Genomic DNA, 71,613 nt, shown 5'->3' with positions numbered 1-71,613 from the left:
AATGAGGAAACTCGCTCGCTCGGAAGTACGGATACTGTACCCTGGCAGAGATGACGAGATAACAAAACACCATCTCGGGTGCCAGGAGGGGCTGGCGTGAGAGATGGCGACGGCTTTGTTGAAGGCCTTCACCCAGCAGTGGATAGATCATGGCTGCTGCTGCTGCTGCTGCTGATGATGTTGATGATGATGATGTTCAACAGACAACAAGTATTGTGGAACGGACGGACGCCAACGTTTCGGCACTGGGTGAAGCCAGTGAACCCGCCGTGCATTTTCAATCGAGGGCGAGTTATGAATCCTATTGCCCTGGACACCTCGGACGACAGCCGAGTGTCGTGATGCGGCCGACTGCGGATTGTCACCCCTGCCGCACGTGTGACGAAAAGGCCACTTTGACCCCACGGCAGGTCACGAGTTTCTGTGGCTGTGACCGTCGCGTCTTGGGGGGGTGGTGGTGGAGGGTGGGGGGGGTCAAAGTTGCGATGGAAAGAAGAGGGGTGTGGAGTGGGCGCGGGGGGGGGGTGACACGCCCCCCGTGCCACGCGCTCCTCATTTGTGTCGCCCTGCGCACACCTGCAATATACATCTATCGAATGGTTGAAGGAGATAACGATTAGCCTCGCGGTCAGGGTTGTCGCTGCTGTCAACCGGTAGAGCACAGACGTCACGGTCTCTTTCAGGAGGGGGTCCTGCATTAGTTGGGGGTGTTCGGCCAATTCCATGAACGAGTGGTTGGCTTCACGTGGGAGGAAACTGGCTTACCTGGGGAAAACCCACCACGCAAACGAGGGGAGAACACTCAAAGCCCACGACACAGATGTATTTCATCTATTGGCCGTAAGGCTTTTGACTCTGGCCACCTCGTTAGCCCATCGAGTTTGGCAGTGAATACGAACGTGTAAGCCCTCGCCTCCCTCCTCTTCTCTACCGTGATGATGATGATGAGAAGGGGCCGTTCACAAGAAACATCGAACGTTGGGCCCACGTTGGTCCCAATTGGTTCCGGCCACATATCAACGATGCATGTTTTCTGAGTCGGGAATTATTTTTTCCGTGAAGGCATTTATCTAATAATACAGGTTTGTTTTGGGTTAGATCGCGTAAATATATAAATGTGTCGTTAAACCCGCCACCACCCGACACAGACAATTAGTAAGGTTTGTCACGTTAACAGAACATGCCAATTCGTTACTAGTATCCAAATCTGTCTGTCGCCTGATGATGCTAGTTGTAATTACTGGCGAAAAGTCGTACTCAGATTGTAAATGTTGCGGCTTGGCTCTCCAACACACCGGTGTGCTGTACTAGTGATGAATCGGCAAGTTCTGTTTACGTGACAAACCTTACTAGTTGGCTGTGTTGGGTGGTTTGCGGGTTTAACAGCACATTTATATATTTACGCGATCTAACCCAAAAAAACCTGCATTATGGATGATATTGGTCGCGAACACCCACGTGTTCAAAAGGCATTTCTGATTGTTTGATAAGTCATTGCATTTATCTAGCAAAAGTGAGCAAAACACTTGGGCAAAAGTCGAACTCGTTCATGAGATACGAATATATCAATGGTTGCGTTAGGGTACAACTCTGCATTCATTCCTGTATCGCTTCTAAAGCTCACGATAATTGCATCAAATAACATTCGTTTTCATCGATGTTTTTTGTGCGTCTGTATATGCCGTATGTACGTTGTTAAAGCGACCCTCGCAATGTCAAAACATATCTCATTGATTTCTTGAGTTAAAAAGTGTGATCTTGAAACCACGATAAGTCATCGAACGGCGAGCGGCTGGTGATTCGCGACACCTCTTGAGTGTAACACTGAGCGACGCTTTATATTATACACGCCACGGTGGCTAGGATATGTTAACTACCTCGCCTGGTGTACAGGAGGTCGTGGGTTCGATCCCGTCCTTGACGCCTGCTGCATATTGGCAGTTTGCGTGTCTCTCTCCCCGTGGTCGTGTGGATTTTTCTCCGGCTCCTCCCGTTTTTCCTACCACGTTTAAAATCAACGTCACGCGTTTAGAGTATTTGGCTGCTACAACATTTCCACGTGATGATGATGATGATGATAAGCCACTTCGTTGAGCTATAATTTTCTATAGCCAGAGTCGCTTCTGAAAAAGAGCTGCATAGCTTACCTGGTGAAATTTCAAAGAGTTAGTAAATAGTACAACTGAACGGCCTTACCTCTCTCTGTATTAGCAACAACAACAACCTAGTAGCGAGAGTTTACTTTACAATACAGTTACTGTCATGTTGCAACGCACGTACAGCAAAGATGCGCCAATAAACGTCTGCATTTACTACTCGGCGACTATAAAAGTTACCGTGGTCTTCAATGCAACAGGGTCACGTGCTCACGGTATCTCCTCGAGACAGAATGGTACTCGCTGGTACTCGCTGTTTTAGGACCGACCACAGCGATCGGTCAATACGTTACAGGCGCGGTGGGGGTTGGGAGTTGGTGGCTCTGTGTTAAAAAATTTATCGTACTCGCATTCGTTTGTTATTGTTGCATTCACCACCACCTTCTTGGTGCTTTCGGTAAAGTTACGTAGAATGGAAATCATAAAATAATAAAAAAATAAACATAATAAAATAATTCTCACGACGTTTCGACCACAACGCAAGCAGCCGTCCTCAGGTGGAAAACAGGTCTGTCGAGAAGACAGAGTCAGACTGATGAATCCCTGCAGTCACGAAAGCTTTAAATCGAAATTTAAATCGTACACACATTCTTTTGTTGTTGTTGTTGTTACATTCACCACAGCTTCAACGTGGCTGCTTTATTTTTCCTTTCGTCGACGCGTCCTTGCGGCAAAAACCATTTGGGTCCATCCAGTTGCTCATTCAAGCCAAACAGTTGATCAACATAGGCGCAGATGTAGGTACGCGCGTATTGACAGCGAACTTCCGACGCAGGGGTCAGAGACGCCGAGTTAAATATTGACTCTTGGGCATGAGGCACCGGATCTCACTGCAAACAGAACCTTCAGTCTGCATCAGTCATTATTTTATCCTCTTTCCCATGAAAGTGTGACTCATGTTTGCTGCCTTGCAGCTTTAAAGATTCCACATTTTAATAAGCAGCCTATTCATTCGTGCACTTCGCGCACTGCCAACGCCTTCTGACTTTTTTACTTTGTATAAACCCGTTCATAGCAATATAGGGTACAATCGTTGCGGGGTTTTGTGGATGGGTCATTGTACTCTAGTGTTAGTGCCTTACTTCGAGAAGAGAAGAGTGAGGACTTTGCCTACACCCTGTCGATAATGGAGTTTGTTGGACCATACTTCACCACGTCGGTCAGTGCAGGCAAATGAAGTTGGAGGGAGTGAGGGGCGGGGGGAGTGGGGGGCGGGGTGGATGGGGGGGGGGCTGCCCAGGACCGGTTTAATAATGATTTATTCTCCACTGATGCCATCCGTGGGCAGGACTCAAACTCGGGTCATCAGCTTCTCTAACGAGCGCATTCACAGTTCCACGCAGGCGTTTGTGGGGGGGGGGGGGGGCGAGAAGTCGCCCCAACTTGTCCCGAATCGTCGCTTTCCGAAACCCAACAAGTGGCACGGCTTGCGTCGATTCCACGTGTGACCGACTGCCAAAGGACCGGCTGCCGCAGTTAAAGAGAAGAATGTAACAGTGCAGGTGTTTATGTTGCAATCGTTTTTGGTAGGGGGTGGGGTGGGTGAAACAGAGATCGTGGCCACTGATTGCTTGAAGATATCGCTGTAGGGGACGACACCGCGGCCAAAATAAATACACTGGGCAATGTGCATCGCGCAAACGCATTTAAGGTGTACACGAACATTCATGCAGAGTTGATAACCGTTGCCTTTGTAGAACAAAGTCTGCGGCATCTATGTCGTCACCCGTCGTTGCTCAGTCTCCTCTGCTGCCCCCCGCACTTCCCATCGCCTGAACATTTCCTTCCCCAGCCATCCACGCCCTTGACTCCTTACCCCCCGCTCAAGGCTTACGACAGACATAACAAATATTGCTGCGAGATGCCACGTGAATCCGCTTTGCTAATCGTATCGTCGCCGCCATCCTCATCGCTGCTCCCTGTGCGCCCATCAACGTGGGCTCTCGCAGAGCAACGCAATCCTCCATGTGAGAGAATGTCCCGTGCAAGTGGATATTACAGAGCTACGTTTTAGATACCTTCAGGTGATCAGCAGAGGAGGGGGGTGGGGGGCTTGATGTTCATATCCAGAGTTTGTGTGTGTGTAGTTCTTTGTTAACCGAGCTGAGGACCCAGAAACCCACTACATTTGAGAACCCGGTTAACTCACTGGTGTTCGCCTGGGTTTGAACTCAAGATCTCATTGGTGGTCAAGCTCTGCGCTCTGATCTTTGACGTCGTCTGTCTGAAGCCACGCGTCGTCCTCGCTCAAGCCACGACTTTAACAGCACCGTCAATGGCACTTGCAGCAAGGGAAATCGTGACGTCCCACCGCGATGGTTTTGTGTGCGTCATTCGTTCGGCGCGTGCAGAATCTACCCAGTCGCGCGGGTAGCGACCTCGGTGGCCACGCACGTGCGCATGTTGAACTTCTTTCGCACCGTACGTAACCAGTCGCGATAATCGTGTAATTCTTGAAGCCCTCCGCGGGAACTATTTAGTGAGTGGACAGGCATCAGCGATACGGGACACTGCTGCCACGTCGTGGTCGACATGGCGATCACGAGCGATCTCGCGATCGTCACGTTGACCGCTAAAACTACAGTGACATTTTTTCATTTAGTTTGGAGTAAAAATAAAAAGACATGAAATTTAAATAAAACGACTTTTTAAGATTTCCGGTGAGACACTTTCAGCGGCTTGTTAGAAACGTAGCGTGGCAGTGCAACGCCACGAAGATCAGAGGGCCCTGTCCATGTTTTAACGGTGGGAATTCTCTGTCCCCGTCCCCAACGCTTCACGCCTGGGCTGTTCCCGTGTGCAGCCTCACGTCGCCCGTGATTTTCGGGACACATTCAAGGTGCAGCCCTGATCTGCTTGCTCGCACCAATATTTGTCATGTAGGGCTTCCACTATGAGGAGTTTTGGAAAATCCCTCAAGAGGGCATTTTGGCCAGACATCTCGAGTACAACAACCGCTGTTCACCATTCGGTGGCGGTTGACGTCACCACGGCTCTTGTGTCATGCTAGGTGCACTTTGAGTATACTTTACTTTATAAATCCGCTGCTGCGAGGACGACGAGTTTGCGTGATGGTGACCTACTGCTTGACTCGTGAAGCTGCAACCCCTTCTACCTTCAGCGTGCCAAATAACGAATGTATGGGGGCGGAGTGTGTATGGAATCGTGCCGAGATGCGCATTGAGGAAGTTCCAAGGTCTTTTTGAACGTGCGAGAGCGGTCGCCCGGCGTCCGCGTGTTTGCCAAGCGAAGGTGGCATTTCCCCTCTTGGCATAGGATGGGTTGCGACACGGTCGCACAGAGCGAGCGAGCGAGCGAGCTTGTCACACTTTGTACGGACGAGTATTGCTTTCTCTCAGGGCTTGTTGTTGGGTTTTTTTGTGTGTATTTCTCCGTAAACAAAACATTCAACCGCATGTGGACCCCCGGTGCGTAAAACGCCAAAATAAATGCAGAAATTCTCCGACACGATAATCACGTGAACATTGTAAACAGCCACGGCAACTATTGCATCAACACTGAAGTGACTCTTATTCGCGTATGAAACTCGTAACACTGTGGCCTTGTAAGTAAACGATATAATGCAGCAGCACTAATAAAGAAAAGCGACATTCTGAGCAAGAGCAGCGACCGAAAGCAAGGCTGTTCGTACTTGAGCACTTCTTCCAAAGCTGTATCACCAAATACATTCGCTTATTTGCGTAGTCAGAATCGCAATCTTAATTTGTTCATACTCAAGGAGGAATCCGATGAGCCATGAAGCTCTTTTTCACAGATGTCCAGCAGGGGTGGGTCAGAACGTTACAACAACAAACAAGACAAAAACACGCGATGGCAGTGCAGAGTACAGTGCAGTGTCGGAAATCAAAATATCAAGAGAAGCCGCGTTGTTCTAATTTGGTAAAACAAAACAAAAAACTTTTGTCAACGACGTCGCGAAGCGGCGGTCCTTGAAGAGCCGCACGCGGCCCGGAGTTGCCAGTTGCCGACCCCCTTGTGTCGTGCTGTGCATTCTCTCTCGCTCGCTCTGCCCAAGAGTAGCCGATCTATGGCTCCAGCTCCCCTCCGCGTCACCCAAACCCACATCCCTCCCTCTTCACCTCGAGCCCACGAACAGAGAACGTTCTGCCGCCCTTGCTTTCCTCAACGGCGTTCCTCCTTTTAATGCTACCCCTACCCCCTCCCTTTGATGCTGCTAATCCTGCATAATGCACGGGCATAATATGACTTTAAACCCCCCGCCCACCTCCTACGCATTTCACAAGTAGTACTAATCACATATCTGCATTTCCCATAAATATGCTAAATTCCTCTTGATATGCAAATTATTTTGTCAAGGCGCTCTTCCCCCTCCATCCCAGCTTAAATAGACGCTCCAAGCCTGGGGTGTGTCATTCAGACTCTGTCTTCTCGACAGACCTGTTCTTCACCTGAGGAAGGCTGCTTGCGTTGTGGCCGAAACGTCGTGAGAATTATTTTATTATGTTTTATTTTTATTATTTTATTACTTCCCATTCTACGTGACTTTACCGAAAGAACCAAGAAGGCGTTCCTCCTCTCTGTGCTACCAGCGACGAACGCGCTTCAACGATTGGACCCATCGCTGTAAATCTGTCGGAACTTTTTTGGCACTCCGTAGCCCCCCCCTCTCCCCTCCTGCGAAGGTTTTGCTGGGAAGTCGAGATTGTGTCCTGGGATCTGTCGTAGTAGTAGAGCTCATGGACTCATTTCTGTGTTGCGATAACTCTATGTTTGTTTGTGGCTTTTTGTGTAGGTGGCATTTCTCAATTTGTTTATTCGTTTTTAATTTTGCGTTGGAGTAGTATAGGGGTTTCATTTGCTTGCTTCTGGCCCGATATGGGATTCGGTCCTTATATATGTACGTCGAACTTATTTCGCACCGTACGTAGACAACCATGTTAATTAAAATAATAAAATGCAGCAGTAGGCAGTGCCAGCTTCTTCCTCCCGCTGGCAGCGAGAGGAATGTTCAACGCATCACAACAAAACCGATATTTTTCACTTTCACAGCCGGAATGATGTAGCCAAATTAGGCGGAGCGCTAAATATATCTTGACGTGTAAAAGTAAAGCGGTGTTTCACTATAACGCGAACCTTCTATTCGGGAGCACTTTTCACACGACGTGGAAGATGTCCTGTTATGACGCGGAACCCGTTCATTATAACGTGCCCGTTATAACGCGGAACACGCCTGTTATACCACGGAACATGTCCTGTTATGACGCGGAACATGTCGTGTTATGACGTGGAACGCGTCCATTATAACGTGCCCGCTACAACGCGGAACACGCCTGTTATACCACGGAACATGTCCTGTTATGACGCGGAACGCGTCCGTTATAACGTGCCCGTTATAACGCAGAACACGCCCGTTATAACGCGGGACACGCCTGTTATAACGCGGAATGCGTCCATTATAGTGCGTTGTGGGATGACTGCAGGCTGATTGCAATGTGCGAATGTGCGTGAGTACAGTATTTTATTTTTGCACAGCCACCGGTGAAAGGCCTTAGACTATAGATTCGCTGTGCTATTCAACTCGGATTTTAATCGCAGGGTGATTGAACCTCAGATTAAACCCCAGGATGTCAGCGGTGTTGGCTCAGCACTTTGTCTTGTGAACCCGGTGGCCACGTCACGTCGGGGGGTTTCCTGCTGCGTGTGGTGCACGTTGACCATTTTAATGCAACGGTTGAGGCTGGCCTTTTTTAAGCGTGGTAACCCGTGAATATCGAGCACTTATCGAAAAGACTGTTGCAACGTATTTGCACATCACGTGAAGTACTGTGCAGCAGTGTGTCCTCAATTATCCTTTGCTGTACCCACACACAAAGAGGGGGTGAATTGTGGGCGCTCCCACCTCTGCCAGCGTGGAAGAGTAGGCCAAATGCCCTCTAGATCGGTACTCTGAACGCTCACTCCAGTTCGGCGTTTCTCAAACTTTTTTTTGGCCCGCGGTCCACTCGGCTGATGCTCACATTTCCCCGGACCGACCCCACCTGCTGATCGGAGGTGGGGGCGAAGGAATCGAATTTGCTCCCGTCACCCGACCTCTTCCCGTGCGATGACTATTCTCACCGTCTCGAAGGAGGCGTTTTTGGAGTTGGCCCGCGCGGCGCGTTTGGCGAAGGGGTTTCGCAGGAGCGCTCCCTCCGTTGGTTCGCGTCGGGGGTTCATCCGTCGCGCCGTGACCAACAAACGACCGGCGTTGCATTTCGCGCTGACGTTCGTCGCTTCGCTCTCATGGCAGGAGGTGAGGCGGAGGAACGTCTCCAGCGTGGACAGAAGCCACGACTCCGAGGAGCTGATTTACAAGACCGTATCGGCTGACCACGTAAGTTTAAACATAAAAATGCACATCTTTAAGTATTTTGTCACTCGGTTACGGTCCTTTCCTGCCCACTGGGCACGTAACGACAGATAGAGGATCGCCGATTGGAATTGATTTGTTGCACTCGCAATACGTGCATCGGATTGCGCGTGCGAGAATCTATAATTTGCGCTTCGTTCCTATCTCTTGGTAAATGACATTCTAACGTCACGTTTAGGGACAGTGGCGAGAACAAAATTGTGTATATGAGACACAAAAATGCAGGAAATAATTCGAGATATTTTAAATGTAAAGGCGCAGCCCTGCAATGTCCTGCTCACGCCACTGCTGGTGGATGGAGCCTCCGCTCGAGGGAGCTTCGGAGAGACCCTCCACAGGGAACTTGGCTCAGCCATCTGCGGCTCGTCTGGAACGCTCTCCCTTCCGATATTAGGAAGCCAATGGAGCTCTGGACATTTAAATAATCTCGATTGAAAACGCATTTCTTTAGAACTGCTTTTCCTGTTTTTAGTTCGTTGTCCTTCCCCCGCACCTCCGTTCAGTACGGTTGGCTAAGTAGGGTGCGAAAGAAGTTCAACATAAATCTTGACTTAAAGCTTTCATGACTGCAGGAATTCATATCCTTTGGGTCTGTCGGTAAAGTCACGTAGAAAGGTTCAAATTAATATTTATTTTCATAAACTTGAACCTATCTACGTGACTCTACCGAAAGACCCAAAGAATATAAGTTCAACATACGTCCATTCATGCAACATGCATACACTCGGCGCGAGTCTGTGGGCCTCTGTGCGAGTCTGTGCGTCGACGTGAGTCTACGAGTCTCTGTGGGGCCGTGTGGTCTCGTCGTGAGAGGAGCGCTCGATGACGAAGCCACCGACACGGCCGGTCTGGGGGGGGGGACAACTTGTTTTATGACAACAAGAAACAAAACAAAAAATGGTTTGAATGGGAGTTGCGTGGAAACGGCTGGACAGATGTTGTGCCGCTGACCGTGTCAACTTGCAGCAGCGGCGGCAGAGAGGGAGAGATTTTAGCGGTGTGCGCGCAACCGCGTCAAACAAGCACAGCGCCCGCAAATAAAGGGTTATTGCCTGGTAACAAAGCTTGCAATGTGTCCGTATAGGTGCCAGCTTACTACTCAGCGCCATGCTAAACACACACACGCCGCTCATTTAAATGCGCGCGGGGTAATTCGTGTGCAGTGTTTGGTTGGCGGGGGTTAAAAAAACTGTACGCGTTGTAAATGTAACGCGTCGGAAAACACGTCCACCGAGGAGATGGAACAATGAATTTGGTTTCCTGTGCAGGTGGATAGTTACGTAGCAGGATCGTGAGAGGGTGGGTGGCTTTGGGGTCGGGTCTTCATCCAGCTGTGGATTGACCATGGCTGATGATGATGATGATGTTATTGTGTAAAAAGTGTGGGGCGTGGAGGGGGTCTGTCTGCGTTTGAATTATTGAACATCTTTGAACGTAAATTAAATCGTTAACTTGCATGAGCCTCTCAACGAGACGATTGTAACGAGTCTAACTTTGTGGGTGATTCATCAACATTGGGATCATCTCGCACCCGCGAGTGTTAGAATTGACTGCCCAATTAACTGCACTTCAGTCACCGACCACACTCTCTCGATCAAGTGCGCAGTTGGGATGAGTCATTTACTCCCAACGTATATTAGTAAAAAATGTCACGCTTCATTGAAATGCATTTACATGTCTATTAAAATAAACAAATCAAGATTTAAAATTGCGGGCAATTCCTAGCTCAGCGCACTTAGAGAGCTCTGGAGAGAGTGGTCCCATTCGAGGGTATTTTGACTCTTCGATCACGCTGGCATAGACGTCGTTGATGACCCATCAAAATATATTTCAAAAAGTTGTGGCTGTATCATTCGTGTCGATTAGTGCCCGGATATTCTGGCACTTAATAAATATAATCTCATCTTTTTTAATAGTTATATTTATAGAGCGCCTTAGCTCAAGGCACTGTACGTAGTTTAAAAGCGGTTACAAAATCGAGTGATTTAGATGGCAGAGTTGAGGAATGAGTGACCGTAGCAGAGGGCACATGGGGGTCACCGTAGGGCTATAGGGGATGGGATGGAATGGAGTGGAGGGGGCAAGGAATAGGAATGGAATGGGCAATTGAGAAGAGGTGGAGTCTTGAAGGTAACAAATAGAGGGCAAGGAGGATGACTGCTTAACGTACAGGGGAACCTTATTCCGCCTGCGTGTCCTGTTTTGCCAGGATCTCGTGGACTGGAGTAAGGCCCTGCTGTGGCAGGTGGGACACCTGGGAGACAAATACAGCGAGTGGGTGCACCAGCCGGTGGATCGCCGCATCCGCCTCTTCGAGTCCGACTTTGTCGAATTCTGGAGCAAAACAGCATGGTGAGTCTCGCCGGTGGCAGCAGTAGCGGCTCGTCTGCATGGGGAGCTGGGGCCCTGCCCCATCTAATGCATGTCATGAAACAAATAATGTTAACTTATTTAGAAAAAAAATACATAAAAATATTAAAAAGTTAAGTAAAACAAGTGGGTGGGTTAAGGCCGTGTGCTAACGATTAATTAAGTTTGCATGGATTTGGAAGCAATTAATTGAAACAGAATTTAAATATGAAATGTTGGAGGCTGCTTCGATATGTCCGTGGCTATTTTGGAATCTCATTGGCCGACTCAAACCCACTCGCACGGAGCGGTCGGACCGAAACGGAGGTTGGGTCTGGGGACGCAAATAATTCCACCCCTGGCCAACGCCAACCGCCATCCCAAATCAATAACGTGGAGAGGTCTCGCACAGAGCGCCCACAAACATTTGACCCCTCGGTCGGCGGGCCCGAGAAACTGAAGCCACTGCCGTGCCTGGCCTTGGCGTCGTATATTAAATATTGTGCGAGCGATCTCCCCCACCGCCCCTCAACCGCCAGTCACAGCGACTCGATGAATTCCCGAGAATTGGGAGGTCGTGAATTTATTTTTACATTAAAAAAAATATTTTTCTTTTCGATTTAAAGCTGTCGTGACTGCAGGGATTCATCTTCTTGGTTCTTTCGGTAAAGTCACGTAGAATGGAAATAATAAAATATTAAAAATAAAACATAATAAAATAATATAATAAAATATATTTTTGTTTCGTTTTTAGCTATCCCATTGGTATTGTTTAGTAGATTTTTTTTACTCCTGTTTCGTACAAATTTGTCCACTCCCATTGGTCACACTTCCCTAAAAGGTGATATTCTATGATTTTTATCTGTTGTGTATTATCGGTTCTTGTACGCGGGATTCTGTGCGTTTTGTCGGGAGCAGAGTAAACGATTATAATCGAGAAATCGATGCATCTCTCGTACTTGTAGTCACTCACAATAGTGATTAGCAAATGGAATTTAAATGTATAATTCGTTTTCAGGATATGCTTGGGGAGTTGGATAAAAGCAGTGTATCAGCATATGTTTTCTTTTATGATTTGTGTTATTGTGCCTTGGTAAACATGTGAACTTTGTCAGCAATAAAATGTATTGTTTTTGTTCAGTCATCTCCTATTCGTGTTGTTTATTATTCATGTCGATTGCAATAAGCCCTCTGCATCATCTGTTGGACCTTTGCCGTTGACGCATCGTAAAACATTTATTCTTTTAACCCCAATAAACACGTGGAATCATTTCTGATTTTTAAACCACTGCAGCCTTACCCGACTTCAAAAAATCCACGCATTTGTCAAAATAAGTCTGCCTTAAAAGGAACAACAACAACAACAACAAATATACAACGAGGCGACGAATGCGTTGAGTTTCTTTGCTCATTTGTGCGTCACCAAATAATCCATCGAACATCGCCGGGTCTAAACGCCACACTATTACTGGAACGCCTTTTTAGTGCGATCCTGGCGAGCCTTCGGTGAGCCCGCGCTTAAATGACTCAATCGTCAAACGCTCCCCGTCCCCCTCCCCGATTGTCTATCTCGGGTTCATCGACCGCGAGGCAAAACACCCCGCTCCTGCCTCCGTGATGCATGCTTGTGTAAGTGGTCCCGCGAACACCGCGGGGCCTTGCGACATCGCGGCGCCTGACCCGCCCCACCAACAACCATCAGCGCTCGCGCCGCTCGAAAAGTCCGACCGGTTTCTTCACTTAATTCTAGATGTGAAGCTTTCGTGACTGCAAGGATTCATTCTCTTAGTTTTTTCGGTAAAGTCACTTGATACAGCAAATTCAGCTGTGACGGTCCCACCTGATGACGGAGACTTGTGTGTTGCCTCCGAAACGTCGTGATTTTTATTATTTTATTTTTTATTAATTTTTATTTCATTTTTTACCTACGTGACTTTACCGAAAAAACTAAGAGTACGGTTTCTTCACCCCACACCTCCCCCCCCGGCGTTTCCCCAAAGCTCACGTCACTGCGTCGTTTCGCGTAACGTGCGACCCAACCATTGTGTGTGACCACAGGTACGTGATACCGCTGGTGTGGATACCCATCATCGTCTCCATGGGCTTGACGAGCTACCGGGGCCTGCAAGGCAACCAAATCCGCGTGTTCACCACGTTCACAGGTGAGTGGTGGTCGGGCAAGTGGGCAGAGTCAGGCAATGCAAGATCGCAGAGCTTGCACAACTCGGCCAATCAGGAGGGGGGAGAGGGAGGGGGAGGGGCTGCCGCAACGGGCGAGAGGGTGGGGGTGAAATTTACAGAGGGAACAAGGTGATAGTGATGAAAAAAATATCAAACTTGCATTTACTTCATAATATAGGTTTTTGGGTCAGATCGCGTTATTTAAAAATGTGTCGTAACCCTCCACCACCCGACACGGCCAAACAGTAAAAAATGTGTCACGTTTTTCAAAGGACAAAATAATTCACTTCTTTAGCCCACCGGTGTGCTGAAGAGAGAATCAACAGCATTTTAAAATTTGAGTAGTACGACGTTTCGCTGATAATTACAATCAGCTTCATCGGGCAAGAATGGTGAAGCTCTCCTGTTGCTTCCGGTCTTAAATAGAGCAGCATCAGGGTGACGTCATCATTTAATTCAATTCATTTAATTCAATGCATTTACTTGCAAATTCCATCCCTAGCCCCGCTCACTTGCCCTTGGGTTGTGCCCACCACAGGTTTGTGTGGCCTCTGGTTGCGGCGGGTCTCTCGCTACATTTCCTCCTGCCTCAGCAGTACGCCTGCTGTCTTGTTTCACCTGAGGACGATGGCTTGTGTTGCAATCGAAACGTCGTGAATTATTCGTTTTATTTTTCGACCCACGTGACTTCACCGAAAGAACCAAAGAGTATGAATTCCTGCAGTCACGAAAGCTTCAAATCAAGATTGACACATTTATATATTTACGCGATCTAACCCAAAAAACCCTGTAGCGTGGAGACGCTGTGTGTCGAAACCGCTCGGGATTTGTGCTCGTCTTAGAAACAATAGCGCTGAATCTGTGCGCTCCCAGAAGGCTGTGCAGCCGATGGGTTTTGCGTGAAGAATTACATTTTTTTTTTAGATTTCACGTGAAGGAGACATAAGGTCTGCTTACTTATTTCTCCTGTAAAGGAAAGTTTGGCCCACTCTTCCATGCTGGGCAGGCATCTTGGGAAAGGTGGCATTACCCACTCTTCACCCAGCCACATGCTACTCTGCGCGCAAAGGTGGCAGGAAAGGCCTGAAAAAGGCAACGTGGCTAACATGCTTGACGTTTGTAATCCCCCCGTTGATTTTTTTAAAAGAAATAAAAAAAATATCAGCCCACACGTCCTTTGAACGTGACCGTATATCCGTCAAACTCTCCCTCCAGCCAGTCAGCATTTTTTGTTAATGATATCGTTAAAATACCTGCGATAGAACGACGGTCCTCACCCACTCCCCCCAAGGTCCCCACTTTCCCACCACTGGGTACCCCCTCTCACGCGTGACAACCACCAGGCCCCCCCCCACCCACACTTCCCCTTGGGTGCTCTCCCACCCCCCCCATGTCCCCCCACAGTGCGCCAGCCAGCCAGACTGTTTTCTAATATTGCACGCCGTGCCCATGATGACCTTAAACTATGTGTAAAACTTGCTCGTGACATTTTTGGACCACTTGAGAAGGTCTCTCTAAGTGACTTGTTTTGGTTCTTTTGGCGGCTTTTGTCTTTAAAGAATTGCCAAATCTGTGATCGGCGGGCCTGCTGTTGTTGTGGATCTGGGCTTCATTTCCATTCACGTGGTGCACCACTCACGTTCGCAATCTGAACCTTGACCCGGCACATCCATGCCCCCTCTTGCCCCCCTCCCCCCGCGTTTGCTCCTCCGACAGACGGAGGAGTCAACGTGAGCCAGGATTGGTTCGCGTGCCTCTTCGCCTTCGGCTTCTTCACGTGGTCCCTCGTCGAGTACTGCCTCCACCGCTTCCTCTTCCACCTCACGCCGCCGGCGGACAGCTACCTCCTCATCACGCTGCACTTCCTGTTGCACGGGCAGCACCACAAGGTGAGCCGCATGAGCGAGCGCCGTGGCCTCGTGTCATTCCTTACACCAGGGCCCACGCTAACCGTGTCCCTGCTTAACCCTTTACCATTCCGAGACGTCTGCAAGTTGTAGGGTGGGTGTCCCGTTCACCACTGAATCTCAGAACGCGTGAGCGGTTAGCGTTAATTGAATTTATAGAGGCGTACCGCCATTGTTTTTGAAGATGGTGTACTCACCGCAGAGAACTGTAGTGACACGACCACACTCCGTGATAGCTGGTGCCAAGCTGTGCCATGCACCTTCCCGCATGGCCTTGTGGGAGACTCGGTACTGACAAAGTTATTTTATTACAGATTTTCTTCTGGTTCTGGTAAGCTGTCAGTTAATACAAATGTTGCCTGTAATTGTGCCAGCCGATGTTTGTCTCGAACTACAATGCTAGACACCATTACAGGCTCGATGGAATAGCTATCGAGCATGCAGACGGTACAAGTGCATCCGGGCCTACAGGCTGGAGGAGGCCACGTGCTGGGCAACCGATAGGGGAAGAGAAATCGGACTGAGGTTGGCCAGGTTTCATTCCTTACACAGGGACCCATGCTGCCAACCATGCTGGCATCTTGTTTAAAATATAATTATAGTTATTGCGGCCGGGTTAATCAATGTCCCCCCACATACGCGAGACGGAGCGCTTCACGGCTGTAATGTTTATTTGTTTACGACGCACCGATCGGTCGTCGTATGAAAGTCAACGATCTGATCGGCACAACTTGCTCAGCCAGCTGATGGCCGTTTCTTTGGCTTGCCTAAGGGCTGCTGCTGGGGATGCTATGACGTGCCTTTCCCCTCGTTCCAGCCATACCTTTCAACTTTGTCCACCGAAATCTGTCTAAATTTCCACTCAGGTGACGTTGCCTTGGTTGTCGCGGATAGCACACTGGACTTGATTCGGTCTCTCGGTGCAACGTATGTATGTGCGTACAGGGACTCCTCGACTTACCACCGAGTTAGGTTTCAAAGGTCTGTTTGTAAGTCGATTTGTTCGTAAGTCCAACTTTACTCCTGTCGATTCCAAACATGTTGTACGACATGTACACTAAACACGGGGAATAGCTTTAAAAGTAGTACAATCTCATGGTGATGTAGATGCCACTGGTGATATACGGACAGATTTATTCGTATCTCTGAAAGTTCGTAAGTCGAATGTTCGTCAGCAGAGGCGTCCTCGTATGTTGAACTACTTACGCAACCGTACGTAGCCAACTAATCGAAGGTGTGGTCCGGGGACCACACGCTGGAGCGGAAAGCCCTTCCAACAGTAGCAGTGCGAGCTAGCTTGGCTGGCTGGAGTTTGAGGCCGGGTCGATTGCAGTGGCGTCCGACGACAACCCTGACGCCGCGACCCCTCCGCCGTGCGTGCCGCTCCCCCAGTCGCCGTTCGACGGCTCGCGCCTCGTCTTCCCGCCGGTGGCGGCCTTCTGCTTCGTGGTGCCCTTCTACTCCTGGATGCTCACGATGCTGCCCAACGCCGTGACGGGGTCGCTCGTGGCCGGCTGCATCTCGGGCTACGTGATCTACGACCTGATGCACTACTACCTGCACTACGGCGCTCCGAGCCGCGGCTCGTACCTCTACGCGCTCAAGGCCTACCACGTCAAGCATCACTTCGAGCACCAGACGCTCGGTGAGTGGCCTCGCGCGCGGCGGTCGGAACACCGAGCCAGCCGTCGTCGTCCGCGTCGTCGTCGCTCTCCGGCGAATAGACCGCGCGGCTCGTCGTCGCTGTAGAACGCCGACACGTTGAGCTCGTCTTCACTTCGGAGCTATTGCATTGGACGTTGAGGCCTTCGTTACTCCGGAGGGATTAAACACTCGGCCCACCGTTTGCTGTTGTTGCTGTTGTTGTTTGAGAATCAGCTAAACATTTGGCTCATCATTGTTCTCGCGCAGGTAAGCACTCAGCCCATCATCACTAAAGCAGCAAAGCGCTCGGCCTATCATCACGAGAGTGGCTACACACTCGGCTCGTCATCACTGTAGCAACTAAATACTTGCTCCGGTGTTGTTCTAGGTTGGCAGAACCCTAAGCTCATTTCTCTTCAGCAGGGGTGGGGAAGTGATTTGATACACGAGGCCTACCCACTTGGAAGCGGCTCCCAAACTGTGTTTAACCGTCACTCCATCGGAGGGTGGTGCGGGATATTTTCAACATGACAGCCAGTGGCGGCTCCTGCAAAATCTCTCAGGGGGGGCAAATGTCTGGATGATTGATAAGGTCCACCCATGCAATGAATAAATTAACAGCTTAAGCATGTAAAGGCAACTTCACTTCTTTAATATTAATGAAAAATAAAGTGACTCTTACAATACATCTTGTTTGTTTATATACTCACTATTAAAACAAACCACTCAAGTTTATTTTATTAAAGATTCCACTAGGTGGCGATAAATTATATTGTTGGATGAAACGTGCTTACGTATGATGACGTTAGCACGTATGATGACGTAAGCACGTTAGTGCATGCCCTCCCGGAAGCCATAGAGAATGCATTGCAGCGCCCCCGTTCGAAAAAAAACATCTTTGAATGTAAGTCTATGGGGCCACTCGGGGCGATTCTCAGCCGTAGTGAAATCGCCCAAAAAGAGGCGGTACTCCACAGAACGTGACATGACGCTGATTGGACTATATCCAGAGGCTGACAGTGACGGCTAGCGTGACTCTGTGGTTGAATGACATTGGTGGTGCGTCGCCCAATCGCCCTAATGAAGAAACCGCCCCTGATGACAGCACTGTGTTTCCACGTCTTATTCAGTTGTGTCGCCACTGCGGGGTACTGCTTTGTACTTGGTCGACACGCACGTTTTTTTTCGCGAGACTGTACGGGGACTTTAAGTTGCGTCCGAATGTGAGGTTGTCTCCATAAGGTACTGGAAAGCAGAGGTGGGACAAAGTCATTGTTATGCAAGTCCAAGTCGAGTCGCAAGTCATCAAATTCATGACTCGAGTCTGACTCGAGTCCAAGTCACATGACTCGAGTCCACATCTCATAGGTGGGACAAAGTCATTGTTATGCAAGTCCAAGTCGAGTCGCAAGTCATCAAATTCATGACTCGAGTCTGACTCGAGTCCAAGTCACATGACTCGAGTCCACATCTCATAGGTGGGACAAAGTCATTGTTATGCAAGTCCAAGTCGAGTCGCAAGTCATCAAATTCATGACTCGAGTCTGACTCGAGTCCAAGTCACATGACTCGAGTCCACACCTCTGCTGGAAAGTCTTATCCGGCTGTCAAGAAGTGGTTCGCACGAATTCCGTAGAAAACAAACCAAACCCCTTGATGGATTTTCGCCAGGATTTTCGTGACGTAGTTACTTTGTTCTTGTTGTGAGCAGCACTGCAGAGGTGCATTTGTGATGAGGGATTTTGTGACGTGGTGTCGTTTGTTCTCCCTCCTGCAGGGTTTGGGATCTCGAGCAAGTTCTGGGACTACCCTTTCCGTACGCTCATCCCAGAAGAGACCTTTGAGAAATCCCGATAATGACGACAGAGAAAATGTTGCCGAAATAGTTTTGCTTGCTGTCGAGTTTATTTTTTATTCGATCTACTTATTTAAAAATCACTATTAAAATTGTCAGAGAGCATCAGTCGTCAGTGTGTTTAAATGGAACTGCAATTATTTTTGTATTTATATATAATTTCCGTATAAGTACAATATACTGTTGTCTGTAAATACTTTGTTCATCTGGATTTTCCTCATTCCAGTAAGTGAGGCATGTTGCTATTCTGCGAATGGGGCGTAATAATGCGATGTATGTGGAATTGATGGTTGAAGTGAATGGAGACTGACATACCATGCCTGGGAACTGCCTTAAGATCATAAGCAACTTTGTTATTCGCATCATTCTAACAGCTGTGTTTCAGAGACACGTGTAGTCTGCAGTCGGTTCACAATACAGTTGGGGGGGGGAAGGGGGGGGCATTCCTGCCACGTATTTCGCAACCGAGAGATTTTAACTCTGAACGCCTCCGGCACGTTGCTGTCAATCACTGGACATGAGAACGCGTCGCTCCTGACAATGAGTCGTCTTCTCTGCGTGACAGGGCGTTTGGCGTCGGGGGTCTTTAGAGGCGACTCGCGTGTTTTTTGTTCTGAGCAGAAAATCTGCGCCGTGGTTTTGGTTTGGAGGAAGTCGTCGCTGTAAACCTGTCGTAAAAAAAAACGAATTATCCGATTGTGTTTTAGACAATGCAATTCCTTGAAGGAGCTGCCCGGCAAACGTGCAGCGAATCGTCGGACATCGTGCCGAACAACCCGAAAACTCATCGGAGAGAGGGAGCAGTACGGCTCGACCGGGATAACCTGGTGCAGTTTGATTGCTTCTCAGCCTTATCGGTCACTGCAGACAATGTCTCTCGTTTTCTTATCTCCTTTGGTGCCTCATTTTTATGCACAGACCACAACTTTGGACTCCTATTTTTGTGGAAACCCGTGGGTTTGCTTGGGTCAACACAAGTTGTCGTCAGGGCGGGGTTCGGGTAGTGGAGAGAGACGAGACGAGAGTTTAGTTAAAACTTTACTGCGGGCGGGGAACATTTCCATTATGTATAACATATTTTAAGATATATTCCTTGATGGGCGTTTCATTGAAAGGTCATTAACTGGTATTTCTGAACGGTCTAAATGTGCGTGCTTTTAGTGTGTGTGTGGTGAAAATGAGTGGCTGATATCCACTAAGGTTTGGTATGTACAGATGGATTTAAATCAACTGTGCAATGTGATGCTTGTACTTAAAACTATTGATTGAGTGGCAGGCCTTATTATAGCTGTGAATTTCGGTTATCCTGCCACTCAATTTACACACATCATAAAAATAAGTGTCCCAACAAATTATTTAAAGTGACTGAACTCTCCTATTTTATTGTGTCAATTATTTAGTTTGTATTCTTCGTGTGACAGCCAAAGGAAAACCAGAATGATTATTTCTCACATTCTAACTGAAGCAGACTGACACATTTCAACGTTGCAAATCACAAAGTCTCTGTTTAAGTAATTGAAACGCGGTCTTGACTTCTGCTGACGATAGTTCAATGCAGGAATGCCTGTGTAGAAACCACTTAATGTTTCAATAATTGCGGATTCAAATAACACTGTGGTGGGCGCAGCAGCCTCCAGTTGCTCAAGGGGTCGTGCGGACCGATTGCAGTGTGAATTGATGAGACATCTTTTCTTACACCTACCGTGTGCGATTCACCTGACGTGAGTTTCACAATGAATATCCATCGATGCATCGCACCTCCATAAAACGCATTATACTTATCACAAAACAGCGAACGTGTGAATTGTTATCAGCAACAATAATTACATGGGTGATTAATTTACAAAAACGTTTACTTATGACCACGTGATTGTATATATATATATTTTTCGCTTAACAAAAATATGAAGTGTATGTTTTTATTTTGCACACCAGTTATTTGTACAGGAATTGGTTAAGCGCTCTGCGCTAGGGAGCTGCCAGCCTGGGTTTGATCCCTCACCAGTGGCGAGTGATGTCCAACCCCATCCTGAGACCCTCAGGATGGCCTTATTGACACGGGGTTGTACATTATTATTATTGTTGTATTCTAGATTTGAAGCTTTCGTGACTGCAAGGATGAATATTCTTAGGTTTTTTTTTCGGTAAAGTCACGTAGGTTTTCCGAAAAAACACAAGAATTATTGTTGTATATTAGAATTTGAACAGTGGCGCTTAATGATCGCCTCCACGGTCCGGGAGTATTGGAGACATTGTCACCCTGATGACGCATCTTGTACTGATGGGCCCCAAGAGAACGAGTGACCCACAACATTCCAGAAGATGTAGTTGTACCCTATTCCTCCACGTGTTGTTCTCACAATTGAGCACCACACGTGCATGAATGCACTCTCTTCAGAGGCATTGCCAAGACTTGGTACAGTTGGATAAATTGTCCTACAATGAGAGTTGCTGCGATATGGCGATGAAAAGATATGCATCGTTCGATATTTTAAAAAACACGACAATCATTTCGTCCGTTTTGCAAAATATCACCTCATGGCGTGGTGATAATCGCTCATTAAAATGTTTTTTTTTTAATATTCATGAAAATAACGTGAAGATTAAAGTTTTAAATAACGTAGCTATTAGCCGTAACATTGTTTTGATAAAATTTTTGTGGAGTAATCGATGGCAGGGCAATTATAAGGCATGACACGTGTTGTCGTTCATTTAATACGTTTTAGAGTAAGGGACATCACGTGCACGATGGATTTGAATAATTACAACGATGTACGGCACGCTTTAGTTGAGTGAACTGCAGTTGAGGAACATTTAAGTAATCTTCATTTTTCCAGGAAGTGCAGGAAAGTAAGTAAAAAAATATAGTTATGAGAAACTAATATCGCAAAAATCGCCACGTTGTTGGACTTGGTATTGTATCACGGAACACTATATCGCGTCAACCCCTGTCAACAACCCACGACATGGGACAGGATCACTGGATACGACTTGAAAGTGATTGGGGAAATGTGCCGGGTCTTGCCACCTGTCCCGGTTTATCTGGGACGACATGTTTGCGAGGCCAATTTCCATCCGTCTGTTTCTCACGGAATGTTATAAAGGTCTCGTTTTTTGTCAGCTGCGAAGAAATGCACCACTCAGAACCAATGCATTTCCATGTTGCTCCTCTCTTCCGGGATTGCGTGACGTATTTTTCATCTGCGGGTATGTTTTTGTTTTTCTAACTCGAAGGTGGAAACCCTTACTCGTGCCTTGTCGAATACTTTTGGAACTATGGAACGCAGCCGTTTGTAACAGTTTGTCAATGATTGGCTGCTTATCGCCATGTGCCCATGGCATGCATCGTCATAAAATGAAATAAAAACGTTGAATTATATGAGGTTACAGCTTTTTTTTATGGAAGTGTTGTGTTTTCCCCGAATAAAGCGTTTGTGCAAGTTTTTCCTTAATTTCTAACCGCACTTTTTCATTTGCAGTCTGTATGATATCTATACAAATAAATGGGGGGTTACTAATTCAATCCTAAATCAACTTAATTATGATTATTGCCAGTTTTACCCATGTTAGCCTCGTGTATGAGGATATTTACAGATGATGCAGTTGCTTTCCCAGTGTGCTATGAACCCGGCTAACTTGAGTTAGTTACCAGGCCACGGCTAACCTCATTGTTGTGGCGATACCTGAACCTGTCGTTGGAACCCTCTTCATGGTGAAGTATGGTCAAACAACCCCCATGCCAAACATGGCATGGGGAGGCTTTTACCGAGACTTGAATTGACAAAGGTATGCAAATGCATTATTCATTCTTATGATTATTATTTTCATTGGCATGCGACTAATAACAATAAATCCAAAATAATGAATTATCCTGCTTCCTAATCGAAAGCCAGTGCCTGGCACGATATTTTACAAGCCACCAAAATAACCGGCTTGCGATAACAGCAACGATTGCTGCCATGACCTCATGGTCAATGAGATAATACCGTCTCTAGGCAGGTTTGTTTGCCAGCATAGGCAGCCACAGCCAATGACCCGACGTGGCTGCAATTTTTTTTACAAGTTTTAGCGCGATTGTGAAATGGTTATCAAGTGTAGCCTTTGTGCTGCTTGCACGTAGCTCTTCGCGCGTGTGTGTGCGTGTGTGTGTGCGTGTGTGCGCGCGTGTGTGTGTGTGCGTGTGTGTGCGTGTGTGTGTGTGCGCGTGTGTGCGCGCGTGTGTGTGAGTGTGCGTGTGTGTGTGTGCGTGTGTGTGTGTGCGCGTGTGTGCGCGCGTGTGTGTGAGTGTGCGTGTGTGTGTGTGCGTGCATGTGTGTGCGTGTGTGTGCGTGTGTGTGTGTGCGTGGGTGACCTTGATCCCGACACGTTGAACACCCGAGAACTCCTTTTTATTGCTGTCGACCGCAGCTTCATGCACAGGAAATGTCTTAACGTGTCTAAACATCGACGTGGTAAACGACATTTATGTTTCGATTTAAAGCTTTCGTGTCTGCAGGGATTCATCTTCTTGGTTCTTTCGGTAAAGTCACGTAGAAGGGAAATAATAAAAGAATAAAAATAAAACATAAAAAAAGTATTTTATTATGTTTTATTTTTATTAAAACATAATAACATTATTTTATTATGTTTTATTTTTATTAAAACATAATAAAATTATTTTATTATGTTTAATTTATTTTATTTCATTATTTCCCTTCTACGTGACTTTACCGAAAGAACCAAGAAGACATTTATATTCCTCTTACAAACAAGGATGAGAGCACCGTCACTGCGTTTGCTCTGTCTGTTTTCACTGTCCGTAACGTGAGGTCGCGATAACTGTTGAACGCATGTTCCAATGTCGTGAGATCCTGAAATGTTCATATCAAGGCTCTATGACGCATTCGACCGCTATTGAGTTGTGACGTAGCCAACACGGTGGCGTGTAGCATTGTATCGACAAGGCTCGATTATTGCAACTCACTACTCTACGGGACGTCTGGCAACAAAACGTGACCAAGCTGCAGCGTGTACAAAATTCTCTCGCACGTGTCGTGACGGGTACTGCAAGATCCGACCGTGTCAGTCCAGTGCTCGCCGAGCTGCAATGGCTTTCGGTCGCCGAACGAATACGTTATAAGGTTGCACTCATCACACACAAAGTGCTTGCCACAAACGAACCACAATCAATACCTTGCTGACATCGTAAAGGAGCATAAACCATCACGCGAACTCCGGTCACTTTCGCAGCAGCAGCGGCTTTTGGCTGGCCATCGAACAAAGACGGTCACTGCACTGCACACTTTCAGATGTGCTTCTGCGGCCGTCTGGAATGTTCGTCCTTCCGATATTAGGAAGCCACTGGAGTTATGTACTTTTAAAGCTGGAATGAAAATTTATTTCCTTAGAACTGCTTTTTGTGTTTAGTTTGTTGTCCTTCCCATGCATCTCCGATTAGCATGGGTGGCTATGGACGGTGTGAAAGAAGTTCAACACACAATCAATGTGAATATTATTTTAATACCAGGCTGCATTGCTACTTGGGATTTATCCTATAGAAAACCCGGCAAATTAATCAAAGGCTTATTACCCAAAAAATTTGCCGACCAAAAAAGCGAACCCGAAATAGATAGACCTTTTTGTCTGAGGTGAAGATGTCACACGCCATGCGCGTGCCTTGCTCGGAAGGTAATGTTATTGTTGTTAATAATGGAAAGTGTTACAGGATCAATGTGTATGCATTCATTCTATTCCATGTGACAAAGATGCAGCATCTGTATTCGAAAGTACCATACACTTTCCACCATTGTGTTTTCTTCCATGCATGTTACTTTGTAAAGCAAAATGTATAGTTGGTAAAATAAAAAAAAGTTGAGTTTCATACGCACACTCATGAATTGGCCGAGAACACCTTGACATATAGGGGGCAGCAGAGGTGGGGAATTTGGCACAGGCTCGCCAGGTGGCCGCTGCCTTCCGTGGTTCCTCCTCGCGCCTCCGAGTCTTCTTCTCTCTTCGAGAGCCAGACAATACTGTTTCAGTTTCATTTCATTCAGTTTTAATGTATTAGGTATAGCCTTGTGAGACATGCGGCTCTTGACTCGGGAGCAACCGCAACAAACAAAAACATGAACAAAGAACATCTTAAAGTGACTACGCGCAACAGAAAAATCCAGGAAAAAACACCAAAGTCTTCCAGAAAAAAACACGATATCAACGCTGTTTTTTAATATTTATGTTGTTTTTTTATTTAGGGCCAATTTATAACATATGCTACAGGACCCGCACGAGCTTAATCCACCACCTCTGTGAAGACATGGCAATCGCTGCTCCTGGGAGAAAACAAGAATTACACACTTGGACATCGCGATTTCGTTATTTTATTTCTGGGCCTGTTTGGTTACATTCCCCTTCTTCCATCTACTTTCCCTCCCCCTTAAATACCCGACTCCCGACCGTAACCCCAACCGCGGTAGGGCAGCGAGCCCTGATGCTCCCAATCGATCCGTAATTTTGAGGGTGCATTGCGCCGAGTTTGTTACGTTACCCCGCTGCCCCCCCCTCACCCTCTTTTTGAAATCGACTTTGTATTTCGCGTGCTAGAATGACGACAATATTTTCATATATTTAGAAGGTAAAGAAACATTGCAAAAATCGCCTAGGTCCTCCACTGCACGGTCACTTCTTCTATTAGGTGCAATACCGAGCTTGGCCAGTCAGGCGGCCCATGCCAGACCGCACACTCTGATGATTATGGAGGTTATGTTGTCATGTGTCTCCATCGCTGGTCAGTGTGGGGGTTCGCTGTATGAAGTCTAGGGGATGCTATGACCCATTCAGATAGCACTCGCCACTGACGTTACCCGTGACCGGGAATTGAACTCATGGAGGTTGCTGGGTTAAAAGCGCAGACTGTGATAGCTACCGGTGTAAATTTGTGGTCTTGGATTTTTTTCCATCTAGGTCAGAGGTCAACTCCTCAAGTTGCCGGCAGTAGTGCGTCGTAAAAGCTTAAGAGACGGAATTCTCGACACGCGGTCACACCGAGAAGACCACACTTGGATTTAGTAGAAATCCCGAACGTTGAATGGAAACATGCTACGTGCTGTAATTAAGACCGCGGGTGGCTGTTGTGGACGTGAGGCTCCCTCGGGTGTATGTCATCAGTGGGCGGGGGTGGCAGAGAGTGGAAGGAGCAGGGGAGGATGGGAAGAGACCATCGTGACGAGAGCCAGAATGATGCAATCCTCTGGAGATTCGATGCGGTCCATGGGTCGGGTGTGGCGATTCGAATCGTGCATCAAATCAACCTCCCCCCCCACATCTTCTTCGTATGGCTGTTGTTGATGTTGGGCAACATCTATAATTTCACACTGAGGTGGTTGAGCCAGATAATTGCGTCGGGAGCTGTGATGATGACTCCCGTGTTTGCGAATCGAGCATTGCGTCGTGAGACGTCCCATCGTCAGTTCTGTGTGACCACAGTCCCACAGTGGAGATTATTGTTATTTTTTTTGGCATCCATGCGCTATCAAGTATCCGCAAATGCCACGTTTGTGCGGGTGGACTGTAGTTTTAGGGTTGTATTCATAAGACGAGAAGCGTTTCATGATTTAATTGTTTACATCCCCGTGATATTATTTTATCGGTGCGTCTGCCACCTCGCGCTGACCACCATGGTGAAGTATGGATGGTCAAATAATCCTCACTGCATGCCCGGATTGTAGAAGGCCCTCATCTAGCGGTGGATTGACAAACGAACTGCATGCAGAATAAACTAATTCGCCGTAAAATTGGTTGCAAAATCTGCGTACTGGGCAATGTATGAAATCTCACTCCACTTCGGCTCGTCGTATTAATTGTACCGGACTGCATTTGCCATACCATGAGAGCCCCTCCGTTTTCCAATTAAACTTTTTGGTGTTCTTGCTAATTTCGGATTCATAATTCGATGTTTTTCTTCGATACGAATCATCGGTCCTTCCTCTAAACTGTTAATAAAGAAACGTATAAAACATCTAAGATACGCCTATTATTGCTTTCTTTCCCATATTTCAGTTTACAACGATTATTGAATTAAAAACATCTCGTGTTTGATATGTCCGTGTGTCTCTCTCTGTCGATGCCCCATCCCGAATGTAAGAGGCGCAGAACGGGAGGTCTGATATTAACGAAACGTTCCGCATTATAAGACGCAACATTCCCATGTATTTTAACACAACATCGGGGAGTGGGAGGTGCGTCCTATAATCCGGTAATTAAACATTAGTTGATTAATCTGCTTGCTGCGTTGACGCTGATGCACAACCACAAATCAAAACAAAATAACGCAACGCATTCCGTGTCAAAAAACACCGCGGACTTCAAAACTAAATTATAGGCGACGTTTCGGGCGATGGTACTATGAAGAAGGGTCAATGCCCAAAACGTCGTCTATTATATGTTTGTCCTTTCACGCCACGGTGTTATATAAAATCCGCTAGACGTGTGTGTGTTCAGGGTGGGGAGCGGTGGTGCAGTGGTTAGCGCTACGCTGCACTACGAACCCAGCGACCAGGGTTCGATTCCCGCTCACGGCCAACATTGGTGACAAGTATCTATCTGAACCGGTCCTGAGCCTCGCCTAGGTCGACTCAGCCTCAAATTATCACATGGTGTGGCGTGTAAAGACATCGCCACTGGGGAGACAAAGGTGGCCGGGCGTGGTGTTGGCTACCCTCTCACCCACTCCTGAGCTGTGCCGACCTTCACAGCTGCTCAGCATATTCATAGGTTTTTTCGGTAAAGTCACGTAGGTAAAATATCAAAATTAATGAAAATAGAATAAAAATAAAAACAAAAATCACGACGTTTCGGAGGCAACACAAGTCTCCGTCATCAGGTGGGACCGTCACAGCCGAATTAGCGGCATCAAGTGAGGCAATGATTCAAGATGTAATCCCTTATAAGCAAGTTGAAGGGGGGAGGAGAGGGGGGGGGGGAGCTCATCAGAATGTTAGTACAACTCATCGGGAGGGGGAGGGGGGGGCCAACAAATTGAACGACGGCTTGGACGCGGTTGCTGCTGCACGCGCCAACACAATGGACAGAGAGGGGAGGTCTGATACACATGATAGACAAAAGAACGAAAATGCCCATGTTTATACCAATGTCCATTGTGTTGGCGTGTGCAGCAGCAACCGCGTCCAAGCCGTCGTTCAATGTTTTGCCCCCCCCCCTCCCGATGAGTTGTACTAACATTCTGATGAGCTCCCCCCCCCTCTCCTCCCCCCTTCAACTTGCTTATAAGGGATTACATCTTGAATCATTGCCTCACTTGATGCAGCTAATTCGGCTGTGACGGTCCCACCTGATGACGGAGACTTGTGTTGCCTCCGAAACGTCGTGATTTTTGTTTTTGTTTTTATTTTATTTTCATTAATTTTGATATTTTACCTACGTGACTTTACCGAAAAAAAACCTAAGAATATGATTCCTTGCAGTCACGAAAGCTTCAAATCTAGAAGCTGCTCAGCACTTGCCCCAACAGTCTGTTGAGGCTACACGGTTGGAGTACCTTTGTCTTTGTTACGTGTGGCCAGTGTGCGTGAAACTCGCCTGCAGATGATGACATCTGGATTTGAGATATTCTGAACAAGATCAATTCGACAGCAACAAGATCACGGCGAGTTTGCGTCTTCCTCTCCCCGGTGCCATTGGCCGCGTTACGAGAGAGAAAAAACCCATCCGAGGGCTTCACAGCTGCGCATTGCCCGCGCTGGGCAGCAGGGGGGCGACATCACACACGTCACGGTGTTCAAGACGCGCACACGTACAGAGGGCATTGCAGCAGGGACACCACTGGAATATCTGCCCTCTCTGCCTCTTCTATCTCTGTGTGCGGCGTCTTCACCGTCTGCCACCAACACCAAGATCACCACCATCATCATCGCCGCCGTCGTCATCAACATCATCCATCACCACCACACGACCGGAGGAGGAGGAGGGCCCCCACCGACCCTCCCGCCTATCCTGAACGAGGCCCCGATGGAGTTCGGCGCCGTGGTGGCCGAAGCGGAGGTATGGTGCCTCAGCACTCCGTTCTCTCTCTTCGCCTCCGAGCAGGCGGACAGACGGCTCCACTTCCTCAGCGAGCCCGTCGGAGACGCCAGGGCGCCGCTCTCCTTCTGCCTGGCGTGCCCGCAGGACGGCGACCCCAGCGCCCCGTTCGTAAGTTTGCCCGCTTGTTGGTGGTGGCCGCTTTGGCATTGTGTTGATGGTGGTGGTTGTGGTGGTGATGGAGGAGGGTGGCTTTTATTTCGTGGGGTTTTTCTCTCTCGCGCGCGAAATGCCGCGGTGACAAAAGCGTTGCAGATGGAGGCGAGGAGACGCCGTGGTCGCTTGTGGTTTGGGTTTATTGCGTTTTGATTTTTGACGGTGGCGCCCCCTCAAGTTGTTGATCTTGAGTGCTTTGCTGGACATTGCCTCGTGTGGGTGCGAAAGATGTGGGCGACACTTGCGATCATCTCCAGTGCCACCAGAGGAGACGTTCGTGGAAGGCGCCTTTTTACAAATAAATGTAAATTATTATCGTTGTTGTGCTGTGATGATGTGTCTTGTGTAATTTCGCGGTGACGCCTCCAGTTGTTGTTATCTTGTTGCTGGTGAGATTATTTTGTTTCATTCCCATCTCGTCCATCTGTTATCTTCCGATATAACATATTTCATCACGACGCAATCTTGTCATCTCGAATATATTCAAATCACATCTTCAATCACACCTTCCCGGGTCACATCATTCAATGTCACACGTCTTCCCATCTCAAATGTCTCGCATTGGCGTACGGTAACATCTTCCGCAATGGCTCATATTCTGATGTCACACATCGATTCACGCCTGTCTTATCTAATATCTTCCGATTATACACCACCACGAATCGCATGGTATATTATCCGCTTCATGCCATTTGCTCATGTATAGCAATCCAAATCATTACCTGTGCGGTAATTTCTCAAAGAAAATCCTCGCTCATTTTTAAGGAGGTTCCTTGCTACATTGGGATGTTTTATCCAACTCCATTAAATGAGTGTCGTAAGCCTTTGTCGATGTTCTCCACTGCTTGTACAGTACTACTACTGTATGCACTCTTGTGACCGCGAGCCGATGGCTTGGTGTGTGTTTGTATGGGTTTGGGTGAGGGAACCAGTCATAATATCGATTATATAATAATCTACAGCCCTTTGTCAATCCCATGCTGAATGAACCGCAGGCCATACTTTCCCACGCTTGTCATTGAGGGGCAGAGGAGGGAAAAATGACCGGTTCACATCCAACTCCCCACTGATGTTCGTCTTGATTGGGAGTAGAAAAGTGAGGTCGCTGAGTTCGTAACGCAATGCCCGGGACCACTGCCACCAACTCCATCCCACGATTGATCGTCTTTAATCACTCATTCTAGACTGTAATATATTGCTGAAGGCCAGCCAATCGAAAGGTCGAGCTCCATTGTTCGTCACTTGGGCACAACAAAAACAATCGTGCACTGTTTTCATGGATATACTGGCCCCTGCCATAGGAATATGGAACTTGTACCATTCTCTCAGGGCTGTAGAAATTGAGATGACCACTACTCCACACCCTTTTGTAAAAAGGGAAATCACTCATTAATGTTTTTTTCAGGTATGTAAACATCACCGCATTTGAGAGGCTAGCGAGGTCCATGACAGGTTATGTATGGGGATGAGGAATCGAAAGGCCATGGGTGCAGTCCGTGGCATAGCTATCCAGAGTGCAGGCGGTGCAAGCGCCACTGGGTACATGGCACAGGCTGGTACGCTTCTCCGGAAAAGTGCACGTGTTAAAGGGCTGCCTGAGTGCAGTGTTGCAGATTGTATTGCAAGAATTCATATGCCCGTTATGGCCTATTTGTTTATTTTATCACGTTTTTGAACCTGCTGGCCAGGATTGAGAAAAATTCTACCCCACTTTTCACCCCGGGCAACTGGACAGCACAGACTAAGCGTTTCTAGCTTAACATTAAAACTGACAACATATTTAAGAATCACAGTTTAGAAACAAACAACATCTATATTATAGAAAAAATATGAACTTAAATTCGCATAAATGGTCCTCGTACTCTCTGGGAAACTGTTCCAATGCCCGGCCAGGAAATTTAAAACACTGGGAGCATCACGTGAACACTGTGAGTAAAATGTTATTTACAAATAGACAGCTCTTAGAGTCTCAGACCACTTTTTCAGGAAGATCCTGCGACACTGGAATGTTTGGCCAATTCCATGAATGATTGTTTTGCGTCATGTGGCAAAACAAAAAAGAGAACCTGGAGAAATCCCACCACATCCAAGGGGGTGACGTTCAAAGCTCCATGGTGACGGAATCAATATGTAGACCCAATCGAGTGAGTGGACTCGATTGGGTCTGCCACACCTCGCAGACCCTGTGCCCACGGTGCCTGGCAAGCCCCCAAGTGTGAACCAGACTCAAGTGTGCTTAGCTTCTGACACTTGTGCGGTGTTATTTTCTCACTGAAACAGGAACAAACTTACCAGCGTATGCTTACACGTGGTTATTCTCATTAATTGACAGCATAAGCAGCGGCGCAGCATGGTTGGTATGGGCCCTGGTGCAAGAAATGTAATCGGGCCCCCTGTTTGATTACTCCCTCCCCACCCTTTGCAGCCTGATGCCACAGGGCTTCCTGTCTCTCATGGGCCCCCTGGCACAGTTGCAGCGCCTGCTTCCATGCGATCCTAGCGCCCACTATTGGAGACAAATTTCAGTTGGCACGGTCGGGTTGTAAGGGACAATGCAATGCATCTATTATTCAACATATCTCCAACCCTTCTGTACACTCTAGTGGTGGGAGACCGGGCGCACTGGGCATTGGGTTCCACATGTGGAGGGCTACATTGTGGCGTCACGCCAAGATATTGTTTATCCTTTCCGTTCGGAAAATGCGATTCAATTGGATTGTGAACGTTCTTACGGTTAACCACATCCAATGATCCTAAAGCAGATGCTGAGGGCACTGACCTCTCCAAATGCAATGGGGATTGGAGACATGGGGGGGGGGGACATGTGAAAGAAAGAGTATTGAGTAGCAGCAAGTAAAGGATGTTATGGTGTGATGTTTGTATTTCCTAGATCTCCATTTGCAGTGCTTGCTTTCATGTTATACAGTGGATAGAAATGTAGAAAGTTACATAATGTTGGATAAAAAAGCCAGTTGAGGGCATGAAAGGGTTTTAATAATGGACTATAAATCTGAGCAATAAAGTGGAAAGATAAGAGCAACAACCTCGAGATGAATTGTGACGTGAAAGGATGTCAGTTAAATAAGTGCTGTCACCCCCGTGTTGGGGTTTATGTCAGCCCCGTAGAATTCTAAACCCTTGTTTAATGCTGTTTAAAAAAAAAAAACCTCTTCACATTTTACAGCATCTTTGACACACAATATAAACCAAAGTCATATCCTATGATATTTTCTTCTTTCGCCATAACACCGACGCAATGGCGTGGCTATTAAATGTGCGAGCAGTGCAAACTGCACTGGGGCTCTCAGGCTGGAGGTATCCAGACCACTCGGCTAGGAAGATAGTTTTTACGTTAATTAAATAGCCCCCCCCTCCTCCAATTAATCCTTTGTACCTGGGGCCCATGTCAATCAAGATATGCCACTGCACATAAAAAAGAGCCATTTCCTGCAAATGGCTGTAGTTAATTTCAGTCCCTTGTCCAGCACTTAAAGCCCTCATTCTCCTTGTATTACTTGGCTGCATCACATGCTTTAGTTGCATAATCTACATTGCCTTCTCTGCAATAGTTTAGAACCAAGTGGTTCTTCTAAAGTTTTCAGTTTCCTGCCTTTGTAATTCAATGAATTGTAATGAATTGTCGCGAATCCGCATCACGAATTAAACTATCTCTTCGTGCTCTTATAGTGCAGTTAGCACCTCTAATGGCTGCAGGGTTTCCCTGAACCTCCTAACATCATTGATTCTTTAAACACACAATTGTATGCATACATCGATGAATGGATGCACCATAATGTGTGGGGCTATGTTGGAGGCAACATGGAACAGTGCGGCAAAATCCATTAAGGTCCTGTACATTTATGCTTCCACATTTGTGCTCCCCACCATCACCGATCCGCACTTAACAGCGTGGTGAAGTATGGTCATATAATAACTCCCGCGACCCACAAAGAGGTTATATGCACTCATCACAGGTGGAAAACAGACATGGAGTCAGTTATAAATGTAATCTCAACTGCATCGTGAGCTGAAATAACAATTAACGCCGTGATTTCGGTTCACTATGAATGACGTAAATCACAACTCTAATTGACCTCGTATGTAACGTATGTGTGTTAAAATTCTTTCGCACCGTACGTGCCCAACTACTAATCTGAGGTGCGGGACAATGCCAACAAACTAAACACCTAAAGCAGCTATAAATAAATTTTGATTTAAAGCTTTCGTGACTGCAGGGATTCATATTCTTGGTTCTTTCGGTAAAGTCACATAGAAGGGAAATAATAAAATAAAAAATGTTTTAAACAATAAAAATTCTCACGACGTTTCGACTGCAACACAAGCAATCATCATCAGGTGTGATGATGATTGCTTGTGTTGCAGGTGTGATGATGATTGCTTGTGTTGCAGTCGAAACGTAGTGAGAATTTGTATTTTTTATATTTATATTATTTTATTATTTCCCTTCCACGTGACTTTACCGAAAGAACCAAGACTACAGTTCTAAATAATTGAGTTTTCAGTCTGGTGGAGAGGTTCCAATCGCATGTGTTACTCACAGCCATGCCCTGTGTGGTGGCCACGCCCGTGTGTTGCCCCCCACCCCTCCCTCTGCCCCCCCATCTCCCCCCCACAGCTCGTGTGGAGCGAGAGCGAGGAGTGCCTACGCCTCCTCGGGCCGGCACAGGACTTTGCCTCGTCGTGCCGGGAGAAGACGCTCCGCGAGGTGCTCAACCGGGCCTTCCGTGCACTTAAGCCGGTACGGGAACCCGGGGGGGGGGTGGTCGCAGGTGACGCAAACGAATGCAGAGTGGTGGGGTGGGGAGCAGGCTGCTTGGGGGTGTTTTGTTGAGGCGCTTTGTCAAGATGTAGTTCGGGAGTGAGCGAGCCTGGAGGGGCGCACATTTCTATTACAGAAACCAGAGGTGTGGACTCGAGTCATGTGACTTGGACTCGAGTCAGACTCGAGTCATGAATTTGATGACTTGCGACTCGACTTGGACTTGCATAACAATGACTTTGTCCCACCTATGAGATGTGGACTCGAGTCATGTGACTTGGACTCGAGTCAGACTCGAGTCATGAATTTGATGACTTGCGACTCGACTTGGACTTGCATAACAATGACTTTGTCCCACCTCTGACAGAAACTCAAGATGGGAGACACGACATGGTTAACCTTTTAAAACATTTTAAACTCTAACAGAACGAGTGACTGCGATGTGCTTCTTATCAATCGTGCATTCCATTCTGCTCTAGGTGTCGCCCCCTATGTATATGAGGAACATTGCTGAAAAATCACCACTGTTGTGAAATATTGTACCAACAATTTTTGACTTGGCTACAAGAATCACGAAGGGTGGTGGCTGAGCCTTCAGCAGTGGGTGGGGGGAGGGGTTCCTCTGCCCTCTGAAGCACCACCAAAGATCTAGGACATGGTAGATCCGCAAATTTCTTTGAGGCGAACATGGAGGACGGAGGTCGTGTTAGACCACTCCGTTGAGGTGCTGTGTGTTTTGTGAGCGTAGGGGTGAGATCATTTTCTTCATGGAGGGTCCAACAGGAGTTTTTAACACCATTGGTGGAGCAAACATTAGCACACTCGCACCTCAGCCACTTCTGCCACTGCTAGTGGTCCATGCAGTTACGGAAGTGAGAAGCATTCCATGATGACGACAACGGCGATGATGACGGTGGTGATGGGCGAATTTTGAATGACAGGGCGTTCGAATATATTTGGGAGGTAAGATACATTCTAAATGTCCGCCTTGCTCTCTTTCATATACTTGCATCAAAGTTGTTGGGGCTTGCGGAGGAAGAGGATGACGCCTTTGAGGATGACGATGACCTTCCACCAGAATTTGAGGACAAAGAGGCCGGTACGTGGTGTTACAAACTCCATTACATCTCGATTTAAAGCTTTCGTGACTGCAGGGATTCATCTTCTTGGTTCTTTCGGTAAAGTCACGTAGAAGGGAAGTAATAAAATAATAAAAATAAAACATAATAAAACAATTCTCACGACGTTTCGGCCACAACGCAAGCAGCCGTCCTCAGGTGAAGAACAGGTCTGTCGAGAAGACAGAGTCTGAATGACAACCCCAGGCTTGGAGCATCTTTATAAGCTGGGTTAAATCAAAATTAACCCCAAAGTTGTTATGCTGTACAGTGGCCAGGCGATGGCAGTAGAGGAGATGGCAGTACAGCAAGTCGTGTTGAGCACCAAGGTTCTTCAGTAATGTAATGGACGGAGCCTAATGGAAGGAAGGCCCATGATCGACGACTATATTTGAGAAAGGACGTGAAGTTTCGAAAACTTAAACAATCTTCACCATCACGATCCATGGGCAGATCGACCTTAGGTGGTCCACTGCATGTTTCGTCGTTTGTTTCCACCTTCCTCTGTCTTGTGCCAATATGGCTCAAGTCGTGGCCACGTCTTTCTGTCACAACTCTCTTTTGATGTCGCCGTCAAGCCGTTCTCTGTGAAGTCTTCCTCTCTTTCTGTTTCCTTCTATTTTCCCGAACAACATACTTTAAATTTTCCTGTTGTTGTCCATCCTATATATTTCGATTTAAAGCTTTCGTGACTGCAGGGATTCATCTTCTTGGTTCTTTCGGTAAAGTCACGTAGAAGGGAAGTAATAAAATAATATGTTATTATGTTTTATTTTTATTATTTTATTACTTCCCTTCTACGTGACTTTACCGAAAGAACCAAGAAGATGAATCCCTGCAGTCACGAAAGCTTTAAATCGAAATATATAGGATGGACAACAACAGGAAAATTTAAAGTATGTTGTTCGGGAAAATAGAAGGAAACAGAAAGAGAGGAAGACTTCACAGAGAACGGCTTGACGGCGACATCAAAAGAGAGTTGTGACAGAAAGACGTGGCCACGACTTGAGCCATATTGGCACAAGACAGAGGAAGGTGGAAACAAACGACGAAACATGCAGTGGACCACCTAAGGTCGATCTGCCCATGGATCGTGATGGTGAAGATTGTTTAAGTTTTCGAAACTTCACGTCCTTTCTCAAATATAGTCGTCGATCATGGGCCTTCCTTCCATTAGGCTCCGTCCATTACATTACTGAAGAACCTTGGTGCTCAACACGACTTGCTGTACTGCCATCTCCTCTACTGCCATCGCCTGGCCACTGTACAGCATAACAACTTTGGGGTTAATTTCGATTTAACCCAGCTTATAAAGATGCTCCAAGCCTGGGGTTGTCATTCAGACTCTGTCTTCTCGACAGACCTGTTCTTCACCTGAGGACGGCTGCTTGCGTTGTGGCCGAAACGTCGTGAGAATTGTTTTATTATGTTTTATTTTTATTATTTTATTACTTCCCTTCTACGTGACTCCATTACATCGTAGCGATCGTGACATGGCCATTGCCACTTAGGCCTGTCAGTCGCCATCTTGTTGTTACTGCCTCCTGCTGACACCTTGTTACCATCGCAGCTCCATTTCTCCATAAATAAGCCACATTTTATGTAACTACGGATAATTCATAATTGGATGCTGCCGTGGTGTGATGGGTAGCGCAATGGACTTCAAATGCAAGGGAAGCTGGTCCAATTTGATCTATGAACATTGAATTAACTATTTTTATTTCACCAGGTAAGGCCCACTGAGCTATAATAGCTCTTGTTCAGATGCAACCTGGCCACAAATGATAGCTAAATGAAGTGGCTTATCATGTGGAAATGTTAGCTAAATACTCGAAATGCATGTTTCTCTATACCAAGGGAAAAACCGGAGGACCCGGAGAAAAATTCACGCAAACTCGGGGAGAACGTGAAAACTCCATATATACAGGCGTCAGGGTCGGGATTGAACCCATGATCTACTGTATACCCGGTGAGGTAGCTAACATCTGGCCACCATGGCGAGATCTAAGCTTGCAGCAGTTGGGAAAATGGTGCACGTTTCTTACATCCTTCTCACCCCCCACCCCGTCCACTGCCACCGTCTACCCAGGGGTGTAAATGGGTTCACCATAGTTGGTCGATTAGCAGGTTGTGTACGATGTCTACTACCACCTCTTCCCTAGTCGTTTGGCCAATGTGGAAGAGTAGACCAAATCACCCTCTCGGAGTTCTCTCAAGTTCCCTGTGGTGGAGACCTGTCTTCCAGAAGTGACATAAACAGGCAATTGCAGGGCTACACCTTTACCTATGGATAATTACTTTCAAAATGATACACATTTTTCACCCCATTTGTATTACTGGGATGATTTAAATGTTGCCTCTGTGATGTTACCCAATGCTTGGGACCGCCTGCAGCATGTACCGTGCTGGGTAAGAGCAATCATTCATACACGAAAAACGTGATTATCTCTTGACAGCAGAAAGTGTAATTGTGGCAAAATTGCTGGGTCCTCCCTCCCAGCATGACTTGAATGTTGTGTAACATCACCATGCCGCTTGCATGATAAACCCTACAGCCATGTGTTAGAGCACCACAATTCAAAATATCGGCTACATTTTAGGCAGCGAGTTTGACACACCCTGCTTTCAAATGATGATTATACGTTCCCTACACACGATACACGCAGTGCGCTTGAGAATCGATTAAGGTTTAAGCACATCGTAAACAAATTGCGATTTAGGCTAGTGGAACAGAAAACACTGCACGCATGTATGTTGAATTTCCTTTGCACTATACATAGTCAACCATGCCAATCGGAAGTGCGGGAAAGGCTAACAAACTAAACATAAAAATCAGTTCTAAAGACGACATGGTAAAACAATTAGAAGGCACAAACAAGATTAAACCAATTGATTCTGGAATCGAAATTCCGACTCCATTGTTGAGAGTATGACTCATGACATTATCAATGTTTATGCGTTGTGGTTCACATCTTTGAGTTGCATTTCTCAAACGTCACATCCTTCAGGTGTTTGACACGTCACAATGGCTTCTCACTTCATTTACAGGGGCCACACGGGCAAACGGGTGGAGCAGTATAATCGCTTGGAAACTCCTTTTCACAATTTTCCGTATTTACCGTGTGTGAGTGAGGAGTAGCGATGCATTTTTGTGCTCGCCGCATTACAAACCCGGCAACTTGAGTTAGATTTCTGGCCACGGCTAACATCGATGGCGAGTGATATTGTAATCGATCCTGGGACACTCCGAGATCGACTTGGCCTTAAAAGAATGACCGTACCTGGTGTGGTGTGTAAAACATCAGCGCTGGGGAGACACAGGTACCCAGGCACGGTGCTGGACACACCGTGCCGGCTGGCCTTCGGCACTCGCTAACAGCACTTGCATCAACAGTCTATTAATGTCTGTACGGGGTCTTTGTGTGTGTGTTTGTGCGTGTGTGTGCGTGTGTGTGTGCTCGCTAACAGCACTTGCCCCTACAGTCTGTTAAGACTATACGGGGGATCTTTGTCTTTATCTTTGTGTGCGTGTGTGCTTTCCAGAACATCCCAGTTCAGACTTGGGAGAAGACTCCGGTTGAACTCTGAACCACGGGCGACAACACTGTTTGTGGATATTGACATTTCGATTGTGCCCAGATGTTATGGCACTTAAACTCTATATCACCTGCATCTGCATGACCGTCTGAGTCGTTCCGTTTCTTCGTGCATTATTATTTGCACAGAAGGCCAGTAGTTTTTTGGCCATTGAACTGAAGTTGTGGTTTTTAGGGGGACAAAAAAGCGTAGCTTGATTCATTCCGAAGGTCATGAATGAATTGTGGAATGTAGTCGATCGTGCATGAAGGAGGGCGGAGTGGGTGTGTGTGCACGTGTAGTAAAGAAGAATGATCGTGCATTGTGCTCCACAGTACGCGACTTTCTTGCCAAGTGCAGAGAAGCCGCACCAACTGAATTAATGGGTTCCCACTGTTTAAAAAATCATAGTCTTCCCTATGCATTAAATTGATCAACAATAACTACAAGCACTAGGAGCATGATAACCGTGTGAGGATGCCGGGTGGCTCAAGAGATCAGAGTGCCGAGCCAGGACTGCGGAGATCATTGGTTTGAATCTATCGGGCATCCAGCCAACTTTGATTGAACTAGGTTCTCGAGTGCAGAGAGAGAGTTAGTGGTCTCAGCCCAGCCACCAGTTGTCCGCACGAAAGAAACCCGATCATGTAAAAACAAAAAATTGCACTAAATTTTGCTTGATTCTACCTGTATTGGTTTGACTGTCACGTGACAATCTCATAGCAGAGCTTATGGGAAAGTGTGCCCCCTATCGTGTTAACAATAAAAAGGCGGCTTGAAAATTTTCTTTTGGGAGCCCTGCGAAAAATGTCTTGGCCGTTCTCCAACACCCTTGGTGCAGCGCTCTGTGAGTTGTCCAAGGGGATTCCTCATCTATTGGCGTGATGCCGATAGCACAAATGGAATTGGGAATTTAATACCAAAAAATATCCTTTTTAAAATAAACTTTTATACCAGTATAAATTAATCTTAATGGTTCTGATAATGGTTTGTGGACGATGAAGGTAGATATTTGTTTGTAATTATGTGAGGTAGTGTAAAAATGCATTAGTTCATCGATAAACGTTGATGCGCTCACGCTACGTGCATCCAAACGCGAATGTGAATAATGAATGTTTTCGATCAGTATATTTATGTAACTGGGTCGGTGTGATCGTGCATCCACTAGAGGCCGCAATATTCAGGGCAGTGTTAAATAAAACATGATTTGAATCTTGAAATCGCCACCACGAGTCATGATATTTCATCGGATCGGAAGGTTAAATTGTTGTACCCTCTAATTGGCATTAATTACCGTAGGCAGCAGTGGATAGATCATGGCTGATATTGATTATAATAATTATAATTAGTCGTAAACATGGACTTGCGTGGCACACACCCATCCCTTACACACCGGTATGGGTGCAGTTTTGTTTAACTTGTATTGCTATATTCTGACATGAAAAGCATGTGGAACTACTACCTATGAGGTTAGTCATTTCCTTGACCGCCCAAATGTCACGGAGCTTCGACCAAAACATTTCGCTTTTGTTGTGCAGTGATTGTGCTTAAGGCGGGTCAAGCATCGCTGCCCATTTAGTATGCAATAAGATTGATGTGGTGTTCGTTCGCTACCTTCTGTTACAAATCTGTTATGACTTGTAAGTTTCGCTTAAGAATAGGAAGTGACTGCTACTGTCTCTACACGTGCGGGATAGACACTGGTCTGGCGCTCCCAGTCCCCGCAGGATTTAGTTTTTGTCATAAACCAGATTTTCATGCAATCACAACCCCACCTTGGGGTTTAGTTGATTAAATAACGCTTTTCATCAAGGTTGCCGAGTTATCCTGTAGAGTTTAGACGGTGAAGGTTTTGGGTTAAGGGTAGAGAGTTGGGTTTAGGGGGTGAGAGTTGGGTGAGGATTTAATTGAAAATGGGGTTTGGGTTAGGTGTCATGTGTTTAACTTCTTTCGCTAATCGGAGGTGCGGGGAAGGACAGCAAACTAAACACAAAAGGCAGTTCTTAAGAAATGAATATTAAATCTAGATCTAAAAGTGCATAGCTCCAGCGACTTCCTAATATCGAAAGGGGGAGAGCGTTCCAGACGGCCGCAGCACATCTAAAAGTGCGCGATGCGGTGCCCGCTGTCTTTGTTCGATGGGCTTGCCACAAAAGCCGCTGCTGCGAGGATGACTGAAGTTCGCGTGATGGTCGACACGGGTCATGCTCAGAGTTTAGGGGTTAAAACGATAAAAGTGAGGCACAGGGGGGTGGGGGGCTCGTGGACATGTAGAGTACACAAGACTGCTCGGCTTGCCACGTACATGCGGGGGACGGGTCGTGCTGTTGTAGCGATGGGCTCTCTGTTATGCAGTAACATTATTTTTAAGTTGCTTGTTTGCAAAGTAATAAAGAAACCACTTGCTTTTAAAAGTGTCCGCTTTATTTTAACTATACGAATAAACAATACACGAAACTAGTTACGTCATCGTTTTAACGTTTGAAGGCGCGCGCATGTCATACAATGGGTTGATTTATATCACGTTTCATATATTTAACTCGAACACAAATAGGAATCGTCAAATTTCGATTTAAAGCTTTCATGACTGCAGGGGTTCATATTCTAGTATCTTTCGGTAAAGTCACGTAGAAGGGAAATAAAAAAAATAAAACAATAAAATTCTCACGACGTTTCGGCCACAACACAAGCAGCCGTTAGGTTAAGAACAGAGCTGTTGGAAAGACAGCTAATGAGGACGCTGTCTTTCCGACAGCGCTGTTCTTCACCTGAGGACGGCTGCTTGTGTTGTGGCCGAAACGTGATAATTTTATTGTTTTATATGTTTTATTTCCCTTCTACGTGACTTTACCGAAAGATCCAAGAATAGGAATCTACAATATTGGTCAATACACTGTTTTTAAACTCATAATTGCCATACTATATATTTAGTAAATGTTGTCTTTCACGTCCGAATGGCGCAGCGGTTCCCGAACTTGAGCTGGGAAAACGGAGTTCGGTGCCAAACCACGGCTATCATCAGTGGCCGAGTCTTCGACGTTCCTGGGCACACACTCCACCCCACAGCCCCCTTGGCAACCTACACTGACCCCTCATGCGAAGTTACTGTGATCAAACGACCACCACGAGCCCATACGGCGTGGGAAGGCCTTCGTTCAGCAGTGGTTTAACAAAGGGGTGTAAATGTAATCTTAATGTGAAATATCCACACTTCGTATTTTTTCCCCCGATCATATCTGCAATGATTTCACGTGGTATCTTGCCAGCCACTAGTGGCCGTTAATATTACACTATCACAATGTCGAAAAAAAAAACAAATTAAATTTTTAAATAGTTCATATTCTATAAATAGAATTTGTAGCAGGGAGGGTGGAGGGGTAGAAAGAATAAGATTCGTTCCAGAACTTAAAAACACCACGTGGCCAAAAAACGTCACAATTGCTTTGGATTAGACGGCACCACGGTCTAAAAAAAAACCCCAGCACACTTTCTGACCAATCACCGCCTTCCATTGGCTTCAGACCCTGCAAGTGAGCCCATCTCGACCAACCAGCGCCCTCCGCATCTGAGTTTTTTAAAATTAATTTAGCGAATGCTTTTACACAGAGCACCAGATACATATTGTGCACAATCTAAATTAATAATTACATCTTCATAATAAACTGGGAGCCACTTGCACGGTTGTTGACGTCATTGATTCCGATCCCAAGGAGGTCCACCCACGCCTCAGCCAATCAGCGCTGTGCATTCCGCGGATATATGACGTCAATACTTCCGATCATCGTTAGCCTCTCCCACCACCTCGGCCAATCAGCGCTGTGCACTCCGCAGATATATGACGTCAATACTTCCGATCATCGTTAGCCCCTCCCACCACCTCGGCCAATCAGCGCCGTGCGTTCCGCGGAGAATCCTCGACCCCTCCCTCCCTGGCGGAATTCTGACGTCATTATTTCCGATCATCGTTAGCCCCCCCCCACCACCTCGACCAATCAGCGCCGTGCGTTCCCGCTGAGAATCCTCCTGTGTAGTTTTGACGTCATCGCTTTCGAAACCCCACCCACCCACGACTCACTCCGGCGTTGCACGGTGACGTCATGTCATCCCGCTGTGCAGGAGCGAGTCGCGTGCGAGTGGAGGGAGGCGATTGCATCGTGACCACGTCTCCTCCTCCTCCTCGAGGCATGTGCTTCGCTCCTCGTGTCGCCGAACCGTGTGGCCGCGTCTCTTCAGGCATAAGCAAAGCAACAACAGCAGCAACAACAACAACAACAGCAGCAACAACAGCAGCAGCAACAGCAGCAGCAAAGTAACGTAGCCCGGTTTAGTCGTAGGCAATCTGTCGTCATTGATGTCTTGGCAGAGAACGTGACATTTTAAGTAAATATCTCCCTTTTTTTTTGCTTGGGGTTTAAGACTTATAATGACGTGCGACTGTGGGACTTGTGTGTGTGTACAGTACTGGGCCGGTGACAAGTACAGTGTTTAATTGTGTGGTGTTGTACGGTGTGTTTTGTGTGTATAACGTTAACGATCATGCCTCTCGGAGTGACTATCGTGTGTGTGTATAAGCTGTACGTGGCCTACTTCCGTCTGGCAGTCTTGGGAGTTCCATTCCCGGCCACGGCTAACACCCAACTTATATACAAAGCGACTTTTATTCAGAGCCTCCCTCACGAAATCCACACTGACCAGCGCGGTGAAGTATGGTCAAACAACGACCAAATAGCGACACGGTTTTGGGAAGCCTTCATCCAGCAGTAGATTGGCAACAGGGTGTAAACCATTATATAACGATGGCTAATACAGTAATACTTTAAAATCCTTGAGTTTGTGTTTGCTGTACAATTTTAAATCGTGTTACTGTTTGTCAATATTGTTTAACGCACTTGTGAAATCAATAACGACGCATACGTCAACTCGTTAAAAGTACAGCGCTGTTTATATTGTAAACGTTGATAATTTATTGCAGTTCATGGATGCCAATAACACTTTAGAAACCTTTGTTTATTGTGCAAGCAGACTGTGTTAATACACGTGGCTTTTTTATTTGCTGTGGTGAAATATGGTCTAATAGCCTGCGTGACCCCACACGCAGCGTAGGGAGAGCACTAATGCAACAGCCGATTGACCGGCACGGTCTGTACATGTACACGTGGATGGCTCACAGGGATATATACCTCATAAATGAAACTTGAAACTTATCGACAAATAGTCTTGGTTTTTTCGGTAAAGTCACGTAGAAGGGAAATAAAAAAATATATAAAACAATAAAAATGCTCGCGACGTTTCGACTGCAACACAAGCAATCATCATCAGGTGTGAAATCCACAGCACGAAAATTTGAAAAAAGTGTTGAAAACTTATCGACAAGTTAAGGGGCGCCACGGTGTTTGAGATGTTACTTACTTCGCCTGGTATACAGGAGGTCATGGGTTCGATCTCGACGCCTGTATATTTGGAGTGTGCATGATCTCTCCCCGTAGTCGCGTAGATGTTTTTCTCCGAGTCCTCTATTCATTTTTTCCCGCATTTAGAAACATGCTTTTAAGAGTATTTGGCTGCTATAAATGTCGACATGGTAAGCCACTTCCTTGAGTCATCATTTGTGGCCAAGTCGCTTCTGAGAAAGAGATGCATAGCTCAGTGGGCCTTACCTGGTCAAATAATACGTCTGTTTTTATTTTTTCATGGCAGACTCCCATTTCGTGTCACTAGGGATGGCAAAAGCCACATGCTTGAACCATTTCAAAAATCATAAAGTTCAAACGAAGTAACCCGTCATAAAAAGAGATACGATTCAATAAAAAGCGTTCATAGTCGTGTTTATTGCAGCGTCTCAGATAAGGTGAAAAAGTGCTACAGATTGTCAAGAGACCAATAACAATGATTGGCAAGGTACAAGAACATGAGACCTATGGCATAACATTCTCTACAGGCATGTGTATAGCCTTTATATTTCCCATCTCAAAGAACATGGTGTGACAATTGCGGTGGTACGGCGTGTATGAAGAGAGGGCCCCGTGTTGATGGATCTTGACGGCGGTGAACAGAGGTTATAGATAAACCGGTTTGCGTTTCGCGACGGCGTGGCGAGGCCTTCACTCAGCAGTGGATAGACACTGGCTGCTAACGATGGGAGCAATAGTATTGACGCAGAAGCATAGATTGTTTGTGTGCTACTGGTGCCACTGCACTGGGATGACGGGTCCCATGCACTGGGTCACGAAAAGTGAGAGAAATTGGACAGAGAGGGGGGGGGGTGCCCATTTCGTTCCTTGCACCAAGCCTTTGCCTACCAACGCTACACCACTGGCTTGGCCTGTACCTCCCGTTGCCGTCTGCTTTTGTTCAAAGTCCTTGTAGCATTGTGTGTTTATTTCAGGCCCAACAGTCACCCGCGTGCTGCAACAATTTGAACGGAGCTTTGTCACTAGGTGTTGGCCCACTGTCAGTGATGAACCCTATTATTTTCGGGCCTTTCAAAGGTATTGCACGGCAGTTACCTTCGTTTACCCTGGTAGACAGCGGGTGGATTGCAAGGGTGATGTAGGTCAACAAAACCCGCACTGCCTCGTACACTGTTGCTGTTTAACTTGCAGCCCTTTGTCAGTGCTCTACTGGATGAAGGCCACGTCAGTCATGGAGGTTGTTTGAACAGGCTTTACTATCAAGGTCAGTGTGGGGATGTGAAGGCATCGGTTAGCGTCAGTGAAAAGTGATAATGGGAACGGTCTTGGACCAGTCCTCATGGTAACAGACTAAAAATGTAGCTCGGGTCGCTGGGCTCCACACTCTCAACCGTTGCTATGTTGGATTAATATAATGTGCGACAATCGCACGCTCGTAAAGCTCGGTGTGCATCACACGATTTGAAGCGGAGTAATTTATTAGCCGAATGTGCCGTCGACTGCTGAGCATTGTTCGGTAATCAAAGCCGCCTCCGTCGTCCGTCGTGACACTCGTGTGCATTTTGCGGCGTTCCCCTCCGTCCCTCAGCGATCTAAGCCGGTTCCCGTTTCTGCGCGCTCGTGCAACGCAGGCCCAGGCAGTGAGGATGGACTTGGGTGACCTGTCAGCGCCAGAGGTGCTGGCCTCGCCGCTGGTGGTGCAGCTGGTGACGTGGGTTGCTCAGTTCGCCATTGTGTTTGGTGGCATCGTGCCGTACGTGCCGCAGTACCGCCAGATCCGGCGCACGCAGAACTCGGAGGGCTTCTCCAGCCACGTGTGCCTCGTGCTGCTGCTCGCCAACATCCTGCGCGTCCTCTTCTGGTAGAGACACGCTGAGCCTGCTGGAAATCGTACCGTGTATACCCCCATGACTGCTTCGAAATGGGCCCTGCCTGCTTTCACATACCAAGACAAGCGTGGGCTCGGGCCAGGGTTGGGTTGACGTCAGGTCCAAGCCAGGCCGTGTAGCTCGTCGGTTAGTGGGTCTTGTGGTTCGCTTTCCTCATGTCGCTCCCCACTCCTCAGCTGTGTTTCCCTTGCAATCAGTCGTGACAACTCCGGGGTTAAAACTTGGAAGAAAGACGTATTTCACTTAGGTCAACTTCAATGCCATTTAAAATATATATAATTGAAAAACACTGGAGGAAAAAGAATAAAAGTAATGATAGATTTTTACATTTGGATAGCAGAACCGAACCCCAGGATGAGTGCAGAGCGAAGGAAGGGGCTGAGGGGTGGGGAGGGGTGGGAGCCGTGCTGGTCCATGTCGAGATGGGCCGGCTTGGGTCGGTCTTCTCCCCGTTGTGGAAATTTAGCATCAGTAGATTTCTTGGGTGACAAAATGGCATGCTGATAATTGTGCCATGTTGTAATTTTTTCAAATATTGTACTTCTAAATTATCGCGTTAATTTCCTCAATGGAATTTACGTAATTTGTAAATGTTTATTTCAACCATAATAATGATTGTTTCAGACATGGAATAATGTTGGATATGTTGAATTTTGAGCAGTTTTTAATAGGATACTAGAAAAATAATTTTCAATTGGTTGGTTCTGGTACCCTTGCGATTTGTGTGCATGAGGTCGTCATTCATCTTCCTCCTGTGTTTCACCAACTCCGCTTGCTCTTTTCATTGTTTATTCCTTCTTCTTCGCCATTGCACTTGTGATTATGCTGTTTCTGTGTGTGTGTTTTGTCACCACTGCATGTGTTCCCTCAGCAATCTCCGATCCGGTAGCATTTAAGCTGCTCATTAAACATAAATCCTAAACCGGTATCATTACGTGTTTGAGCCTTAATAGTCACTGCCTGAGATTGCTGTCCCTTGCATTTTGTAAATCTAACCTGTTGTCTTTACCTCAATGTATTTGTGTGTGTGTACAAGCCTCAATGGCTACTTGCTAATAGAAAATGCTCCAGAATGCTATAACTAAGCTCATGGCTTTACCTCTGTGCATGGTCGTGTGCATACATACACACTATCCCCCTCGTGCACGATACCGGTCTTCATAGGTGCTTGCTCACAGCACTTTCCGCAAAAGTCTTTACGACTGCACAGACGATCATTTGCTTGATGTGTGCATGTGAATGTGTGTGTGTGTGCGTGTGCTTAAGTGCATTCGTACACGCACCGCATCCCCTTGTGTGCTGTAGCAGCTTAATGGGTGCTTGCTAACAGCACTTGCCTCAATGGTCTGTTAAATGCTATGATCCACGAGGGCAATCGTTGCTGGCAATCATCACCATCAGTGCATTAACTATCAGCGACGATGGCAACTCGGGTGGGCAAACGGAATGGAGTGAGAAAGTTCGCTGGCCGATCAAAGCGCAAGCCTTGAGGAAAAGTGTGGGCTGAACAACAATCGGCTTTCAGACTGTAAATTTATCTTTTGGTTAGGGACGGGGCAGGGACTAGTACTCATTACTAGGTGACTACGGATGGTGTAGGTATTGTCCTAATCACTGACCCGCCCATCCTGGACATCTGTGAAAAAGAGCTTCACAGCTTATCGGATTCCTCCAGTCTAAATAAAGATTTTGATTTGGAATGGGGTAGAGCAAGTACTATTCACTAGTTCGATAACAATCATCCCTTTTTGTAGTCTATTATCATTTGGTTAGCCAGTCACTCAGTACCATACGTTAGTTATCAGAAAAGCAATCGATTAAAAGGCTTTCTCATCCATCCCTCTAGATCCCACTCATGCTGAATTTGGAAGCCACCATTCTTCAGCTGCCGTAAGCGGGACATCAGGCGGTCACGTGTGCACCATCTCCCATCTCATTGGGAGTTGATGCCCCAGTTGCTTATCTGGGGGCAGCTTCAATTCCAATTTTCAGATTTTGGGCAATGAGATTTTTTCAATGGGGAAATGCTGCAGCAACTATTGTGGGTGACAATTGCCAACATTGATTTCCTTGAAATTGTATGCTCCCCGATCATGACTCTAAGGCTACACGGGTGATCTTTGTGTGTGTGTGTGTGCGCGCGCCTGTTGTAAGGTTCGGCCGGCAGTTTGAGTCCGCGTTGCTGCTGCAGAGCTTCGTGATGATCGTGGCCATGCTGCTCATGCTGCAGCTGTGCACAGCCGTGCAGGGATCCTTGGACCTCACCACCAAGCGCCACTACTTCTCAGGTCCGGCAGCGGCGCGCGGTCACTCGGACTGGGGTGCGAACCAGGCGTTTGGGAGTCGACTGTGCGAGTGCGAGCGATGCGGCGATGGTGGGGATTATTAGCCTGTTTAATACAAACATTTGGTGGTGGCTTTGTCATCATAATAACAGTGTGTTTTATTCACCCATGAAAACTTTACTGTCTCTCATGATTTGTTTTTTTAGAAGGGGCCGTCAACGTTGATACGTTTGATATTTTTTGTGAATGAGAGTTTATCTTTATTTTCGGAGGAAATCGGAGGAACCAGGGATAACCTCAAGCATTTAAAGCTCTGCACAGATAGATTCAAAGTATTTCTTTCTTGCCATCTGCTGGCCATTTAGCCCATGCTAGTAACACCTGATATTCCCAGCAGTCTCTCAACCAAATACAGCGCAAAACCAGTCTCAACACAGCTGAACTTCGAAAATCCAAAAATATTGGATGCATTCCATGTGTAACTTCATTTACAAGTTTCAGGGAATAGTGTCATTAGATGAGGGGAAATTCATCACCAGAGAAACTATAGGTTCTCTGTGTCCCTTCTACAGCTGCACTTGTACTTGCCTGCACAAGTTATTGGGCCCCATCATTTTATCAGGATCTCTTAATTGCCACCTTGGTGATTCTTTAGAGGAGGAGGGGCAGCAGCGCAATGGTTCGTGCACTGCACTACGAACCCGGCGACCCGAGTTCGATTCTCGGCTCTGGCTAACATCAGTGGTGAGTGATATGTGAACAGGTCCTGCGTCTCCCTATCCCCACTTCCCCAACCCGCACCGATCGGCGTGATGAAGTACGGTCAAACAACCGTAATAACATGGGTATCTATTTTAGGCTATTTCTGCTGTAATCCAATCAGCTCAATAATCCACCCCATTACATTGTAATAGCTTCATTATATCACTGTATCATGTATCAGAGGTGAAATCTGATACGCAATATAATGTGTGTGTGTGTACCAGTGCTTGTGAACCTGTTGGCAGTCGCGCGACGGGTCTGAACGGAGCGATCGTTGTGCCCGATGTTTTTTGTGCGCACGTGGTCTCGCTCTGTACGAGAGTTGTGATAATTATCGTTGTTTAATTGCCCGTTGCTCTCCAGAGTTTGTTGCCCCACGCCATGTCAACCGCTGTGTGTAGCCGTTTCCGCGTGTTGTCTTTTGCATGCCGGCAGACGGTAATTTGGATTCACTAGTATTTCCACGCTCGAGAGCCTTCCTCGGTGGGTACCGCATGCCTTTTTTTGTGTGTGTGTGTCTCTTATCATCGAGAGACTTGCGGAGAGAGAGAGCACGTTATGAGCGCTTTTAGTTCGCATGACCTCCCCAACCTAAAAATAAATTATTCTCGTATAAAATGTCCGCACACCTTCTTCTCGATCTTGGCAGTGCTTGTATGCACATAAATGTACGGGGGGGGGGTTGCTTTGTTGATCTGGAGCAAAGTTTTGCAGTCGCAAAAAAAAAATCTCAAAAAATTACACACGATGAGATTTTATTTTATTATTCCCATAATCTTCCAAGACAACGTGTGATGAGTTATCATTGTGCAGTATTTTTGTTTGATTGCCAAACATTCAAAACGTGTTGGACGGCCCTGAACAGGTAGCCTAGGCCGACTTGTGCGAGCTGTTACATTTACTGTGGAATCTTCACGTCGTAAACCACACGGAGTGAACATTTTTAAAAATCTATATTTTATCGCTTACTGCAACCACACACCACCTGGCACAAATATTTGAACAAAGGGCCATTGCTGTTTCTGTTGAGACAATTCCAAAGGTCCTTCAATGATGTTTGCCCTGTTCTTGCCTTCTGATAATTTAATGGCGTGCGTACAGTGTTCCTGAACAATGCCTCTTTTTAAATATTATCGCCACTTGCTCCAAATTGTATCCCCTTCGCATTATCTGGCATCATGTCATGAGACCAAATATCCATTCAGGTCTCTCACACGCAACAATGCATCCCTTCCTGTTACTAGAACGGCCCAGGGAAACAGATCTCAAGAGTTTCCTCCGAAATCCCTTAATTTAACCTCTGGTCCAAACAGTGGAGGGATGCATTTTCCCCACGGGCTCTGCATTTGAACTCATGGGAGTCAAACCCATATTTAAATTTTCAGAGCTGCAATTTAGTCAAAAGTAAGTGTGGTACAAAATATAATGTGATGCTTTTGTACAGTCATTCAATGGTGACTGAACTGCGTCTTTGAGGGCACATGGGATTTATATAACGTATGAACTGGTGGGGAGTGGTGGCGCTGTGGTTAAGGCAATGCGCTATGAACCCGGTGACCTGAATTCCTTTCCCGCCAATGGCTAACATTGTGTAAGTGATATCTGAACCGATCCTGTGCCTCCCTGAGCTAATGTGCATTTAGCTAAATATGATGAATTAGATAATGTAAATTTAAACATAGCTCTAGGCAGGAGACGACTGTGAAAGCAAAAGCATAACCCAGTATGTTGATGCTGGAAGGTTGATTGAAAATTATACCCCACTGGGATCTAGCGAGGAGTTACTCAACTTGCACGAATAAACACTGCACATTTTTCTTCATCGCGATGAACTATGGTCAAACAACCCCTACGGTGCAGTGATGTGTGAGGCCTTTTTCCAGTCCAGCAGTGCGTTTACAAATGGGTTGTAAATTATTAACTGCATTTTGATAAAACGGGTGGAATGTTCCTGTGCATTGTTTCATACACTAGGGGGCACCATGATCCACGCTCTTGTCGTCTCAGTGCTTGAATTAAAGCCACCCCTCACGTTGTTACCAATGCTGCCTAATAACTGCAAAATATACAATTGGTTAATGTTGCAGGTAGTTACCCCTATCCAGAGCAGTGAGAGAAAGGGTAGAGATTGGCTGATGTTCAGTTGGAGATTACATTTTACACTGGGGTCCTGAGAAAAGTGGCACATAAGTCAATATTTGCCCTTTTCAGATATTTTAGCCTGTTGGTGCAATCGCCGTCGTGTCATGTGGACAAAGTATCCAGTCGCATTTACCGTGGAGCAGTGCAGTGTTAGAGAACGGCCCACGGAAATGGATATTGCAGAGCTACCTCTGAGATACTGGGAGTTTTGATGAAAATATACGTGAACAGTTTTGAATTGACGTACGAGCAGTTTTTAGTCTTAGCTTAAAAGTATAATCCTATAATAATTTAAGTTCTTCTCTGTGAAAGTTACTACTGCGTTTTCTGTGAAAAGGAAGTGACTGGGCCTTCTGTAAGCTTCAGGATTTGCATGTCGGTAGCGCTGAAATAGTGAAGTGTGTCGGCGCTCTCTATAACGTATAATTCACATTCATAAAGTTTAAATGCAACGTACTGCATCTGGAGAGACACAGGCTACGTGACTTTACCGAACAGAAAATGGAAGGCCTCCAGCTTGGATTTGAACGGGGGGGGGGGGGGGGGGGAGTCGACAGCACATGCAGCTGGGGGAGGAGAGTTTCGGACGTGGGGACAGTAGAAGGGACTGAGCGCCATCACACTTGGACGACGGTTGACTGGAGGCTTTGCCAGAAATCTGAATATTTATTTATGCTGGAGGAATCCGACGGGCTGTCAAGCTTTTTTTTTCACAGATGTCCAGTAGGGGCACGGGGTCAGAGCGTCACAAACAACAAGCTATACAAAAACACAATTGGAGTGCAAAGTATAGGAAAGATAAACAAATCACTTACAAAAAATATACAAATAAAACTGCACTATTTTTTTTATCTTACCAGGTAAAGCCCACGAAGCTATTAGCTTCTTTTTTAGAAGTGACTTGGCCACAAATGATAGCTCAACGGAAGTGGCTTATCACGTGCAAATTTAAAAGGAAAAGGCCTTGGTTGGCGGAGCGGAAGGCCCATGGAGGGCGGTAGAGCGCGGTGAGAGAGGATGAGGCAACAGCCAGGGCTCTGTGAACTCTTCCCGGGCTGCTCACGTTTTACCAAACTGTGGATCGTTATACTCTTTGGTTTTTTTCAGTAAAGTGACGTAGGTAAAACATTTAAATAAATTAAATCACGACGTTTCGGGCGCAACACAAGCATCCTTCTTCAGGTGGGGACAACTTAGCGAAAGCACACCGCTTAATTTTTTACCTACGTGACTTTACCGAAAAAAAGAGTATGAATCCTTGCAGTCTCGAAAACTTCCAATCTGTGGATCGTTAATTTAGCAGCTGACTTATGAGTGAAATAAATTGTCTTTCCCTGGAATTTCTGCAAACTTTAGCAGTTTAAGAATCAAGTCAAGGAGTCGATGAACCTTTTCTTCATTATGTCTCTGCAGTGATGTTATTCATTTTGAGCGTTTTTACACCTTCATTCAAATTTTCTGCGACTGCATTTTTTTCGTAATAGTAACCAACCGCCCCCCCCGCCCCACGACTGCCCTCCATCCCCTGTCCCGCTCCCCCCACTCCGTCGCGATTATTGATACGGAGGACGGGGAGGGCCTGTCTCATCGGCCAGAGGATCGCCCATCTGCACGGTCACACAGAAACCATCGCAAACCATTCTTCACTCCTCCGAACTTGTCTGGAGAGTGGCGTGCCATGGCGCCACCGTCCTCAATTCTCATCATTTTCTGGGGGCACACATTGTTCGTCCCCCCCTCGCCTTTGCTTCCGTGACTCTCTGTCGAACAGAGGTGCAGTTGAACCATACAGTCACTTCTTTCAAGGATGAACTTTCAAAAGACTGTCAAGGATGACTGAGTTGGCGTTCGTCCTTTGGCTCTAATGGGTTTCTTTTGGGTTAGGTTGTGCAGTGTATAATGTCAACTTTGTTTAGTTTAACCCTCCACCACCTGCCGGAGCCAATCAATTTATCACGTCATGGGCAAACAAGTTAATTGATTTGTTATTTCAGCAAAATGGGAGTGATGAAAAGCCAACAACATTTTGACCGTTTTATTTGACGTTTCACTGGAGATTACAACCAGCGACATCAGGCGTTTAACAAAAGCTCAGCACTTCACCGTGGCGTCCCTGTGTTTCGCTCCATGTGCTCTGAGCTTTTGCAGGAATTGAACTGTGAGCAGCTGGTGCTCTCCCTAGGGTAAATATCGCATAGCCGGCCGATGTTGGTTTTTCTGGTTCACGATGCTGCTCGGTTCAGTTCCTGAAGATGCTCTCAGCAAGTGGAGCGAAACGTCGAACATTGTGCCCAACAATACGTGGTACAACTTTAATTGACACCGGTCAGCTTTACGGCACTACCGCAGTGGTATTTTCTCACTTTCGTATCCACCAACCCATCAGCCGTTTCGCAAGAGGTCGTTAACTGAGCAGACACGAAAACCCTAAAGGCACCGAATCTTTCACACGATGCTTCCAGGACACGGAGTTGCTCGTGTTCCTCTATCCGCACGCTGGACCTTGTGCCGTGTGGCCACAAAGAGTGATGTGTGCCTTGGGTCGGCCGAATTCGAGCCGCCAAAACTCAACTCATAAAGCCGTCCGCATGGCAGCGGCCAAATAAATGATGCAGCACGGAGGGTTATGAACGATGGCGATCCAGAGCCAGCATTCTACTCTTGCTAACGCGCGGTTCTAAATTGATCCATTTTAACGACCATCGCAATACCCCCCCACCCAGCCGACTTCACTCCGCACATCGAGCAGCGGCGTAGACCACGGCACAACCATCGCCATAATCGCCATCATCGGTCTTCATCTTTAGCATTGTCATCTCCATCATTACCATCATTGTCATATTTGCAGTTGTTAAATGTATTATGTACGCATCTTCATTTTGACAATTGCATGGCCCAGCCATGATCATCATTGTCACGCGCGTCATCCTTACCGTCATCACCCCTGGTGTTTTAAAATACTTTGAGATTTGCATCATCATCGTCGTCATTACCAGCAGCACTGGGATATCATCCTCGTCCTCATCGTCAAATGTATACTGCCCCTTGCAGAGTTGTCTTTGACAATGTGTGCTGACTCTTATGTTCCAACATACATGATATGTTGATGTCGTCTTGATTAATAAAAAAAAAAACAATATTTTTCACCGTAGTTTCTTACGTTTGAATTGTTATTCTTAGTATTACTACACTTTATATTGAGGAAAGCCATAGCGAGTGTCACGGCTCTCTTTCGGGGAGGTTCCTGTCAAGTTTTTTGCAGTAGGAGCCGACGATTGCTGAGAATACTTCCCAACCGAGTGAGCTGATGTTCCACCGTGGCAACGGAGGCATCGTCCGGACGTCTCCGCACGAGCGTTCGAAGGGCGGCCCCGGGCACCGCCCGTAGTCTCACTTTCACCGTGCGTTTCGCCGCCCTCCCCGTATGCAGACCTCGACCTGCGCTACTTCTGGCAGTGGAGCCGCTTCCTCGACTACCTCCAGTTCGTGGCGGCGTTCTCGCTGCTGGCAGCGGGCGCCACCTTCGCGCTGCTCGACCTGGCTGCGTACGTGGAGGCCCTGGGCTTCCTGGCGACGTTCTCCGAGGCCATGCTCGGCACGCCGCAGTTCTACCGCAACTACCGCAACCGCTCTACCGAGGGCATGAGGTAGGCATAGGCAGAACCGCAGCACGACTTGGCAGGACCCTCCTGAGAAAGAGCCATGAGACTTGGTGAGGCTTTTCCTGGGACGGCGGCACGAGCGGTGACAAAGGCTCTAGCTGGTGGCGGTAGCTAGGCCGCACGACTTCTACGATGGAACACCGGCTAACTCATTTGGGAAAATACATAGCAGTGATTGCACCCCCTACTGTGTGACAAGTTCGCAGGGCCCTCCTGAGTAAATAAGCCTATAATACTTTGGTGGACGATATAGGCCTGCCCCAGGAGTAAACCAAATACAATGTCAGCTCAATTTCATATCCTAATAAACATTGAGAGCCCATCGTTTTAATTGCACTTAAATACTTGTACTTATTATGAGTCTATTAACTTTATATATTAACACAACTGTGATACAATTGTGTTTGTAGTCACTGTAAAACATCTGTACCGTTGCAGGAACCCATGAGATAGAACTTAGCAGTAATTTTTTTGCCCTTTTTGCTGAAATAAATTAAAATGTATCCATCGATCTATGTGACGACCCCAATGGACTGGCAGCACCCACTTATCCGGCCAGGTGGCTAAGAAGATTGCAATTAGCAGATCGCGAAAAAAAATTCTGGTTAGAAGTTGACTCAACACATTATCCCTTCACGGTCCATAAAATGATCACCACTTTGCGGGGAAGTCTAGGGTGAGCTGGTCCCCTGCCGTATGAATGTGGAATTCCCACCGCCTTGATCATTTTAGCGAGAAATCACTCTGGTGGCTCCTCGCAGTGTGATCTCTCCTCGTAGCAGTTTAATTCGGTCAGCTTCGTCGGCATCAAAGCCCGAGCCGTAAGGGCAAACTTAATAAGTGTAGCACAGGACAGTTCCGGTAAAGGCTTTGATGCACAGATCATCTCAATGTTTTATTAAAATCCCCGAGGGAATTAATTCCCTTTTCTTGGGGGCACTGCCTTGATGAGGCGGCTAAAGCTTTGTTAGACCCTGCGTATCTAAACATTAATATAAAATAGAAACAAACACCTGACAAGTGCATTATAATGACTTTAATTCTCAAACCAAAGGAGGTTTGTGGCAACCCTGCACCACATCCATCACAACCCTTGCCCCCGAAGTCAGGTGAAATGTAGAATTTTTTTTGATGTCCTCAATAACCGTAATGGCTCTGACATGGCTTGTGGCACATCTGGATATCCCCAAATGAGATCTGTGTTCTCATCTCTGCAAATAGGTCAATCTGTTTACCTGCGTCTATTCGGAAACAATTGATGTCATGTGCAAATGGCTCTGGCAATTCTGTGCCGAACGGTGAAAGATTGAGCACAAATATCGACAGGCACAGGCCAGAGAGGCACGGGAGTTGAGTGCATACTCCTGTGTATTCATCGAAGAAAATAGTGCTTACAGAGCTTGCTGTCGCAAGCAAAGCAGTAATACGCATTCTGGAGACGAATTTAAATTTTTGCTCAAATTATATTGTCCCGTTTGGACGATTACATATTTTGTATGTTTAACACAATTACAATTCCCATCGTCCATTCGTTATATGTAAAGACAATCGGCTGCAGTTTTAATATTTCTACTGCTGAGTGTAGATGAAAATAGGAAAGAAGTGACACAGTAGTGATTAATGAATTTATTAATTGTTTAAAGTGCCGGGTAACTGACACCTTGGCTCTTCCCAGTGTGAAAAATCGCATCTAAACTTGGCCTTAAAATAGAAAAAATGCAAACTCCAGGATTTATCGTATTCAATAACTGACCCACTTTTTTAGCTTTTTGCCTTTGTCATTACGTCCAAACGTCCCATCCATGACCAGCGCTTCTGACGAACATTCATCTCCAACGTTCATCTCATTTTCATAGCACACTCTTTATGCACCGTTGTGGAACTCCGTTCGATGCATCCACATACGAATAATATAAACATAATGTCTGTTGGCCGATTGTCTTTTCACACCAATATCATCCAGCAGCATTTGTTTAATTCAGCAAATGCTCCTCCACCGGATTCAACTATCTACATCTCATCAGCTCAAATCAGACATGTTAAATAAATGCTGCTGGGTTTCCAGACGTTATTGGCAAGGGTGCTTCATCTAAACAATGGGGGCCCTGTTGAAGACAAATGGTAACACTATGCAGTATACAAACTTATTATACTGGGATTTCCTTCTCAAATGAGCATTTAGGCAGTACTCCCTATGTACATCTCTGAGCCAGTGGTGGAAATTCCTAATTCCTATGGCAGGAGCAAATCTATCCATAGGACGACCACTTACAAAGTGGCCTTCATTTTTTGATGCTGGGCTGGGTGTATGTATGAATGTTTAACTTTTTCGCACCATACGTAGCCAGCCGTACTAATTGAAGGTGCCGGACGGAAGGACAAACTAAACTCAAAAAGCAGCTCTAAAGACAGTTTAAAATCTAGATTAAAAAGTACAAAGCTCCGGTGGCTTCCTAACGATCGGGTGAACGCCCAACCAGCGTTTGAACTGGCAACCTTGTCATAGCGGGCCGCTCGCTCCATCGCCGATGCACCCGGCTGGTTCGTCATTGTGGCGCATGCGACGCGTCGCCCTGGCGCGTCGTTGCGACGCGTCGCCATAACGACGCCGCGTCGTTTGTCATTGCCCCCTTTTCCGTCGGAGTGGCGACAAGCACCACGTTGCCCTCAAGAGAGGAACGCTCTCGTGTTGAAACGATGGCTCTGCTTCGATTTGACCCTCCCCTACCGGAAGTGTGGATGCAAGAGACTGGACGGACGAAGCGGTGGCCAAGAGAGGGGGAGTTAAACCGCTCTATTTTCGCTGCCTGTGCAAATTACGGACTGGCGCTCATTTTGTACTCGCATGTCCCTTCCCCTTAAGTGTTTCCGGTAAAAGCTAAAAATACTGCCGTGTAAAATTTTCCACGGGTGAGCTGTGAGGTTTGAATTCATATTCGTGGTGCAATCTCACGTGGATTAGCTTATTAAGATGGAATCTCAATCTCACGATACGTTCGGTGGGTTGTGCGTGGATGTTTATTAATTTATGTACTGTGTGACCCCTACAGCCATCTGGGGGGGGGGGGGGGTGCTGCCATTCACTGCTATGTAAAACACAAAACAATCTAATCTCAAAGCAGTTTGCTTCAATTGATCAAATCGTCGGGCGGTTATGGGGATGGGTGGCAGTTATCTGCAATATCAGGGGCCCCTAACCAGGGCCACAGCTTGTATTAGTGGGTCTGGAGTATATCAGGGATCTGTAAAAAAAGGCCAAGGAATCCATTTCAATTGAGGTGCAGGTTGTTGAACAGGCACACACTTCTGCTCCATCCACACGCGGGCGCCTCCCTAGCGCCTATTTAACATTGACCTACAGTGATCTGGCCTCGCAGTTAATTAATTTGTCTTGTGGTTAGGGTTAGCATTCAAAATACAGTTCAATTGATCATGTCTAGGGCTTTTTTTTATTTTCTGAATCGGTAATTGATTTGCAAAGTTACAGGATCGGTAATCAAATGCAGTTCAGTTTGTGACTAATGAACCCAACTGAACGTTCAAACCGCACGGCACACTCAAATGTGATTGGTCAGCGGCTACCATCATAATGGACATTTGTGGAAAATAGCTTTATAGCTAATCGGACTCCTCCAGGAAAATAAATATTCTGATTCGGATAATGCACACTCACCATCACGCACCGCATAGTACGATTTAATGGACACAGTGGGGCTAAAATTTTTCTCTTTATTGTTCGATATTTCCATCGCTGCTGTGCGACCAACCGACAATAGATTTTCTTCATACTTTTTTTGTGCATGCAATTACTGATAATGCTAAAAGAAGTAAATTAGCAGCCCTAATAGTGCGATGTCCTGTCCCCCGTTGGCCACGCGTGGATTCGGTCGTATGAGTCGCGTCCGTGTCGCGTGGCGAAAGTCACCGATGAACGCGAATGGAACCGGCTGGGCAGGCGTGATCCTGGGCAGATCGGAGAGGTTTGCTGTGCCTAAGTGCCATGCAATAATGGGCAGCAGTGGACACACGATGCGATGAGCAGTCAGCCTAATGCGTTGTTGTTTGAGGTCGCGGTTGCTGTGTGACGCCGCGAGCTCATCTGCAGGCACCGTTATTCATTCACCTGTCTGTTGCAACTGATCAACAGGGTTATTAAAAAATATAGAAGTGATTTTCAGATTATTATGTGGAAATGGTGCCATTTATCCAGGCGAGAGCGTCACCCAGTCTTCAGTTTGGCCAATTCCATTAGCGAGCGTTTCCTTTTGGTGTGGTATGAAACCACAATGCTAAGAGAAAACACGTGCATACGAGGAGACATTGCTTCCTCCGCCCTTGCTTTAAAAAAATTTATGTTCGCGATGCCGCGCTGGCAGTGGTGCACAAGCGCAAATAACAAAGATCCCCAACACATTCATCAACAACTCCGCCCCCACGAGGAAGAATACACCGCAGGCGACGCTTCGGTCGGTGGCCGCCTTCCCAAAGCACACAATGTTCCTGTCATAAAACGATGGGTGTGCAGATGGACGTGTCGTGAGCTCAGGATTATGTTTTTCCAGACTTGCTAACGTATCACTTGCTCAGGCGATGGCGAGTCGCAGTGCACATTTGTTTTATGTATATATACAGCGAATCCTCGTTTTTCGCGGTAGATGCGGTCCCAAAAAATGTCGCGTTAAGCGAAAAACGCCTTGGGCGATAAAGTTTGGCGAGATTCGGTGTCCTGCGCGCACACGCAGCAAGATGGCGGGAGAAATAACTTGAGGGTACGCCACCACGCGTACCGTATCACTGCACCGTTCAGCCGTGCAGCTCAAGAAAGTAGTTGGTCGTCGACCGCTCAGAAACTATGCTACAACGGAGTGCGCGTTCCGTGTTGTGCGAAGAGTGCTCCTGAACGGAAGAACCGCGTTACGGCGAGAAACGCGAGGACTGACCGCATATTTAATGCGCCGAGTGCATTCCAGCCACTCTGCCACCTAATGCAGCAAAGCCTTCGCTGTCGAACGCGGTCTGGATGGGCGGCGTGGCACTTGCTGCGTGCTCGCGCATTCATACGACCGAGCAGCTCTGAATGCCGATCGTATCTGGATTCAAATTAGTGACGTCCATTTCACCTCGATGGTGGTATTAGTTGTGTTTAAGGTCGCATGAAAACGCGTAACAGGTGGGCACGTTGCAGGAGAAAATTTAACACAAGCCCCACTGCGAATATGGCAATGCAAACTATGGACCACCTAGTAATCCTGACCACCTAATAAATCTGACCACCGAGTAAGCCTGACCGCCTAAACTAGTGGCGCTACTATCCACCACGATGTGGGAAAAACATGAATTCTTGAATTAAATCGTAACAATACATGGAACTGCTCTGGGGGTTGTGGTGAATGTGGCACCATTACTGGTTAGTACATCGGTGATCTACCATGAGCTTGCCCGGGTGTTGTAAGTGTGGGTGCTGCGAGCTGACAAGGAGGGAGATGCCAACTGTTCAATGTTAAACATTTAATGCCATCTAATGCATGGTTTTCTCTGGGTACTCCAGAATCCTCCCACATGAAGCCAAACACTCATTAATGTAATTGGCCGGACATTTCAATGCAGGACTCGCCAGAAAAAAAGTTTTGGGTAAAAAAAAACCGTTACATTATAAAATCTATATATTTTCACCGTGCAGTTTTAAACGAGCATTTGCAGCGCACAATACCAATGTCTGCTTGCTCACGGACGCAGAAGCGCCCACTGCTTTTGCCAGAAGAGTCGTGGCGCTAAGTCTCAAAGTGCTTTTTATCGAGTAATGAAATTGCGTTCGTGGAAACAATGCGCGTGCAGTACCGTCCAGTATTTTGTGGTGCGCAGTGGCCATTACCCCGCTCACTTACAAAAACAGAACTCAGCCTGGCCTCGGGAAAAACACGGCACGCCGAGGCTTGTCGTGCCTTTGTCCAGTCATGAAATTGGGGTTTATTTAAAATAATCCAGGAATCTGTTGGGGTAAATATTTGGTGACTCTAGACCGTGCACCAAATGAAGTTCTCCAGAATGTTGATTCTCATCTCTGCACACTGAAGAGGTTAAATGTAATCAGCGGAAGTTTAGTGACGTTACGGAGAAGGTGTTTACTGCCAGAATCACAACTTTGAATGCGTTAATATTTTAGGTGGGGGGGGGGGTTGTTCGTAATTACACATCTCAGGGATTGCATTTAGAAATGAATCACCGTTGCCGTAGTTCGTTGCCAGCAGCGCAAACACCGAATGCGGTTGTTGTCTCCCATAGGGCTATGAATAGAAACACCCCAGGTGTTTATTTTAGGCCGGTATACTCACAGCAGCTACGTGCTGTTTTTTTCTGTATATTTTGCACAGTTGTCCGGTTTTAAATGTTTTTCACGTGAGCGGGTAAAACATCGCGCATTCACATTGAGGTTGGAGCAATTTTTGGGGGGGGTTTTGGTTTTGCGAAGTGTCACGAAGTGTTTGATAAGCATTGGGTGCTTGTGCGCGTTTTGGAATTCTGTTGAAAGCAGCCTTAAAAGCCTGTTTGCCTTTGGGGAGGGCATTTCTTACATCCTGTGAGCCTTGGTGATGCCCTGAACACGCTCGAGCACTTAGATTGATGGGTGATCGACACTGTCGGACTCGCGGTGCATATGCGGCGGCACTTACCAGGCTCCTGTGAACGTGGCGCTTTGGGGCCGCTTTCAGTTAAAAGCTACGACACTTCCTGGAGGCTCAACCAAGAACACGTGGTGGGCAGGCAGCCGTTCCCGCTATCAGCCCTGCCCACTTTCACATAGCCACGCCCACACCATCACTATCTGATGTCGGCTCCGCCTACTGTTCATCAGTCTGCACCCTCTCTCGATATCGTGAGTCAGTATGGGGAGAGGGTGGAACATATTCAACTGGGACACAATCCTGATTTTGGCAAATGCTTAAGGACACCTGGTTTCCTCCAGCACACAAAAATGCATATGAATGGAATTGACCAAACATCCTTATTGCAAGACCCCTCTCTCCCTGAAAATGCATTTTCAGATTGTGAGGGTTTCCTGAAAACATAAATGACATGATCGATCTACCTCGCTCACACTACCCTTTTATTTAGCGCTTTCCAGCCAAGGTTGAAAGCGGCAGTGCATTAGCTCTGTCTGTTCTCAACGGTGATGGAGAGGGCACTCTTAACTGCAAATGGATGATCCAGTATGAATTAAGTTGTAGTGTGAAGTTGTTGCTGTTCGGGACTTACCGACTTGCAATGCGGCCAAATTGATTAGAGGGCACCGGTAAACATGGAGACCCAAACAGAGCAAAAGGACAGACCGTTGGCCAACATTCAGACCGCCCATTGCCCTGACGGCAGTGGGCTTCTATAAAGCTAACGACGTACCTCCGGAGACAAACGCGTGTTGGCAAGATTACATAACCCATGATTGAGTATGCATGAATTCCCCAAACTTGTTTCACGTTGTTTGTATTCTTACCAACACTCCGTCACCACCTGGTTTCTTCTTGTTTCCCCTTCCCCCTTTCCTCCCAACCCCTTGCCCCCGTCACCTCGCACGTGGGCAGCGTGGTGATGGTGCTGATGTGGACGAGCGGCGACACGTTCAAGACGGTGTACTTTCTGGCGCGCGAAGCGCCGCCACAGTTCTGGGTGTGCGGCCTGATGCAGGTGTTCGTGGACATGGCGATCTTGGGACAGGTGTTTCACTACGGCCGGCTCCCGCGCCACACCTCCGCCCACGCTGCCTCCGCCGGAACCGGGAAGGCCTTGTAAGGAGGACTCTGATTGGTCAGCCCGCGCGGCCAATAGTAACGTCATCGTTACTATTGGCCAGTGTCACCAACGCCTAACCGTCAGGACTATCATCACCGCCACTCCAACCACTCCTGCTGCGTCAATAGGACAGCCATCGCCACCGTCATCGCAGCCACTGCTACTAACACTGTCACTACTATCACTACCACCACACTTTGTCGCATTAGTAAAACTCTCATCACCACCACCACTACAACCATTTTCACTTCTGTCACCACCGCTCCTCCTACCACAGTTTTAGAACCGTCATCGCCACCACCACTACCATTGCCACTACTGTCACCACCACCCCAACCACATCAGTTGTATTGCCATCACTGCCACCATCCCTGCGAATGCTACTGTCACCAACATTACCACCATCAATTATATCTCTACCACGCCCAGCATCCCTTCCACTGCTATGGTCACCAACCCGTCCACCATAACCACTTCTTATAACGCCGTAATTTTCCTCATCGCGATCGCTGCCTAGCATCACTACTATCAGGATCGCTATCACAGCCACCAACACCACTACAGCTGCCACAACCGCCACCACCAGCACAACCACTGCTATTGCAAGCTGTGTTTGTCCCTGGGCAGATATTGAACTGTTTACTTCATGGTTACAATCCCTTTTGCACTACCCACGTGGCCTGCAAAATTGGTGACGGTAGGAGTAACGTTCACCCAAGTGGTGGTCAGCTGGATGTTAAGGGTGAGGGGGAATGCGTCAGGTGCTGTGCAAAGTTGAGCTCAGCCCAGAGCTGGGTAACTACCGGCTGGGATGTCGATGGTAAGTTTTCATCAAAATGCGCTCATTGGAGTTCATAACCGCCAAGGGACCAAGATAGGAGAAGCAATCAATGTTTGATGGCTGCTCTTGACTCACAAACTGCTTAATACGTAATTTTACAACAATTTTTTATGCTTTGTTTTGAACAAAATCCATCTAAGCCTCCTCCCAGACTTAACAGGACACAGGAGAACTGACAAATCTGGCATTGGGAGACACGGCCGTGCCAGCTTTTCACGTTCTTCGATGCGTCTGTGGCATTAAGCGCTCTCGCGTACGTGGACAAAAGCAACTTTTGTAGCATTCACGATTGCTTTGTTATGAAGCCTTTGTATGCGGGACCAGTGAATTCACATTTATGGAAATATGGAGAACAGCTCACCAGTTGTGTAAGTCACCGTGCCACAATACAAAGCTAAACGAGACATTGGTTCCGTTTTATTTATTTGGCACGTACGTATTCATGCAGCCTTTCCACATGCCTGTTAATGTTCCACGTTCTGCTTCTTCGGGCAACGACATTTTTACATAGAGCGTCTGTTACGTTGTTTGTATCGTTTGTACAGATATTTATATTCTGCCATTCAGTTGTTGCCTATGACCAAGTCACTCTGCATGCGTGCAATGTCGGAAGCTGAGTGGCACCGAACCCGTGTGGACCGTGTTTAGATGGGTGACCACCACCGTGCATAACTGGTGCTGTAGGCTCCTGTGGGGGCTGCTTTACCAGCAGGAGAGGGGGGAGCAGAGCAATAACCAATGTTTTGCTGTACTATGCTCCGGCGTCGCTATCCTCTTCGCCTTCACCATCCTGCGCTGACCAGTGTGGTGAAGTATGGTCAAATAACCCCGCCCCCCACCACCATGGGGGTGACCCTAACCCGGTAGTGGATTCACCAGAGCGCTAATCGACGTCGTTGTTACACCGCTCGGAGATGAAGCATAGCTCTACGCTCACAGCTTCCTGGCTGTATTCGGTTTAAGTGGTGAAAAAAAATCGATGCGAATGCCCCAATAGGTACCAAGTAACCCAATCTTTCATCGTTTGCCGTTATCTCAATTCCCCCATTGGCTCTGCGCGAGAGCCAAGGTCTCAGAATAGACGGGCGCTCCCGTTGGAAATTACAAGTCGCAAACAAGTGCCTGTTGTACCTTAAGAAACAAACTCGCTCAGAAATAATCACCGTCCTTAAAATAGCATTGTTAGAGCAAAATATTACACGGCCGCGGTTTTTTAGTCGTCGTTCTTAATGGCTTGCGTGATGGTTGTTTTTTTGCGGAATGCCAAACAAAATCGGAATGTTCCGGTGTGTTTGTGTGCACGCATAAAGCGCGTGCATTGTTGCGCACCAAGCCTGCTTGTGGCGGTGGACCTCTAGCTGTGTAACTGGTAAATGTCCACCGCCGTTTCAGCCCGCCGTCCGTGCCGATTGTGGTCACGAACGAGAGCCGAGCGTCTCGCGTCGTACGGCACGCAGCGTTAAAACCAAGCCGGCGGCGACGGCGACTTAAATGCCACGTCCCTACAGCACAGAGGTCGCAACCGGGTACCCGATACCCGTACCCTACCCGATACCCGGCTACCCGTACCCGGCCGGGTACGGGTAGGCCGTGAGTCACTGGTGAGTCACCGTTTGTCACTCATTTCCCAACGTCTTGTCTCTTCTCACAATTCAAGTTCTAGAATCAACCCACCCGCGCCTGCAACATGGCTTCATCCCAGAGGTCGCAATCGGGTACCCGTACCCTACCCGATACCCGGCCGGGTACGGGTAGCCGGGTATCGGGTAGGGTACGGGTACGGGTACCCGTTTTCGACCCTGGTGCGGCTGGGTACGGGTAAGGAATCAAAACCTGTTTGCGACCTCTGCTACAGCAGCAGGGTGCATAGTCCAGCAAGCCCCCGGCCCCCACCTTAGAAGGTGTCCGTGCTGCTGTCAATTCATTATTCGAGTATTATATTTCACTCTGCGTGGTCCGTGAGAGCGGATTATCCGGGTAGTGGACAGACGATAAAAATCCGATACATTACCTCCACGTGGCTAATTGATGAGCCGCTCCTCACTCGTCGGGGGTTGGCGACTGGGGATCGCCCCACCTGACCGCTCACGCGTGGGCAAGTAAAACGATGCTGACTTTAAGAAGCAATGAAACCAGACGACGCATTTTACAACCTAACGCCCCTGCCCACCCCCCCATTCTATGTAGGTAAACAGTAATGTTTGTAGATCCTCTTTTACATGTGTTTGTCTTGTCTCAAATTTTGTCACCTCTGTCCACTCAATAACGAAATGATCAAGAGCTGGCTGCTTGAACTGGGCGGTTGCAACGCTAGCAGTGTATTTTATTATATCCCTGTATGTATACGCACTCATGCATTGGCTGAAAACATCTAAAAATGCGGCGGTTGTGAGATGCGATTTTCACGAACGGCGGGCGACGTGATGTAGAAAACGAAAACATTTGCTGATTACGTTTTTCGAAACTGCAAAAGCTTGGAAACAATCGCTGCCGAGATGCTTGCGGTATGTGGGATGAGACGCGCACAATATCTGCACACTACCAAGTGCTTGATTGTCGTGTGTTAGTGGCTTGGCTCAAACTTCCGTCTCATTATAAGTCTTTGGTAATGGATGTTGAGACCTTTACGGACACCTTGTGTTTAAAAATAAGACTTGTACGATTGCGATCGTGGCCATGACACCTTTTGCTTGTGTCACGCTTGAAAATTAACACGCTCACGCACACCGTTTGTGTGTACGGGTGTGTGTGTGGGGAGCAATAGTGTAGCGGTTAGTGCGCTTCGCTACGAACCCGAGTATGTACCGCGTACACGAGGCTCAACAAAAGTTTTAAGAACAGAATATGAGACACAAATGGCTCACCGTAGTTTTCTAATGTTTTAAAGCAATAAAAAAATTGAGTAATGATTGTAAACGGTAATAATGTCGCATAATGCAATCGTGGCTGCATAATTCAATACGTTCTTAAAATGTTTTGACTGACCCGTACGTATGGTGTGCCTGCGTGTGCGTGCGCGTGTGTATAATATGTATACGTTAGATTCTAAGCTTTCGTGACTGCAGGAATGACTCTTTGGTTCATTCGGTAAAGTCACGTAGAAAGAAAATGAAATTAAATAATCGAATACCTTTCACGTCACGTTCTTTCTACGTGACTTTACCGAAAGAACCAAAGAGTATGTATACGTTGTTTTTACGAGGAGGATGATGATGGTGATGATGATGATGATTTAAATTCTCCATGAAAATTAATAGGCGAGCTGTTTTTTTTTGCGACCACCTTGTTCTCGTTAAAGTTGAATAATCACGCCCAACGTTAGTGGCACAAAGAGTGCAGAATGTTTAATACCAAAGTTGCGTTTCAATGTGAACACTGCCGGTGACTTTATGCAATGACCTGCCCACGGCGCGAGCGTTTTATTGAGTCAAAGCTCATTGTGCAGTTATTACCGAGACATATGCCAGTAATTTGAATAACATTTCAAAGCATCGCTATTAAAATCGTACGGATCGTGCGCATCACACGGTCCGATGCGTTTTCTGGTTTTGCTGTGTTGGGTGTGACGATGTCCGTCTTTTCGCTCCACGTGCCTGGCAACAAATCTGGCAGCCAATTCGTGCGCGCTCGTGAAAACCTAACGATGTGCAATGATGCACGCTGTGGTTGTCTCTCAACGCTGGCAGGTCACAAAACGTTGGCGTTCAACAACTTTCAATAAGGAATCTGGCCAAAATATACGAGTTTCTCAAGTGTGGGTTTACTTTCGCTTTCCAATTAGGGTTGAGAGTGTCGATGCGCTAGCTCTGTCCGTCACTGTGTCCCTAACGAGGTGGGGGTAGTGGGGTGGAGATGATCCTCCAATATGTCCGAAACCTGATTATAGAGTTGTGTTGCGTGTTGCTATTAGGGTCTTGTATCCCTATAGGAAATCAGACAAATTAATGAAAAGAAATCTGGCCTGACAGAGCCGCTATTTGCTATCGCTGTTGTCTCATCGCGTCCCACGGACACATTTCTATGATGGTAACTCCCTTGCCTGATGTACAGGAGGTCGTGGGTTCAATCCCGACCTTGACACCTGTATATTTGGAGTTTGCATGTTCTCCCCATGGTCGCGTGGTTTTTTCGCCAGGTCCTCTGGTTTTTCTCTGCACATTTAGAAACATGCGTTTAGAGTATTTGGCTGCTATTAATTTCCACGTGATGACAAGCCACTTCGTTGAGCTATCATTTGTGGCCAGGTCGCTTTTCAAAAAGAGCAACATAGCTCAGTGGGCCTTACCTGGTAAAATAAAAATTAGTTTACTTTTTATAGCTTCCTGAGCCCCTGGCACAAACGCGACCATGTTATCGCCAATTAAATACTTCCAGTGACAAATGAAGTCTGTTAAATGCTTCACAGAATTCGTGTACAAGCGTGAGTTGTATTCCGTTTTATTTCAAAAGGTAACGTTCGGTTTCACAACTAGGGGTGCATTGATTGATGTTGATTCTTCAGCTGACAATGCACACCTAATCGTGTGTGCAGTGTGTGTAAGAATCGGTGTTTCAATTCGTATACGTTCACGTGATAAGTCTGGCCACTAAAGGCTGCTGCTGCTACGTTTCCCACGATGTTTACCAATAAATTAACTGGCAACCGCTAATTGGGTAGGGCAGGCAAACAGGAGGTGTCGCGTTATCCCTCCTCGAAAAACATTACGCAACTTGCGCGGCCACTTTTGTTCCATTGAAGGCTGCGATGTCCGTTGTCGCAGTGTGTTTCGCACGGCACACGTGAATGAATGTGTACGCAGCCGTTCTGCCGTAGCCAAAGAAAGGCGCCTTTTTAAATGTTCAGGTCATGCGTGGGATCGCTGGGCCATCCTCCGTTTAAACAAAATAAATGCTTCCGTGGAACGAGCAGAACTGTTAGTTTTGTTTAACTGGGTGAGAATGCGAGAGATGTAAGGAAAGTCGCATTTGCAAGAGTGAACCAGTTGCCTTTGTCGTTGCAGGGAAATTGCAAACCTAACGTTGAGTTTGTTAATAACCGAGTCGATGTCGCCCGTGTCTGTGTGTCTGTGCGTGGCTCTGAATAGGTGGAGGTAGGGACAGTGTTGACGCTCTAAAGGTGTGTGTGGCTAAAGCACCTGCACTTGAATACTACCCAAGGTGTGCGTACGATCAACAAGATGATTGACTTGGGCCTGATCTCTCGTGGACGTCGTGATCAGTGACGCCTCTTCGTGTCATCGCCAGGAAAACGATGTCCCATCTTAACGTTGACCTTGGGACTGCGTTGCAGCCGGAGCGCGCTTACATGCCATATATTTTGAACACGTTTAATTTTGTTTTACCGTGGAAGCTGCTGCCGCTTTTGTACGTCGGTTCACGTTTAACGGATACAAATCCTCGTGCGTTTGCACCGCCATTCTTGTTTGTGTATGTACATAGCATTACTTATAAATGAAGAACTATTTCAAGAACTGATTTATATGTTTACTTTGGTAAGAAAATATATCTGTCAATCGGTGTTTGGCATAATAATGGTACTCCATCCGATGGGTTGGTGGGGAATTTGATAATTGTGTGGTTATATTAAATAGTGTGCACTGCTTGTGGCAAATGTGTGTCTGCTATGTGGCTGGTGGTTCAATGATCATTTAACTCGATTTCAAGTGTTGTTACTGCAGCGACTGGGCGGTCTACGTGCGCATTATGGACCCAAAATGTGTTACTTTTCTATTTAATACATCCCCGTCTTATCGTTTGGCCTGTCTTCTGAGAAAATGTGTATTGTGTTTTATTATTTATACCAGAGATTTGAGCTGTGCGGGAAAACGAGAAACAAAATATGAAATAAAGACAAACAAAATAAACGTTCTATTTACTTGGGAGAATTGTTGTCCTTCTGTTACTGTAAACTATAGTTTACCCGCTGAGATCCCAGAATGGAATCTGGTTGTTAAGTGTAATGAGTTAATGAGCTTAGCCGGGTCACCAATTCCTTCGTAAAAAAAAAACAATAATTCCAACTTGTAAGTGCCGCACTGTATTGTGAGTCGAACCACAGACTGACACAGGAAGGGCATCACGATGAGCCAGTACCAGCAATTGCCCAAGCTCTGTTCCTATATTCACGTTTTATCAGCCAACGAATGAGTATTTACATACTCTGTTTTTTTCGGTAAAGTCACGTAGGTACCTACGTGACTATGGAAGAGTATGGACCCTTGCAGTCACGAAAACTTCAAATCTAGGAGTATTTACATGTGGGAGGATGCTAGGGGAAAGCATTCATATCGCATACCGACGGGAACAGGTGGAGTCCACATTCAGCTGTTGCCGCATTCTCCCGGCAAGCCAGAGTATGGCCGCATGAGCCCACAGGAAGGGAAGTTCACCACGTGATCCACCAACCCTCGCTTCCTCCACAGTTGTGGGTCACAGGCGTGCGCCACCGCCAACCAAGCTCGATATTCACTGGAATTCTCGCGTAAGTTTTCTTATTCCAGATCCTTGAGGATTAAAACACTTAGGTGGGTCTGGCGGACGACGGAAACATTCTTAATTTTATTTTTTATTTTATATCGCTGCTCGCACGAGATTCATTTGTTTCGTGATTTCCAGAGTTGCACCTGGCGGGAAGGGTGGTTGTGGCTGACGTTGGTTCTCTTTGAGGTGGCCGGGTGGCTGGTGGTGGGTCGGTGCACCGAGCCACCTCCACTGACGTTTCCCGTCGGACTCTGGCGTTTCCGCTCGCCGCGATGAAACCGCTCCTCTTCGTGCGTGGCGGCGTTCATGATCTTAGCCTGGTCATCAATTACTCGCGCGGAAAAAAAAAAACACCCCAGCGTTAAACTTTGTATTCACTGACATTGCCCGCTTCCTATTGTTAGTGTGACATGCGACTAACAGCCTTTGCGGGCCGTGTGAACAGTGGTGACCCTAATGTGCGGATGACGACGTCAGGGTGAGGTGAAGTCAGAAGTAGTTCTGCGTTATCATCTTCCGGGGGACGGTGGCCGCGTTCTGTAACACGGGATGATGCACCGTCAGCTGCGAGAGGTCGAATGGACATTTGTTCTTCGCAGGACGTGACACCAGCAGCGCAATTGGAATTTAATTGGGTTGGGGGGGGGGGATTAAAAAGTTGGGCTTTTTGTGTAACACGGCAGTTTAAATTAGTAACAGTCTAATTTTGTAGCCATGTTATGCATGCAAATTGCATTATCCCTTGCCGACGGCCGTTCCGGTAAAGTATTGAGTTAAGACCGGCGGGCGTGTGAAGCTGTAGTGACAGGCACGTCACTTACGTTGGAGCTTTAACACGAGTTTTAATTAAGGAAACCTTCAACGTTATTTGTCATCGATGTTAGCACATTGCAGCTGTTACGGTAACCGGTTTCGTGCGGCATCTAAGCAATCGGTGATTTCATCAGATTCACGTCCCCCCCCCCCATCATTCACCGATGTCACGAATGTTTAGGGGTACAACGGTCTCGTCGATTCAACCGATCGGCGCTTGCGCTCGCGGTGCCTGCATCTAAGCGCCTGTTATGGTCACGTCGCTGTACCTGCAGCCACTCGAGGCACTGCAATGTCAACATTTGTTTACCTTTTTAAAAAAACTGAGTCGTGGCTGGTGGGGGACGGTGGGATGGGGTGGGGGACAAAGTAACTCTCTGACCAGTCCCGACTGGACATCTGTGAAAAAGAGCTTCATAGCTCATCAGATTCCTCCAGTCTAATTGAAGATTCTGATTCTAAATAAAGATTCCGCAAGCGTTACAGATCTACGGGAAATACATCGGGCAACTTGGTACACTTAATCCGCTCGCCCAATTGATTCCGCAGTGATGCGACAGGAATGCCCATGGGCTCTTGGGAAGCGTCGAAGCAACCTGCACCTTGGCCCAGCGTGATATCATACCCAGAGACAAAACACCAACCCAAATTAATTAATAGTCAGTTTATTTTGGGTTAGACGGTGTAGGCAGGCAGGTACAATGTCAAGTCTCTGATGTGTGGGCACATAGGCCAATTCAATTGGTTTTTCAACGAGCGAGCAGATTTTTACATTTTGTAAAACTTTTTGCGGGAGGTCACATCCTGGCATCATCATCCTCATCATCCGCACCACCGATTGGCACGGTTGGCTACGTACGGTGCGAAAGAAGCTCCACATGGATCAGCTCCTTGCCAGAGAGCTCAGCTTTTGTTAACACCGAATGATCACTGTTTAAATCTCCGGCGAAACCTTGTTCAAAATTGTCAACATTTTCCTCGCTCCGGTTTTGCTGAATACCAAAATCGATTGGGAGCATATTTGCTCGTGACGTTACAGCTTGATTTCTGATTTGCTCTGTCGGGTGGTGGAGGGTCATCGTTCGTTCGTTTCTCAGTCCGCTTGTGCTGGTGAGGGTCGCGGCAGGAGCATGTTGAGTAGTGGCGGTCCACACCTCCCGAGTCCCGCCCGGGTGTCCTTAGCCTGCCCCGGGGTCTTCGCCCAGTGGGTCGTTGCTGCTGCCCGGTAGAGTTCCAGGCGGAGTCTACTCGGGGGAGTCGGCCTTAGCGGGTGCACGAACCACCTCGACTGGCTCCTCTCGATCCGGAGGAGCAGCGGCTCGACTCTTGAGGCTTTCCCGGATCACCCAGCTC

At 47.0% G+C, this 71,613-nt stretch overlaps 3 protein-coding genes across 8 annotated transcripts in view; all 3 read left to right on the top strand.

The window, feature by feature from the left end:
• LOC144942164 (fatty acid 2-hydroxylase-like) overlaps positions 1-18,485 on the top strand; it is a 21,420-nt gene extending 2,935 nt beyond the window's left edge. Inside the window, exons 2-7 of the mRNA XM_078868924.1 lie at positions 8,428-8,511; positions 10,757-10,899; positions 12,955-13,058; positions 14,794-14,966; positions 16,377-16,629; positions 18,406-18,485. Coding sequence (XP_078725050.1) covers positions 8,428-8,511; positions 10,757-10,899; positions 12,955-13,058; positions 14,794-14,966; positions 16,377-16,629; positions 18,406-18,485 — 837 coding nt within the window. The remainder of the gene's footprint in view (positions 1-8,427; positions 8,512-10,756; positions 10,900-12,954; positions 13,059-14,793; positions 14,967-16,376; positions 16,630-18,405) is intronic.
• Positions 18,486-28,035: 9,550 nt separating this feature from the next.
• MTURN (maturin, neural progenitor differentiation regulator homolog) lies at positions 28,036-40,650 on the top strand. 2 transcript variants are annotated; one of them, XM_078868518.1, is made up of 4 exons: positions 28,036-28,671; positions 33,353-33,442; positions 34,514-34,595; positions 38,158-40,650. In XM_078868518.1, the coding sequence occupies exons 1-4, from the start codon at positions 28,489-28,491 to the stop codon at positions 38,193-38,195; spliced, it is 393 nt and encodes a 130-aa protein (XP_078724644.1). In that variant the 5' UTR covers positions 28,036-28,488; the 3' UTR covers positions 38,196-40,650. The 2 variants fall into 2 exon arrangements, with proteins under 2 accessions (XP_078724644.1, XP_078724643.1); XM_078868517.1 differs by having other exon boundaries at positions 28,046-28,671; positions 33,353-33,475.
• A 1,633-nt stretch (positions 40,651-42,283) lies between these two features.
• Positions 42,284-68,569, top strand: SLC66A2 (solute carrier family 66 member 2). Of its 5 annotated transcripts, none has more exons than XM_078868512.1 (8): positions 42,284-42,499; positions 45,233-45,462; positions 47,645-47,778; positions 47,982-48,000; positions 48,974-49,020; positions 54,110-54,326; positions 61,919-62,122; positions 68,052-68,569. In XM_078868512.1, the coding sequence occupies exons 2-8, from the start codon at positions 45,248-45,250 to the stop codon at positions 68,059-68,061; spliced, it is 846 nt and encodes a 281-aa protein (XP_078724638.1). In that variant the 5' UTR covers positions 42,284-42,499; positions 45,233-45,247; the 3' UTR covers positions 68,062-68,569. The 5 variants fall into 5 exon arrangements, with proteins under 5 accessions (XP_078724638.1, XP_078724637.1, XP_078724640.1 ...); XM_078868511.1 differs by having other exon boundaries at positions 42,284-42,570; XM_078868513.1 differs by having other exon boundaries at positions 42,295-42,372.
• The last annotated feature ends 3,044 nt before the right edge of the window (positions 68,570-71,613 follow it).

This window comes from Lampetra fluviatilis, chromosome 26 (assembly GCF_964198595.1).
Source record: "Lampetra fluviatilis chromosome 26, kcLamFluv1.1, whole genome shotgun sequence".
Classification (NCBI taxonomy): Eukaryota; Metazoa; Chordata; class Hyperoartia; order Petromyzontiformes; family Petromyzontidae; genus Lampetra; species Lampetra fluviatilis.
Note: the sequence above shows the minus strand (reverse complement) of the source record. Positions and strands in the feature narration are given on the sequence as shown.

Bases quoted from the DNA above. Each gene is read 5' to 3' on its own strand.
- MTURN (XM_078868517.1), top strand. From the start codon at position 28,489: ATGGAGTTCGGCGCCGTGGTGGCCGAAGCGGAGGTATGGTGCCTCAGC. The intron at 33,476-34,513 runs GTACGGGAACCC...CTTGCATCAAAG, and splicing joins CCTTCCGTGCACTTAAGCCG to TTGTTGGGGCTTGCGGAGGA. The intron at 34,596-38,157 runs GTACGTGGTGTT...TGTGCTTTCCAG, and splicing joins ATTTGAGGACAAAGAGGCCG to AACATCCCAGTTCAGACTTG.
- SLC66A2 (XM_078868512.1), top strand. From the start codon at position 45,248: ATGGACTTGGGTGACCTGTCAGCGCCAGAGGTGCTGGCCTCGCCGCTG. The intron at 49,021-54,109 runs GTGGGTACCGCA...CCCCGTATGCAG, and splicing joins ACGCTCGAGAGCCTTCCTCG to ACCTCGACCTGCGCTACTTC. The intron at 54,327-61,918 runs GTAGGCATAGGC...GCACGTGGGCAG, and splicing joins CGCTCTACCGAGGGCATGAG to CGTGGTGATGGTGCTGATGT.